Genomic DNA, 71,689 nt, shown 5'->3' on the forward strand with positions numbered 1-71,689 from the left:
CTGTTAAAATACCAGATGGTTAAGTGATCACTGGAGGGTGACAACTTGTGATTTTCCATGGGTGTGGGGTAAGGGTATAAGAGTTGGCTTCACCCACAGATGTGTGGGCTTGTTACTTTGACATTTCATGTGGGTAACATTCTCCCGGCGTCGTGAATAAAGCTGCAGTCTCACACCAGTTGTCTTGGATTAATTTTGACCACATACATTTCAAAATGTAAAAAGGAAAAAGGCCTATTCCATGTGGTTAGTTATACAAACTATACACTGAAAAAACAGATTCATTCTAATATGTATTGTTATGGGGATATGAAATGACCCTTCTATCGAGATATGAGAATTTGGTCATATTGCACAGCCTCAGCACCTCATGCTCACTCAGAGGCACATACACACACCCATTTAGAGACAGACATCAACAAACAAAAACCTGTTACTGTGACAGTGAGCATAAAACACTGATTCTGGATGTATAATCTGAATATAATCACAACACAATCTGAATATAATCACAACACAAGTACAGTTACAAATGCAAGAAAAGTAAAACAATGTTTGAGCAAGATTGAGTTTCTCAAGGCTAAGTTCTATCTGAGAGGCTAAGGCCATATTAACATATGCCTGAATAGACCAGGCTGTGTTCTATTCCAATAGCCGCATTCAGTGGCTGTGGAGAGCTCACCAACACAGGCCCCCATACATTCACACAGAGACTGCCCACTGTGGGATTCCAGTAGACAGGCCAAAAGGACCAGGGGGCTTGGCCTCGCCTGACCAATCACAGCGTGGACGTGGGCCAGAACAGTGTGCCGACACCAATCAGGGAGCCAAGATGTCATTTGTGTTTTTTAAGGAAACCAGCATTGCTAGACACAATACACGGAATGCGGCTATGATTAGCAAATTGTGTCAAAGCAATTTTTTTTAAAAATAATTTTGCCACGTTTTACAGGCTGACTCACAGCTGTGTTTTGATCAGATAAGCAGCTATGATCAGCATACTATCTCAAAGTAATTCAGATTATTGTTCTACCGACTGACTCAGAACCATGTGTTTGAGAAGAGAGATAACTGCTCTTGCCCTGCCCTGAGGAGCTGCCCTCACAGTCTGAAGACGAGACAGAAATACGAGATCTGTCCCAGCTCTCCCTTGACACCCCAAAGCCCAGACCAGCTCGAGTCAGTCACAGGCAGAGGAGCGGTGCGCCCCTCGACCCCCCGCATCTCTCCGGCAGACAGCTTGTCTCGTGGTAGCTGTCATATCTCCTCTGACCCCTGACCCCAGATGAGAACGCTCGGGAGACTCACCCACGACCCTGTCTCCTGTCCGCACACCCATCTTCCTCATGGCGGCGGCAAACAGCGCCACTTGGCGCCTCAGCTCGCCAAACGTCACCTTGGTGATGTCTTCGCTTGCCTCCGCTAAATAAAGAGGGAGAGAGAAAGAACTGTTCATGTGCACAATGGAAAACTACCCAACATTATTCAGTGGGATAAAACCAAATAAAGATGCTATTAATCAGCAAGTCTTAATTCATCTCCACAAGACAGAAGACAAAAAGGTACATCTACACAAACAGTATATATATATATAGCTGTGTGACCCCAACCCAACATATTCAACCTGGGACTTTTATTAGTCTTGATGTTTCTTTTTCTATTTTGTTTTTGCTCAATGTGCTAGCTTTGTTTACATGAGTGTCTGTATCTTTGCAGTCAAATTCTGTGTGCATGCCACTCCTGAGGTGTGACATACACTCAAACTCAGACTCGACCATCACTGCTGGAAAAAAGAAAAAATAGTATGAGAATCTATCCATTTCCATTTCCCCCATCGCCCTTCAGCCCATCTGAACCTGCGTGTGCGAGTCATTCTCCTCTCCGCACACAGTGCTCCCATCTCTCACATCCCTCCCTTCCTAACGGTGGGAGATAGAGAGAGAGAGAGAGAGAGAGATGGAGAGAGGGAGAGATGAAGAGAGAGAGGGCATCGGATCATCTCCGCCTGCCTTGGCTCCTGCACTGATGCCTTACAGCCTGCCTGATCAATGGCACTCTCGTAATTAAATGGGCCACGAGGAGCTCACTAACCGCATCAGCTGGACGGGGCAGCCCATCCATTAAGATATGAGAAATCACAGGAGGAACGTCATGGACTAAACACCGCGGCAACAAATCAAATTAAGGAGCCAGGGTATTGATTTAATTTAATGTCAGCCCAAACCGGACTGATTCTATCTTTGGGGGAGGAGACATACATGTAGCCTTGTGTTGCTATTTTTAAGAGCAGGACCTTGGCATGCTTAAGGTAAACAGAGGTATTATCCATACAGATAGCCACCTTAATGTCAGCCTACGGATACTTTCCAGAAGACAACGCAATCTAAGAGATAAGAATACAAACAGGTATGAGCCTACCAGCACGTATGAGCCCTGGACCTCAGCTGGAAATTATTCTCATCATAAAATGGTGAACCATCAAAACATGAGGGTGACTGGTTAGGGCACACTATCCACCCTGACAAGTGGCAACAGTAACACAAGCACTGACACAACATATTGATAATAGGCCTGAAGTTATGTCTCAGATATTATGCCACTTAATTTGTATATTGCTTCACCACACCCTATTAGGTCAAATATAAAGTAATCAGACCATAATAAGCAGTGGTTAAAGGACCAAAGGCAGCATTATCAAACTGACATGCTGATTAACCATGGGAGATGATGACCCTCAAGTGAGCTGCTTGATTTCTCTTCGGTAAGGCATTCCATTAGCACATCACATCATCGCAACTGAGATTAAAACTGAAATAAAAAAGCTGAACTCACTGGTAGCATATAGAGCTACTTTGTCCTGGTCCTTGTGTTTGAGGAGGTTTTCAGCGTAATTTAGTCGACTGCCTTTAAACCACTCAGGCACCTCTGATATCTTCTTTGACACATCGATGACCTGGGGGAAAACAGACACACAGGGGGTCAAATTACGAATGATCAGCATGTGATATGAAATGACCAAAATGCAGTCCTGTCTTTAGGGCAACTAAAGCCATCCTTACACCAGAAGACTTTGAAAAGATTTGGGAAAGATTCTTGAAAGATTGCAGTCTTTTGAGTAAAGCTTGAATGGGGGGCATTAGTTAAAAGACTCCAATTTTTCAAGAATCTTTCCCAAATCTTGCCAAAGTCTTCTGGTGTAAGGGTAGCAATAGTTGTTTACTCTGAGCAACAGGACTCTAGCTTTGGGTCAAATTGATGTAAAGAAAATGATGTAAGACTGCATCTGTGCCCGCCTGTATATTAATTAAACGGGAAATTCCTGTGCAGAGTCCATTTCTATACAACTTCCTTCTCAGCTCCTGTTCGTCCAAAGGTGTGGCAAGACAAATATTACATTGCACATGATGTGTGGGGGTAATGTAATCATGCGAGAGCTAAATAAACCTCCCATAAAGCAATCTTGTTTTCAGCCTCAGATTTTACTTCATGTTGCCATCACTGCCCAGAAAAATACTTAACTATTCACACAACCACTCCTTACAACATAAGACTTCAGCAGAGAATAATTGTTCAAGTCTAACATATTCTCTGGAATTCCTGACTATCAGTTCATACCACATAGAACATAGGTAAGGCTACAATGGCACTGCACTAAAATGCATATTCATCATACTAGTTCCCCTTGATTTACTTGTCCCGTCAACACCACACACAAGAGCAGTTTAGGAAGTCGTATAACAATGCCTCAGGTGTGAAGACACATATGTTGTCATCTGGCCACGTAGCAGTTGATCTTTTAGCCATGCAATTTCTAAGGGGAGGAGTAGGCCACATGTTGTGATAGCACTAGAATAACTCAGTTGGACCCCACTGCGGATGCATGCATGACTGAGGAAGGAACAATTCCCTTCTTTTCCCAGGGTTAGTGGAGGGGGGTGAGTGTGGCTATGCATTGTCCAGTCCCCCATAGCTGACTGTAGCCTATATAATGAGGACCCTCATTGTAGCATTGGGTACACAACGTATATGTAATGTAGCATTTCACTTCAGAAACTTAACGAGACTGTACCTCTTCATACTTCCTTGAGCTGACTACCCCACAAAACCTCCACACCTCTGCCCAGAACTCTTGGTAGTTCTGAATGGACCACTGGTAGAGGTCATCATAGTTGGCTGCAAATGAAACAGACATTACAACCATCACAGGAGAACTTTGTGTCGATAGCATTAATTAAATGAAAGGAATATTAACTCTACTTCAAATATAGGCTACTTGGTAATGCAAAGTAAAAAATATGATATTCAGCTAATGTTTTCTGAGTGAGGAAAGTTGAGGTTAGACATAACCCTAAATTTATGAAAGATGGCCATAGCCTTCAGGGCTGCAATCAAACGGTATATGTTAGCCTCCACAGTAGCCTATCAACGAACTCAAATGAAAAAGACAAACTGAATAGCTTTTTTTAAGTGCTTAACAAAAATGTACAACGCGTCTATGAGAGAATGAGCTCCTAAAGCTTCTTACTGCAACAATGCTGCTTGCGATTCACGTCTGCGGATTACATCATAAAAGAGAGACAGGAAAGTTTATGTGAGGATCCTACATAGCCTACACAGAGACTCACTAGTATACTAGACTAGACAAGTCATGTTTATGAATGACTGCTATCCAACACTTGTCAGTGGCACAGTGGTTAGCGGCAGGAGTAACATCAGCAGCTAACACACTTACCCAGATTAAGCCCGAAATCTCGATTCACCTGCGACCTGAACCGATCCATCTGTGTGTTCTTCTTGGAGTCTGGGTACCACATCGCCTTCGACTCCATGATTTCTATGCTCTTCCCGTCGATGTCTTTCGGCATTGCGGACACGTTCACACAAGACCACACCAGATGTCCTTTAAAACGTAAGGTTGTGAGGGGGACAACGCTAGAGCACACGGACGTATTCAACAGGACAGTAACCTAGAGACTCATGCACACTGTCATGTTCCACTTCCTTGCAGCCACGGAGGTAATCTAGACAGTCCCTTAGTCTCCGCCCCCAGGTGACACACGCGGCGTCAATACCCCTCCCTCACTGTGTTCTTTATAGATCAGTGCCCTCCCTCCTGTCCTCCGCTTAGTAAAATAGAACCTTTGAATTAATCATTTGTTTTTAAACTGTTCGTTGATAAATTATAAAATATAATGTTGACTGAATTGTTACATTTACTTTTGTTAGCATAATTGATTCCAATAATTTCTAACACTGTAGGCCTAATAGCTTATAGACTCGCCTATAATGCCTAGACTAGCCTACTGTATGTAACAGATTTGGAAATGGTGTTAGACATGAAAAAGGTATGTTCTGTTTGCAAAAAAGAATATTAGGCCATAATCAATACGTGTTGCTTTCATAATGACAACGCTACAGCACATAGGCCTAGCCTATGATAGGCTCGCATTTCATAGCCTATGCATGTATCTTAAGATGTGCAAATGCGTTCTAGATATTGTGTAGGTTATCACTGAAAGTATCTGAATCAAGTTCTTCAAGGTGACACAAGTTCAGTGTCCTATTTTGTCCTTTTGAATATTCTCCCTCCAGGACATGTCGCAATGATATGGCAACGGCGCACCATCGGTATTACTCTACTTGATTGGCTGCTTAGACTGGTCTCACATCAGCCGAGGAATGAGTCTTCTGACATGCAATACTGACAGACAACAAAATAATCCAATAGGGAAAGGCGCTATCGTTGAGACCGCCCTTTCAACACTACTGATGCGAGCTTTGGCCAATGACAATCGATCAATGAGAGTACGTTTTAGAGGTGTGCCCAATCAGACGGCTTATGTTTTAGCCCCTAGCCTACTAAGCTTTTGTGCACTCCTTTGTGCACTCTTAACAGCTTTAATAAGCCATATCTGATTGACCAACTGTGAGAAACACAGGCCTATGATTTTTCTGCAGTTATTTGGTTTGGAGCAGAATTCAGCTCTGCCCTCTCAACTCTCACCAAGCTGCAGGTCTATGACTGATTCATCGAAGGAAAGAATTAGCTAAATAGAAATAAAAATAAGAATACTTTTTTTTAATGCAACTGAATGTGGGATCTAATGGTTAAGACATCAGAGAAAATCTAAGCATTAGACATCATGTGCACTATTATTTCACATTGATCTGTTGGACCAAAAGCCTCCTCTCCTGATTGCTGAGACCTTGACCAGACAACGAAGAGATTGCCTCTGATGGCCTACACTTGCATCATAATCAGTGATGTTAACAATGTCATCATTTCAGTAGATACTGTACATTTTGTCCTTTTTTAATGCAGGGGAAAGGAGTGTTCTCTCTCTCTCTCTCTCTCTCTCTCTCTCTCTCTCTCTATAGGCCTACATAATTATTTGCTCAATCTTCTCCAATACAACATGGATGGTAGAATAATCTGCCATGAATTAATGCAACAAATCTGTCTTGCATTCATGCAACAAGGATTCAACATGGACAGACTTGATCACAAGGGCTTGTATCCAGGGATTAGAAACGACTCAAGAACGAAAACGGAAACCGGAAACTAACACAATTTTGGATGAACGTAACCGAAAACGGGAACAAAACCAAATGCACTTGTTTTGGAGTGAAAACACTATTTTCACATTTTTATTGGTATGTATTGTTCCAATTAACTTTCTTTGAATATTATTCAAAAGTCCATAGGCTTGGAAAGTCACGTGCCTACACAGTGTTCCCCAGACCCCTTATAGGATGAATTTAGTCAGATTGTATGAATCAGTGTCTCCCCTGTATAATAGGCTAAGCCTATGAGTTGATAAAAAGGATTTTCATATCCAACACTATCTAACGACCTTTTCCAAGTATAGCCTAAATTACTGTAACATTGTGTAAAATAGCAGGCTACCAGAGACACTAGGAAAATATCTAGGCCTAGTGACATGCAGTTGGTAGCACCACGCATAGGTTAGACTTCACAGGGCTTAAAGCAAGGACATTTTCTGTGCCTGAATTTTGAAGATCTAATATTATACAGTATAGGCCTACTTTCAAATCTCGTCCCATGCCTGAATTCAGGCGGTGTTTTTAACAGCCAGTGCTTTGATTTAAGTATCACTGTTGGGCAGAAAAAAACCTAGTATTATGCCACCGGCAATAAATCAATTTGTAAAGACAATGCCATTTGTTATTAACTGTTCTTCTATAACATTCTAATAGGTTACCATTTGGAGGAGTGGCCTTGAAACACTGGAACGGGAACGAAAAAATAAAGTTTTAGCTCAGAACAAACCAAAATGAACATTCTGTTTTCAGTCCCTGCTTGCATCACTGGTTTGGGGTCTGACAGTGAGCATCAGTAGCAGTGTTCATTAGGAAAGACTATGGGGTTGTGTCACCTGGCAAGAGGCCTGGTTATCTGCGGTGGTGGTGTAAGAGAGAGAGCCAGACCATCCGTTGAGCCAGACTCCATTCCAGTCCAGCCTACAAAGTAGAATCCGTGATCAAGAGCCATGATCAAGAGCCAACTCAAACACTGACCACCACAGGGTTATCACCCAAAGGAATCTGGTCAGGGACTTTACATAAAGATACTAGTCATCTGATTACCCCACTGGTTACATCACACAGGTGCTCTTACAGAAATCAGTTATTGCGATTGCCGAATTACACAAGACAATTTCTGTTCCATGTTTAAATAAGTGGAAGGGTGTGTCCGTGTAAATGACAAAACACAAAAATGTAGTGGTGGAAGCATGATGTGGAATGATCAAAGCTCTTCAACCAGAAAAAAACTAAATGAAGACAAAGAAAAGATTCAGTAACATGTTTATTTAATCAATTGTTGGACCTCTGATTTGGCTGCACATAAGCCTTCAACACAAAAGAAGAAAATAAAACACACAACTCACAAAACAAGAGTACAGCAGGCAGTAGTTACCCCCACCCCCCACCCTTAAAAAACAGACACACAAACTAAGAGAAAGACCCTTAAGTCAGCAATATAAATCACACATTATAACATGAACAGCTTTCCCCTAGCAGTACATTTAAAAGAAATACGTTCCCATGGATGAATGATCAGATTCTGAGACAAGCAGGATTTCATTGCCATAATCGGGACCAAAAAACTTAAAAGATGATTAGCCATTGGATGGAAATGTTCAGACTATAATATATTTTTTATATATAAATCTGTAAATATTCATTTGCTTCATTTATTTAAATGTATTTACAATCATAATTCAAAATGATACTACATGTTTTCAAAGTGGTAACATACTTCCTTAAACTCTTAAAAGATTACATTTTTACTGATCTACTAAACATGGGGAGACAATGAGTCAACAGCAAAAAAAAACAACATTCAAGTAGAAGCTAAAGAAAAATGGATATAACAATGTCATTCAACAAAGTAATTATTACAGTGATTTAACATCCCCAAACCAAAGTGAAAACACACATTAGAAACTCACTCAGTGTTTTATGCATGTTTGTAGCATGACAGGTTTGGCCTATAGGGTGAGAAATAACGTATGCATTACAGTACAATATACCTTCTATATAGTAGTCTGTGTGTATAAAACAACTAGTGTTTAAAAACCCTAGCTACATAACTAGTGTTTAGAAACCCTAGCATTCACTACTTAGTCCACTACTGTATATAGTGAATAATCACTATGTCGTGAATAAGTGGATGTTCCTAACGCAGCTCCAGTTGAAACGATATTGTTCAGATTGGACCACAGGTTTCTATACAGGTGCTCCTCAATCAGACAGAATGATTGACTAGGTCTATATACATCAGTGCAAAATTACTGAAACTTTTACTTGCAAAACTGCATACCTTCATTAGGATATGTTGAATACTTTATTTGAAGCCATCCCGTCAAAAATCACAATGTAAGCCATAGACTTTCAATATGAATAAATACCACGTGCGTATGTTGGTCTTCAAGAGGAATACTGGAATACCTGCATTGTACTTCTTGAGTCTGACTGATGGTCTACTCTCTGAAGCAATAGCAATATGTAATACAATCTGGTCAATGTTGTGAAGAAAGAATACGGCAGGTCAGCAACGCAAAACATAAGAGCAAGTTAGCATACAGCAGGAGTATGATAGGCATGGCGACGCAAACAACAAAACAAACGTAATATGCGGGTCTAGTGAAATCCCAGGGTTCGTGGTCTTGGCATTGAAATGGGATGCAGTGGCACTTTTGGGGTGAAATCCCCAATACTGGCAACGGCCATTCACATCTGAATCTCAGTTCCCAGGGAACCCTCCGCTGGGTTTTTGCAGAACTAACAAACCAATGGGGCGGAAAAAAAACAAAAACGGCAAAATTCTATGACAAAAAAAAAAACATTTCAAGTTTCACATTAAAAAGCACACCGGAAAACCAAGCTATTTAACATCACTAGGAGTGGACCAACAAATCATATGAATCAATGAAAACTCATCCATTCGGAATGTGACATTTACGATAGGCAAGCAAATACATAATTACTCAGTGCGTATCATTCATCAAAACAAGTCAAAAAGGTGTAAGTACATCCCAGTTACAGAAAACTTAGAAACATCAATGAATCCATTTTCAGTTTAAAAAATATGTTTCAAGGTTTACAATCACAGGGCAGGGAAAATATAAGGAATAAAGAGATTGGATTCCCTTCCACAATCAGTGGAACTTTCACAATGATTATACATGTTCCTTCTGATATCACATTATTACAAACATCCCTATCAGACAGTATTCCTCATTTATTGTAGATTTAAGAGGATAGTACTCTGTGTACTGCTGTGTTTGACTAAATTAAAAAAGTAAACTATGACCTCAGTCTCCAACCTCAAATTAAAAACACTACAATTCTGACCTACAAGATCCTACAACATGGAGTGATCTGGTTGCTTTACATAATTCAGTGGGACGGTTGTTTTTACATATTCTCTCCCTGAGAACACAATGCCTTTGCTGGACGTCCAGAGGGCAACTTCATTTTCTTATTCCCCATGTTTCTAACACACAACTACGCTAAGCAACACATCAATCTAAGTTTTCTGATACACTGTAATCAAGAAGTTGAACACATTTATCTTTTGGGAAAGCAGCCAAAACAAACAATAGCATTCAATCCCTTTGCTATCACACAAGCACAATCATTCCAAAGCATGTCTTGTGCTGCAAAACACATTCACACAGTATACAAAAAAAGGTCCAAATATATTCACTTAATCAATCCTATTGCTACTGTATAATGGAGATGGCTTCAAAAACACATTTAGTTCTACAACAGCCTACACATAACAAGGAACAGACTACATGTTTTCACTACTAAGCTTAATGGGGCTTAGTTTTGCTTCTATGGATAAGCCTTGATACAGTAAGTTAAACATCTGGAATCCAGTCTGGTTTTAAGAAGAATTCGAGCCAAGTGTGGTTTCACAACCATAATTGGACCATTAAAAAAACATGATTCTGTGAAAGTAAAACAAAAGTCATGAAACCTGGTTTTGAATTATACTAGTAGTTGCATTCTAGAATCCCAACGCCTACTTTCATCTAAATAGCCCCACTCCACCAACCCGGCCCCAACACTGACCCATGGGGCTTTACTGTTCACTGGACCTCTCGAGGTTGTCAATCACTCTGCTCAGGCGGATGTTTAGGAGACGAATTTGGGTGTCCAAGTGGTCAATCTTCTCTTCCAGGGTGCTGGGCCCGCCACCTCGGCGCCAGTAGGCCCCTACCGGCCCAGTCATGAAGTACACAGCCATCACGAAGCAGAGGGGCAGCACCGCACGCTCAGGATCCCCCTCGAACTTCTGCAGGATGTAAAGGCAAGAGAGTGCAAAGAGAGCCACGCGAGCCAGCCAGAAGAAGCGGCCAAAGATGGCGTGCAGCAGGTAAAAGAACCCCCCCAGGAACAAGGACAGGAACCAGTAGGCCAGTAGCACTGCAGCAACTAGGAGGAGAGCTCGAGCTGGAGAGTTGGACAGAGACGTGGGGCTGAAGTAATGGCTGAGGTTAGATGCTGAAACGAGGAAGGAGAGAGAGAGAGAGAATTATTTGAATATCATTAACCAGCAGTTAATCTTCACTGAATCCTGCCACTGTTGCAAAGGATGCAGCTGCATACTTTATTAAAACAAACCAAGAAGATGCAAGAATTGTCTAATTTCAAATAAAATTGCACTAAATCACAATGCAAAGCCAATACCATCAATTCCTATGACATCCAACAGATCCGTCCAAACTTTCCACAGTGTATCTAGGAAGGCATCCACTCCATGGACAAATCTCTCCGTGGTCTTGGAAAAAAACTAATGAAAAAAGATCAATTGTCAATAACTAGCCAAAAATGTGTGGCAGTATACAACTGTATTGTGTGACAGTATCAAACGCCCACAGAATCATGAGCAGGACATAACCATATGGACAGTATTTATACGAGTGACCCACGGCTATTGAACGTTTGTCACGGCTGTTGAAGCAGTCATTACATTTTAATGGCTACTTAATAAAGCCACTACAGCTCAATATCACTACAGCATGATAATAACACAACGATGAGATGAATTCCCATATCAATCACCGTTCGGTTAACGCTAAGCCCTATGATAGCAGCAGCAGGCATGCTAAAAACCCGACATCCCATATTTCACGTTGGCCTAAACCGAATAGGTAGTTATTAGGGAAATCCCATACTAACCTTGTACAAACCCCTGATATTCTCCTCTCCAAAAACGCTGCTCAAGGCTTGATAAAACCCATTGGCCGCCCTTCTAAAACTGTTCTGGTTACTAGAATCCTTCCTGCTCCTGGCTGATTCAGCGCAAAGAAGGGATGCAGAGAGCACCAACACAATCAGAAGTCGTTTGTCTCCCACCATCTTTGAATGCAGTGAATATTCGCAAACAAGATATATATTTATATGAACAGGTATAATTCAGGATTTTATATAATTTACTGTACGTTACAGAATCTCAAGTGCCCCCGGAAGAAGCCGTTTGAAATGGGAGGTGACCACATCGACTACCGCCTTACCGCGGAGCTGCCATCTAGCGGAAATAACTGGAATCCACTACCTCGAAATAACACAACTGGCACCAGACATCAAACAATGCTGTAGGCACAGATGTTTGCACATAATTAAGAGATTAAACCATGCGAAAACAGTACACGTCCTCAAACCAAATATGATGTCTACGGCGCTCTCGGACAGTGCATGTGACATTAACACTGTTTACACACTATTTACTACTGCATTTCTATCCCATTGGTAGGATTTGTTTGTGATGAATTAAATCAATGTATCGCTGACCTTTCTTACACACAACTTGCCAAAAGACAAAGAATGAAAACATATCTTGCTTACTTCAAGTTCTTGCAAGAACATATTTTACTGTCTATGTGTTCGGTGTTCGCCCATGCTTCCCACCGGACAGTCCCCTTAAACGTACCGTAGCTGTACTTGAAACAGGAAATACCCTAGGAAGTAGCAATCTGGTCAGTAATCAGACATTCTCTGGTGATATTTACGCAAGTAAATTGACAATTTTTCCCGTGTTAGTAGGTATACCACCTGTTAATCAAAATGGGGAAAAGGCAACATCAAAAAGATAAAATGTAAGTCTATTTAGCCTTTTTTCTTGGCCAACATGTCAAACATGTGCAAGCTAGTTAGATGGTTAGAGCTAACTGGTTAGCATTTTAAAATGTTGCTATGATTATGTTTAACCCACATAGTTTTTAGGTGTTAGATGTTTAACCTACAACTGTACATATTACCTATAACCTATAGTATGCATGTTTCCACGACTTCAAATTTAAAACGAATGTTTAAGGGTTAGCTTGTTAACTTTAGCAACCTAGCGATACGTTCACTTACGTTAGCTAGCTAACGTTAACTTAGCGTAAGGCTACGAAGAACGTGTAGGTGGATTGTAAGTAACGATAACTTAGTATTATGTCGCGAGAATAGTGGTTATGTTGTGTATGATATGCATTAAAGAGTTGTTTAACTGCTGGATATTTTGTCTGTAGGTATATTACCTGTTCGGAGTATACCCACTTCTATGGAGGGAAAAGAACAGGTAGGATAACGTTACCTACAAATTTGTACATTTGCATTACAGTTGTAGCCTTAATGACACATAAGTCATTTTGCCATAGTTAGGTAGGCTATACTACGGACTTCTCAGCAGCTGTAGATAAAAAGCGAGATAATCAAGGCAAATATAGTGATGTGGCATCTGACAATTAGATGACCTGGTAAACTGAAAGCACAAAACGTGCATTTTAAAAATGTATTGCTTTATTAGATAACCAAATATCCTGCAGTCCTTTCTCCACAGCAGTGATGTGTGATACAGCTGTTCTTTGGTTCATTAGCCTAGTTTGGGCTTTGATGGTTCTGTATTTTTCCCCCTGATGGTAAAGGCACAAACAGACTGAGGTTTGAATGGGTAGGGTTCTCTTAATGATGTTACAATGCCCACTTGAAAATTAACTTTTCTGAATTGCTTTTCCCAGTAATTCCACAGGCCAACTTCAAACGTCTTCCCTTTGACCACTGCAGGTTTGTGAATATATGATTTAAAATAATTTGAAAGTTGGAAAATCACATCAGAATCTTGTATGGCCTGAAATCACTACTTTCCCTTTTGCATTAGAATGACTGACATATAAAAACAGGAATTAAAGTTTTTTTTTTTTTTCTTTCCCTCAACAGTTTGTCTCTCCAGCCATTTGAATATCCCATGTGCACGAAAGAAGGCGTTGTTTTCGATCTAATGTAAGTAATTATGGACCCTACACCAAGGCTGGCATAAGAGTCTATCTTATTTTAAACATGCGACAGTTGCATAAGGCTTGACAACATACAGTCTAAGTCAATGATACTGATTTTAGTTCAGTATTAGTTTCCTATGTGAATGGGGGCTGGGGGATCTTTATCTGTATATTAAATTTTGTTTTACTCCCACAGTCTTCCTTACACTTACTATAATTGCATAAAGCAGCATAACCCAGGGAAGGGATCCAGTCCTACCCATGCTCTAGGACAGTGTTTCCCAACCTTTTCCCTCTTGCAGCACACTATTTACAATGAGAATCTCACCGCACACCCCACCTGCTCTATATTAAGCATGCAAAAGCCACAATGTAGTTTGCTGTTTATTGCTCCCCGCTGCCAAAAAAAATCCAGTATTTGTCCCATAATGTCAGAAAGACATATTCTAAGATTATGAGAGAAAAACGTTGGCCACAAACCAAGTGTCGGAAATGGCCTGGTCAGGCATCCGTTAAAGTATTTTTACAGGTTTTGTCAATGCCTTTTATCTACACAGTATGGCACTGAACACTTTTTGCTACTTCTGAATACAGCTTATGTTGTGCCAACCCCCCGCCCCCCTTCCCTGCAGCACATCTGCACAGTCCTCACAACACACCATTGTGCTACTGCACACAGTTTGAGAAACACTCTTTGTGCTCATTCAAACTTACTTAAGTTCACTTCCACTAACATGAGTGTCAGTTTTTATGCAGACAGGTCCAGTGTTTGGGCAGCCTGCATCACTATAATGTAAATCAGGTTTTTTAGGCCAAGTATACTTGCGTACATAAGGAAGTTGGTCTCTGCCTTTATCCCATCCGTGAATTTGTGAACGCACAGAACACACAGTGAACACACAGTGCGGTGATGCACACACTAACCCGGAGCAGTGAGCTGCCTTGTTACAGCGGCGCTCGGGGAGAAGCCCGAAGCCCTAACCAGTAGGCCACGACTGCCCTCTATAAGGAGATGTGCTGTATCCAAACGTCAGAATTCTTTTTTTTGTGTGTTTTTTTAGGAGCATAGTGCCGTGGTTAAAGAAGTATGGTACAAACCCTATCTCTGGAGAGGTAAGACTTTTAGATGAAGCATCTTTTGACTGTCACTTTGTCTGCAAGTTTATATTTTATAATTCTGCCAATACAAGTTCTAATTTCAAAGGAAACATGTTGAATATGGACGGATGTGACTGTTTATAGAGGGACATGACTGCCAAATCGTACATGAACTCCTTCTAAGTGGACTTTGGATGAAAAATATGTGGTGTACTCAAACACTCCAGACTCTGCCTGTGTGTTTAGTGCTTTGTAATCCATTGTCAATGCTAGAATGAATGGAATTATTGATGACTGCCACTCCAAATAAGAAGAACAATTGCAGAAGGCAGCATTGTACTTCAATAACAGAACTAATGTGTAATGCTCTTATGAGGGGCATTTAAGGAGACTGCCACTCCCTTTCACTGCTTCCCACTGCAGCAGGATTTTAGGACGTTTTCTTAGAGCAGGATATATTCCTTCCATTTTTTTTTTCTTCTTTCCTCGACAGATATTTAAAACTTTAGATCCTTTTGTTACTCCCATAGAGTAGCTGAACATTCTTGGTTTATCTGATCAAGAATGGTACATTTAAAATATGCAGGTGTCCCCACATTTGCAGATTGGAGAAAGCCATCTTTAAGTGTAGGAGTGTGCGAGACTAGATTAGTCATTTACATTTTTTTCATTTAGGTGACACTTTTATGCAAAACGACTTATTATGAGAATATGTAAGAATGACACTCAAGGTTCAGTGGAATACGAGATCTTGGTGTAATATTAAGCACAAAGCTTTTCATACATTCAAATCCAAGATAGCAGAGGATGGTGTACAGAAGTGTAAGAAACCGGGGAATAATGTAGTCATACATATCAAGTGGCATGCTCTTATACAGTTAATAACATCATCCTTCATACAAAGTTACATGTATAAGCACATTTACAGCACACAACACATCCTCAGTGGAAGATGGCATCCTTACAAAATACTGAGAATGCAGTTCATCTTCCCATCCACTAGAGGGGGTGATATACCATGGCAAAATCATTGTTTGGAAATTTGGAGAATAGAGCAGCATATTATATAACACTCCTGTTCCATTTAAGCATGTCTGTGTGATTTCTACAGTGCCAGTCTCTCAGATATGGGGATGAACCTTTTTAACAATCTCCAGATTCATACTGAGAAATGGGTCAGCCATAAATTTATGTGTTCTGATTGAAGCACAAAAGAAGTGGAACTAGACTGTATTTATTTATTTATTTATTTATTTATTTATTTATTTGGACAGTGACAGTAGGATATAGTTGCATCATACATTTCTTTATCCCCCTTAGCATAGGTCAGTATAGATTTGTCTAACATATTGCCCTAGTTCACTATATACTGGGCAAGCTTTTTTTTTTTTTAAATGTTTCATTTGGAATTGCACATCCACTCAAGTTGATCTGAATTTCAGGCACTACATCCCCTCAATGTTGGCTGCCTTAGCCGTTGCCTTAGCCAGTGTCTCCGCTTTTGTCCAGAGCCTGTGTGGTGTTTTGCCATTCAAGCGTGTCTCAGAAACACGATCGCCTGCAGAATAGGGAGCTCTGACTCAGTCACACTGGACACACTAGTGTCAGTTCAGACCAGGGAAGGACACCCCCCACTCTCTCCAAACAAAGAAACGTTCAAGTGGCTGCTGTTCAACCCGTAGTGGGAGTGTACGCTACATGAGGGTGCATTTGTGTGTGTGTGTGTGTGTGTGTGTGTGTGTGTGTGTGTGCACGTGTGTCATGTGTATGTCTCTGATTCTGTGTCATGTGCTCAGTGTTTGTGAGCCAGACATCTGTCTCATCTGACCGTCTCATGCCATCCTTTCAGTTCTGTTTGTTATTGCACGTATCTTTTCAAGGGGTATAAACAAGCAGTTCATATGTCCATACTCAGTGGAAGGATGGAGACCACTTATGCCTGTCTACTCAGCTGGGCCCTCTTGCTGAGAATAGTGAAAACACTAATGATTGTTTAAGAGATGGAGGGGATGTCTAGTCAGCAGTTGCATATTATGCACAAGTAAAGAGAGAAAGATATAGGAATCAGAATCATTTTATTTCCACACGAAAAAGAAAAGACAAGGAATTTGACTTGGTGAAATCGTGCAAGACACATAAGAAGTATTTAAATACAATATTATATATAATATAATATGATATAATATATTATGATATAATATACCGGTATGCCTATACATATACAAATATGACAAAGTGCAGATGCAGGGAAAAAAACACTATGCAGAAAGGGGGGCTATGTTTTGTTGAGGAGACCAATTGCAGAGGGAAATAAACTGTTTTTGTGACGTGAGGTCTTGGTCATGATTGACCGCAGCCTCCTGCCAGAGGGGAGTGTCTCGAAAAGACTGTGTCCAGGGTGGGAGGGGTCTGCAGCCATCTTTCCTGCCCGCCTCAGGGTCCTGGAGGTGTACAGACTTTGAGAAGGCAGGCTGCAGCCAATCACTCTCTCAGCAGAGCAAATGATATAAATAAATATAGATATGGATATAGATGGATTGATAGATGCATGCATGCCCAGCCACAACAGGTATGGGCATGGGCACAATAGGCATGTCTGGGCCTTTGTAGCATCTTGTGTGTTGGTTTTTGCTCCATTTTTTTGTAAGTGGAGCAAGAGGATTGTCACATAAGTCCTGCATTTTAACATACATAAACTGTTTGGTTTTTTTACGCTATGAGGGTTTAACACCAATTCAGAGGCTTAATGCAGCCTTTGTTGATCACATGTCTGGCCTCTCATTCATTTAACTCATTTGTGGGGCTAACTTATCAAGACCCCCTGCCCTCAAAAGCCTCTCAGTGGCCCAGTCAGTCCGCAGCACAGCAGACCCCCTGCATCCCAGACAACCCCCCCCCCCCCCCCCCCCCGAGCTCAGTCCACCCCCCTGTGGTGTGCGCTGGGCCGTGCCGTGCTGTGCTCTCCCACCATCCCGAGCTCCAGAGTGGTTTTTGGTGTGGGTCCAGTCTGTCTGGACCTGCGGGGCGTCTCTCGTGGGCCCCATTTCTAGCCCAATCAAACGTGTTCAATCAGCTGGCCCGGTCAGCCAGGCGGCCAGTCGCTCCGTCAGCTGGTGGAGTAGCTTGGGCGCCTGGGGGAAAAAAAGGGCCAGGCCACTGCCCCGGGGCACCTGGGTGGGGTAGGTCATGTCTTCATCTGTGTCCGTGGTCTGGTTGAACTGCACGGCTGTCTGGCTGTCATTGGTGGGTAGGGGTGCTCGTACAGCAGTCAGTGGCAGCTGGTGTGTCTGCTTTGTGTGTTGTTGGCGAGCTCCCTCTGTGATGCCTCATATTGTATAGTCACAGCCTCGTTATGAACGAGCAGGAGAGCTTTGCTGTAATCAAGTCACTTATATGGGTGACGTAAGATTTCTTCTTTAGGTAGTATAGTTTTAAGCCTAAGTGCTTTTGTTGAGGCTACAGGCTAAACTCTGCCAGGGTTTTAAACCCATCATAACAAACGTGTGCAGAATACAGGGAATTGTATCAAATCCAGCTAAGAAGGCTGGCTGAGGAGAAGCTGTTAGTGAGGGCACCCTGTGGCAGCTGGCATACTTTCCATGCTCCTCTGTACAGTAATTCAATAAGGGCTTGGCTGCAGAAGTTTAATCTGGGCCTAATCGGGTGGCTGTTGGTGTAGTCACTTTGAGGAAGGCCTCAGTGGGATTTGGGCTCCGTATGAATGGGCACTGTGTGCGCGCACTGCGACACCACTCCCTCGGGACTCCAGGGAGGCCAATGAAAAGCCTGCCGTCTGAGAAAACAATTAAGCTTCATTAAAACAGCCACCAACTGTCCCCCTTTTTTTTTTTTTTTTTTCTTTTTCAAATGTTATTGCTGATTTGTGGAGTTCCCACAGCTATCTTGATATGAGTGTGTGTGTTTCTCAACAGAAACTGGAGGCAAAGGACCTCGTGAAGCTGAACATTAGCAAGAACAGCGAAGGTACAAATGCTCATCAACATGACTGATTTCTACACTTTGCCTTCACTTTCTTCCTTATAGACTTTTCAGACTTCACAACACTTTGATAGATTAAGTGTGAATGCATTTCTTCACATTGCATTTCTTAGTTTAAGTGTTGTATTGTTTTGAGGTCTGGGATAATATGTAGTATTCAGTGGTCATCCCTGTCCACTCTCCAGGCAAATATCACTGCCCTGTCCTCTACTCCGTCTTCACCAACAACTCCCACATTGTTGCCAATAGGGTCACAGGCAATGTGTACTCTAATGAGGTAAACCATGTTTTGAAAATACTCATGAATACAGTATTGGGTGGATATACCATTTGAGGGACCTGTTAATATGAGCCATTAGTATGGTGTCTGGGTGTGGATAATGATTTATGTTGGCTCTTTGCAGGCTGTGGAGCAGCTCAACATCAAGACCAAATCCTTCAAAGATCTTCTTACTGATGAGCCATTTACACGCCAGGACCTTATCACCTTACAGGTGTGTGTATGTGTGTGTGAGGTGAGAGAGAGAGTGTGTTTGTATGTGTGAGAGAGAGAGAGAGAGAGAGAGAGAGAGAGGAGTGGACTTAAAAATATGTGCAGGTTTCTGCCACGTGTGCGCCGCATGGTTGAGTGCCTCAGTCGAGGTCTGCACTTGTAGTTATGCGCTGCAAAACCACTGCCAGCGGGAGAATGGCACCTGGTCACTGTCAACAGTTCATAGATCACAATAGCAGTTCAGGTCACCTGCTATATTTAGTGGATTTGAGGGCATATTGGGTGTCCGTGAGCCCCATCCACACAGTCTGCAATTCGCTTTAAACTGCTCTATTACGTAAACCTCGCTCTAGAGGGCTTCTAGCTCCCCACCCCTGCGCCTCTCTCTCTCTCTCTCACACTCACACTCACACTCACACTCACAGATAAGGCCAGTGGGGTCCGGGTGGAAAGGCTTGAGAGCTATGCGTCCGTCATGCCAGTGTGAGCATGTGTAGCCCAGTGCCCTGGATAACAGCGGGTTGTCATGCCATCGCGCAGGCCGGGCGGTCGTGAGCGCGCGGGGGTGGGGTAGAGGTCAGAGACTGAGGGCAGATAGCACTGTGATCTCATTACGAGGCCTGACCCATTTGGATCGGGTTCTGGCTCCGGGAGGTCATGGCCAGAGAAAAAGAAAGCGTGAGGAAAGGCTGAGTGACAGAGTGTGAGAGAGAAAGGGAGAGATGGACAAAGAGAGAGGGAGGGAGTTATTCAACTGATAAAGGGAGAGGGAGAGACAGGCATGAGATTTAGTAGGAGGAAGAGGGAGGGAGAATGAGAAAGAGGTGTGTGTGTGTGTGTGTGAGACATGAAAACATGACTGGGTGATTGAATACTTAGGAAGTAGAAAGTGTGTGTGTGAATGAATGGGTTTGTCATGTAGTGCCTATGTTCAGGCACAAGGAAAAAAGGACAAAGTGTGTGTGTGTGTGTGTGAGGTAAAAGAGCACATTTGCTCTCCCCCACACATCCTAGTTCAAATCTGTTGCAGCTTGGCCTTTTGCTACACTTCTTTCTTTTCTTCCTGTCTCCTCAGGACCCGACCAATCTGGATAAGTTCAACGTGTCCGACTTTTTCCACGTGAAAAACAATCTGAAAGTCCTTGATCCAGGTGTGTTCTGCTTCTCATTTCATATGTTAGCCAGATGTTTCAGCACTTTACGGGAGTAGCAAAGCGCCATGATTCAGCAATGAAGCCCCACGTGTGCGTTGGCCTCCACTAAACTCAGATCCGAGGTCCATTTGTCACAGCAGTCATCCACTTTGATACATTAATTACTGACCATTCACTGTTACATGGGGAGCGATATCATTTGAATATGTGTTGGAATAAAAGTTTTTTAGAAAGTGTGAGCTCTGCCATGTTTTGTCTTTCATGTGTGAGCTGAACCAGGTGCTGGTCATCATTCATTAGGTTCAGGGGCCATGTTTATTAGCAGGTTTGAAATATAGAGTGGGTAACACATCTGCATCTGGCAGAAGTGTAGTATACTCTGATTAGCAGAAATGTCTTTCAAGATCAATAAAGTGTGCGCGTGTGTATGTGTTTGCAGATGAGGAGAAGGCCAAGCTGGACCCGGCCTACCACCTGAAGACCACCAACCTGGAGACGCGTGAGACCCTGGCCGAGCTCTACAGGGACTACAAGGGGGACGAGCTGCTGGCCGCCTCCATGAAGGAGCCCGAGGCCAAGAAGACTGACAAGCTCAATGCCGTGAGTTGGAATCGATTCAAGCCCCCCCCCCCTCCTTTCCAGTCCTCTCTCTGCTCCAGCCTCCTTATTTATCTTACACTATGTCCTAACAGGATCTGAGCGAGCGACTGTCAATGTTCTCTGTCTACACTGAATCCGTTAAATATGCGCTTCTATTGCGTCATATTCCTCGTTCAAAACGCGAGCGACAGAAAGAAAATGGAAACCGGGCGTCCGGCAAAAGTTCTCATATCGTTGCGCTGCTCGCGCCGCTTGCAGTCAGGATACTCCAATTGAAAACAATGTAATTAAACAGATTTTATCACTAATGTTCCCTCGCATCGCGTCCTGTTAGGACTTGGTGTTAGACTGTGTCTCCTGTACCTCTCCTGCCTCTGCCTGGGTAGTAGACTTGCTCATCACCAGTAAAAGGAGGAGAGTGAGTAACAGATATGATGAGGGAGATCAGGAAGCCAGTGTCATGCTCTGACTCCCTTCTCTGCTTTCCATCTCTGTATCCCTCACTTCCTCTCCCTCCTTTTACTTTATATTCCTGTTCTCTCTCTCTCTCTCTCTCTCGCTCTCTCTCTCTCTCTCTCTCTCTCTCTCTCTCTCTCTCTCTCTCTCTCTCTCTCTCTCTCTCTCTCTCTCCCTACCTACCTACCTGTGTCTCATCCTCTGTCATCAACCCAACCCCCAATCTAATGTGTCCTCCTCTACTAGTGTGACTAAAATAGTGTGAGTAGTTGAGAATGACTCTAAGCGACTCAGAATAGATGCATTAAGGTCAGGTGCTATTGTAGTTGTGTGTGTGTGTGTGGGGGGGGGGGGGGGCAGTTAAGGAGTCTCCAAAATGTTGCTGTGTATCTGCGCTGTTCGGCCCCTGATTTAAATGACTGGCCAACTGTGTTGTACATGAGCTAAAGTTATCGTGTGGCAAGTGGGATCTAGCTCACTGTATTAGCCAATTGATATTGCCAAGTTTTTAAATTGGATTAGGTTAATTTTGCTCAACTTTACACATTGTCTGTCTTAAATTAGCACCCTACTATTTGACTGATCAGTGAAATCAGTCAGTGTCCCTGTGTCCCTGGACAGAGGGTTGAGTGAAGAGGTCCAGGTCAGCACAGAGAAGGCAAGGAGATGATTGGACCTCCACAGAGAGTCCACACAGGAATGTTTCCGAGGGGTCAGGGTGAGGCCTGGCCACAGAGCTAATCAAACATGTCAATTGCTCACTGTGATTGACTCCATTACAAAGACAAGAAATGAGATGGTCTGGTGTTCCATTTCTTCAAACGTTCCATGTTTTGGTCAGAATGCATTGAGTTTGTTGTGAGTCATATTTTCCACTGTCCTCGTGCATTTGGACTGCAGCATAACACCTAAAAAAAGAAGTTGAATGGAAGCCACAGAAATAATGTTGTGGAAACCTCTTCAATCGTGTGATATAATCTTTGGTACTGTAGATATACTTTCCTTTTAAGAAGAATAACTCTGAAGTACAGCAGCCACCCAGGCGCACGCACACACACACACACACACACACACACACACGCACACATACACACACATACACATACACGCACACACACGCACACACGCGCACACGCGCACACACACACGCACACACACAGACACACACACACACGCACACATACACACACACACACATACATACACACACACACACACGCACACATACACACACACACATACATACACACACACACACCAACCAACCACAGACACCCCAACACTTTTTCTTCCCTTCCTGCTCCGGATCTTACCTCATCCAAAAACAGCCATCAAACAATACCTCATGCCACGCCACTGATCACGCTTCCTGCTTCACCTCGGGGCCATTCACATGCCCATAATGGCTGTCCTCCCATGTCCCGACGGCCTGCGGTCAACCAGGCCGTACACACAATGGCCAATGGGGCCCCAGAGGAAAGAGGAGAGGTGGGATGGCACCGCCTGGCCTGTGGTAGCGATCGAGCTTGTCGGCCTGGCAGGCTAGAAACAGCCGTGTGTGTGTATGTCTCTGTGTGTGAGTGAGAGAGAGTGTGTGTGTGTGTGTGTGTGTGTGTATGGGTGATTTGTGAGTGAGCCACACTGCAGTCAGAGAAGCAGACCCACCGCCCCCACACTTGCCTCAGATGCAGTGTGTTTCTTGGCACAGACCAGCCTTGACTGAAAGAAATCTTGTGTGTGTGTGTGTGTGGGACGCCATGCTGAGCCTGACACGTCTCAGATAAAAAGGCACGAGGCTGGGAGGGGGGATGCTATGATGTCGAAAAACACTCGAGAAGCAGGAATCTCCCCTCCATGTTGATGCTATGAGCTTAGGCAATGATGACTGTAAAAAAGTGGCTGGTGACAAGTCAACAGTCAGAGGAAAAAATACCATGGATTTCAAATTATATTTCAAACTTGCCCTGCAACATTGCTCAAAAAGTTGCCCTGTGTATATCTGCCTTAGTATGGCCATTATTTTTGGCAGTTATTTGTGATGGTAAGGGTTATTGTAGTGTTCCATGTAAAAGAGGAGGCATATCCTACCCTTCCACTGCATGGCTCTCACACTTGGGCACCATTTCTTTTTTCCCACAGTTCTTCTTTTGGTGTGTGTGTTCACTGTACATGTGCTCTTCCTCTCCCTGTGGTTTCATCGTCTGTGCTGTTTACTTTGATTGGAAAACTAATTTGTGTCTGTCTCTGACTTCTTCGTTCTCAGTCCTACTCCTACGCTCACTCACTCTCTGACACTTCTTTTTTTTATTATTTGTTCTCCTTTCTCTGTCTCTCCTCCGTTCTGCAGGCCCACTACTCCACCGGTCGGGTGTCGGCCTCCTTCACCTCCACTGCCATGACTCCTGCCACGACCCATGTAGCAGGTACGTGGCAAACACTGCCCTCCGCACCAATGTGGGATAATTTTTTATTTTTCTCATTGAATGTTTAGTATACCTTTATATACATGTAGTGAAATATTATTGCCATCTCCTTACTCTGACCCTTGTGTTTTCTGAAACTCCTATGTGGGAATGTTTAGTTAAATTAACCCCTGTGTCACCGAACTAGGATGGGGGGGTTGTAAACATTTCACTGTGGGTAACCCTCAGGATGGGGGGTCGTAAACATGTCTTATCTGTTAAAATACCAGATGGTTAAGTGATTAATGGAGGGTGACAACTTGTGATTTTCCATGGGTGTGGGGGTAAGGTATAAGAGTTGGCTTCACCCACAGATGTGTGGGCTTGTTACTTTGACATTTCATGTGTGTAACATGCTCCCGGCGTCGTGAATAAAGCTGCAGTCTCACACCAGTTGTCTTGGGTTAATTTTGACCACACCAAAACATCTTAGGACCCAATCAGGTTTTGTAGATGAGGCTCCTTGTTTATTTTGGTCCTTCTGATCTCCACAACCTGTTGTAATTGTATTTTCTCAAATCTATTTTTGTAGTTACTAAATAAATAAGTACTTACTAGTATTATTTGTGGTGTTTGTTTGCTTTTTTGTCTGTTTTTGTTTTGTTTATTTTTACCTATGTAGCAGGTACGCTGCAAACACAGCCCTCTGCACAAGAACACTAAGGCTTAGCAGCCCTTTTGAGATTGTATCTTCTTAAATCTATTTTTTATGCACTTATTACAGGGAAGCTACACCAGGCACGTAACTGAAGCGTTCCGTTTATGACACGTAAAATCCAATTTTAGAAGAACAGCCTATTTTTTTCCGAACGATCTGGTGTAGCTACTGTAGTCAATCTGGTGTAGCTACTTCCATTGATTATAGTGGAAGCTAATTGTTGCACCAGACGCAACGCGTACGGAATGCTTCAGTTACATGCCTGGTGTAGCTTAGCCATTAGTCTTATTGGAGGTGCCTGTTTTTCTTTGTATTTGGTTGTTTTTTGTGTATACACACATGGTTGTGGTTTGGTTGCGGCACTAGTTGTGTTTTTTTTTTTTTTTGCAATAGCACCCCTCAGACTGTTACCGTGTGGGAAGTGCATGAACTGAATGTCTCCCCTCCTCACCCTTGCCCTCCTCAGATGCCATCGCTGATGATACGGTCCGCTTCCAGTACGTGAAGAAGAAGGGCTATGTGCGTCTGCACACCAACAAGGGCGATATCAACCTGGAGCTGCACTGCGATAAGGTACAGAACAGATGCCAAGCCTACTTTCTGACTCATAGTTGAACATGCACAGCAGCACAGAGCATTAAGTACTCATGCTTGTCCATAGTGCAAACAAGGCAGTGGTCTTACGGTTTTGTCCCCTGGTAACTTACGCTTGGACATTGGACTTATGGCCCAGTGGCCCCTTCATATTGCCGCAACAAATCATCTGTCAGCTGACGGATCATATTGCTGTTATTAACTTAACAGAAAGGAGTTTTACTTCCCAGTATTGCTATGCTATCCTTGAGGATTACTTTTATGAAGTACACAAACACACACAACAGTCATGCTGTTCAGAAGCCAATTACACAATTGGAAATCACAGGGATGGATATAACCAGTCGCATCTGTTAAGCTCTGTGACTCTTGCGTTCACGCCTGGAATCAGCTGTCAAGTAGTCTCGCATCCACCACAGATGGACATGTAAGCCATTACATACAGTCTGCTCACCCTCTCAATCTCACATTCCAGTACACAAAAATATCCACATCTCACAGGGCCTTTTAATGGCAGAAATTAATTTGGAACACACACACACACTGTGGATGCTACTGTGATTTAAAACTCTTTGGAGTGTTGCCCCCCCCCCCCCCCACCACACACACACGCCTCCTATGTGCATCTCGTCTCCTCTTTTCTCACTCATCTTGGTGGTTATTATCACCCCCCACCTCTCTCTCTCTCTCTCTCTCTCTCTCTCTCTCTCTCTCTCTCTCTCTCTCTCTCTCTCTCTCTCTCTCTCTCTCCCCTCTTTGTGGTCCTCCCACAGGGACCGCTCCTCTCTCACAGCCTCCGTCTCATTTACAGGCCCTCGCCGCCTCCGTCTCATTTACAGGCCCTCGCCGCCTCCGTCTCGCCGCGGCTGGAAATGAGAGCGAGCGATGCGCAGGTGTCACCCTGCGTCGCCTGCCTGTTGCCCCAGCTCGCTTTTCTTTTGAAAGGTTTATAGTCTGGAGACCCTCCTCATAAGATGAAGCGCGCGGCCAATCTGAAGGCGTTGGCATTGAAGTGCGGAGTTTGTTAGAAATGGAGCTGCAACAATAGAGGCAGTGCTAGAGCGAGACAAAACAATAGAAACAGTCGTAGCAATGCTAGCCAGTATGGAAGAGTTGAAGCTGGTGCAAGACGAACATGTAGATTTCTTCAAGGGAGAAGACACTGTTTACGTACGGCCAACTGCCCCAATGCGTGGCCAGGCATCATACAGCATTACACTTCTGTAATAACCAGCTGTGATGTCCAGATGCTTCAAACCACTGCATTTCATTTCAGTTTTTAGTTTTTCTTTTACTGTCAGTTAGATTCATGAATTGTTAATTGAGCCATGCAGTGTTTAAAGATGTGAAAGTAACACCTTCCTTCAGGGTTTGTAGACCTCTGTGTGCTATAATTGGCTCATGAACATGCACTTCCTCATGAACTGGATCTATCTGATTGATATGAGTATTCATGATGGTGTCTTGGAAAATGACATCTAACTAGAGTGTATGTATGTGGTGAACGTTGTAGAGGTGTACTGTTTTGGTTTTGTCACCGCAAGTACAGTGGAACTAAATGCCTGCAGGTAGGAGCCATCCAATCACAAAAATATATAGCAAAGGGTAACAGAATGGAACAGCAAATGGTTTACAAACAGGGAAGTCAGATTTTGGCACAGACTTTAGCCATAAAACCGATTTTGGCACAGACTTTAGCCATAAAAAATCCTGCGCAGGAGGGATCTGTCACTGTTTTTAATGAATTTTAAGTGACATTTAATCAAGTTGAACGTGCCTCACAGGTAGGACATGTCATTAGGCTCGTGCTCTTGCTCTCCCCACCCTTGTCTTTCTGCTGACGCACCACTTCTCCACATTAAATACAGACCTGGGGGAGGTGTGGGCCAGAGGGGTGTCTGGGGTGGGGTGGGGGTGAACATTTTCATTTCCACTTCCCTCGTCGCTTTAATAAACACGCTGGGCTCTCTGCGGCCATGCAGCTGATGCCAGCCGTGATTTAAACACCTCCTGCCGACACGATGCGCTCTGCGCGCACCACCCTCCCCTGCTACGGAGATAGGAGACGGCCCGGGGCCTGTAAAAGTCACGAGTTTAATAGCGGATCCGCTCCGCTCCAGTCCAGCCCGCCACTGTTGGTCGCTGATATACGATGCCCTTTTGTCACGGGAGCCCAGCGTTTATCACCTCAACTCGCAGTGGTTCACATTTGCCCAGCCTTCTGACCAAGGCCAGAGCTAAACCGTGAAGGAGAGGCGGATTCAGATAAGTTACCTAATCAAAGTAACGTCATGCGGGCACACAAGTTTCCTCTGGGGAGGGGTTTCCCACCTTTTAAGACTACGCTTGAGTCAGTGGCTATGTTTATGTGTGGCAAACTTAATTTGTGTGTCTGTCTGTCTGTCTCTCTATACAGTAGGACCCAATTCCCAGTAAGACTCTAGAGTAGGATGAGCTAACTCGTCCTGAACAGCCACGTCCACCATCCTTGAACATGCCGCTGTTCCCTTGCTAAGCAGGATTAGCGCTGCAACAACTCCCCATGCTTTTAAAAGTCAAGTCACATTCTCAGTTGGAACTGCAGAACAGCAGAAAGTAACTACTCCTCAGTACCTCAGTTCTATTTTATAGAAGCACACGCATGCATGAAGATAGTTTAATCCATAAGTAAACATGTTTATTTGATGTAGAAACGTAATATCAAAAAACGATATCAATGTAATGCATAACAGTGGCAATGATAATAATGTAATAATGTAATATGTAGGTCAGCTGAAGGGCATCAGAGCAGTTGAAGGGCCGTAGATGTTGATTGACAGCAGATGTTTCTTGGCTGTTCACAATAATATAAGGCCTGTGCTGCCCCCCATGCTCTACCAGCCTGTCCACACTCACAAAGCCCAGCCACCCTGGCGCATTAACAAGATATTGATTAAAAATTAGAGGTGAACCCATGATCATTTGCTAACAATCCGGTGTTCAAGGCCCCACTCAGCTGGGAAATGGTAACTGGAGCCAGAGTACATGGATTGAGCCTAGTCCTACACTACAAGACAACTTCAATGAAGATTTCCATTGAAAATGTAACTAGTAACGGAATAACTTAAAACATTTACTTACAGTAAATGATAAGCATGTTGCTGCAAAGCACAGGACCATCTTGGTCCGTTATTTCTCGCCACATCTGGCCATAGGCCACAACCCAGCCTGTTAGAAAAGGTTTGAAAAAGTTTAACTGTTGCCATAAATAAGCAGTTTATGGCCAATGCTATGCCTATAAAAGATCAACTTTGGCCATAAATTAGTAGTTTAAGGGGCTATGCTATTTGCATTTTTACTTGCTGGTTCAGTAGGCCGAAAATCCTCTCTGGCCTGAGTGTCCTCCATGTTTAGGTCATCCATGGTGTTTTGTCCCCATCCTCTCTGGAGCACCCAGTGTGGCTTAGGCCTCTCTTGAAAAGCCTGTAGAGAATACTTCAGCCTTTCATTGAGTTCTCCAGGGGCTCCATCTTCCTGCACCCTTCTCTCAGAGTCAGCAGTGTCCACGTTAGCAGTTTTAGCGTTAGCTGAGTTGTTTTTCTTGGTCATTTTGGTGTTCAGCCCAGATGTCAGTTGCTTCTTCAGGTTTTTCTCTTTACTTGGCTTGATCTTGGCCATGGCAGAGTTGCGACAGATACTGTAATTCTTGGTCCTCTGTCGTGTTCTACTTGGTCTGAGCCGGTCTCTGATGGTGTTGAAGATGGCTCTCATGGCTTTCATGAAGCAGCTGCCTTCTCTCAACTCTCCACTCACCTCCATATGTAGCTAGTGAAATAGGCTTGAATTTGGTCTAAAGATGCTTAAACTAGACTCCCCCTTTGTCCTTTTGTAGTAATAGATGAGTAAACACAGGATTAGCAATATTAAACAATTACTAAAACAGATGATTGATGAATAAGTGCAGAATTGCCAGCAGAAAGCTCTCTCAATGTTATCTCTGGTGCAGCCAGGTCAAACTGATACAGTGTTCTACCTCAGTGTTCTACTTTGCGCTACTTGTTCAGAAGATTCCAAATGGTAATGTTGGCAGAGTTCTAGAACCTTCAGTCAAGTCATTTCTTTCAGTCAAGTCATTTTATTTTTTATAGCACATTAAATTCAATGCAGTTCAATTCAATTAAATTCAAATGTATTTGGGTAACACTTTATTTTAATGTGTCGCTGTTACAGTGTACTTACCTAATTAGGTACAGTGGTACAACCTGTGTAACAACATGTACTATCAGGTACTATCATTGTACCTACATATAGTTGTTACATTGTAATACTGAATGCTTTTACAAAACTTTGCCTCTGATGAAAATTTAGGCAAATTGGCAAAGAGCTGACCTTAGACCTGCTGGATGGGGTAAATCGGGTCATGATAGATTTGATATACAAAGCATGCTTAGCTCCAGTCAAGGCCTCATTGTCTTCAGTGTACATGTACAGTGGAATAAACTGGAACAGGTCTACTAATTCACATGTACTGTGTGGTGTAACAGCAGACACGTTTTAACACATCAATTACAGGATGTATATATGTAGATGTAAGTACTTAACTGGTACACTTTATTTTAATGGGTTTATTCCACTGTATCAAAAGAGTAATAAATGTGTACCAACACAGTTGATACATGTACTACAGTATGTAGGGTAATGGCAGACATGTTCCAAGACACCAATGACACAACATACATGTAATATGTAATTGTAAGTACTTAACTGGTACACTTCATTTTAATGGGTTTATGCCACTGTATCAAAGAGCAATAAGTGTGTACCAACACAGTTAATATATGTACTATGTAGTGAATTAGTAGACCTGTTCCAAGACATCGAAGACATAACATACATGTCATATGTACATGTAAGTAATTAACTGGTACACTGTATCAATCACATGTAAGTAATTAACTGGTTTATTCCACTGTATCAAAGAGTAACAAGGTTGTAGCAGCACAGCTGTTACATGTACTGAAGACAATGAGACCTTGACTGGAGCTAAGAATGCTTTGTATATCAAATCTATCATGACCAGATTTACCCCATCCAGCAGGTCTCAGGTCAGCTCTTTGCCTCTGATGAAAATGTAGGCAAATTGGCAAAGTTTTGTAAAAGCACTCAGTATTACAGTGTAACAACTATATGTAGGTACCCACAAATACATAATGCAAGTACAATGATAGTACCTGATAGTACATGTTGTTACACAGGTTGTACCACTGTACCTAATTAGGTAGGTACACTGTAACAGCGACACATTAAAATGAAGTGTTAGTACTACACAAAATGCCTACATATGAAGAGATAAAACAATAATAATCATAATCTACTACTACTACTGGTGTAGTCTTACCAACTTTTTAATTGTTTACTGTTAAATCTAACTATTGTATTGTTGTTATTTGTATGTCACTTTGGACAAAAAGGTCTGCTAAATACCATAACCATACTAGTAATAATAATACAAATAGTAAAGAAATAATAATACAAGAACTTAAGCTAAAGAAAATAGAACAGTCAAAGTAACTTAAAAAAAAAAAAAATAATAATAATAAAAACAAGGTGAAATTCATAGAAGTAGTCTTATTATAGTAAGCCCCATGAGGCCGTAGGTTCAGCTGATTTCAGAACAGCTAAGGGGCGTTGATGGGCATGACGCACAGCGTCTTGACAAGAGTGGGGAATAGAAAGGAGTTCTAGGAAAAGGCAAAGGAAATGCGGACCTCACCCCCAGATATTGCCCACTGAGTTTTTCCACAACAAACTAAGTTGTGTTTTCTTTTTAATGGTGGATGTGGCTGGTCAGGTATCACTTTATTATTGCAAAAGCTTGTTATCAATGTTGTGGTGATGCACAGCAACCTGCCTTCATTAGCAGTCTGTCTCAGCTGTGGTATTGTGAGAGAGGGCTAGTTTTTCAGTTTGTTTCAGTTTTGGTCATAGCTGTCATATGATGGTATTTTGTGTCATGGGGAAGGCAAGACACATCACATGAAATGTTCTCTCTTGCGCGGCTTTGCAGTCTGAATTGCTTCCCTGGACATCTCTTGCTCTTCTCGCGCAATGTATAATTTATGGGATAGCAGAAGTGACCTATATAGATGAACTTCTCTCTGTCTTTCTTTCTCTTTCTCTCTCTCTCGTTCACCCCCCCCCCATCACCGATTCCTCTCACATACACACTGGATCCCTGTTTGTGGTAATGCACGTCCCCATGAGGCCTCTGGCTTCCGAGAACCCTCCTCTCCTAAAGCCCTCCTGGCCTGAAGTGCACTGTGTCCACGATGGTTGTGTGCGCTGCAGATAGACGGAGAACTTGCAGAAGTTATATTTAGTGCCAGCTCAACAACAACAACAACAAGGCCAAAGTATCTGTGCTGGGGGTTGGGTGGGGGGGGGGGGGGGGGGGAGGTTCTGGTTCTTTGGTTCTCTTTGGACGGAAAGCTGCTGTTCTATCTGCAGTCATGCTCACCCTAACCTATCACTCCCTCCACTCCCATCCACCCTTGGGACACCCTTGTCCTCAGACTCCTCCCCACTTATCTGCAATGAGTAAGTCACTTGTTTTGGGTTTGTTTTGCTCTCTCGCTCTCTCAAGGACAATACTTACAAATTCCTCCATTTCCTGCCTAAATGAATCTGTAAATGGCATGACGTGAAGTATTGTTGGAAGTTTATGTTTTGTTTCGTTATTTGATAGTCTGGAGCTGTCTGGAAAGCAATCCTTTCAGGGCTGAGAGAGAGAGAGAGGGAGAGAGAGAAACTCAGAGACGAGGGCCCCCAAAACTCTTTAGTGAGTGCACTCACACAAAGTCCTGGCCCCCACGGGCCCCGGGGCTACTCATAAAGTTTCCCTTTCCTCACCCCTTGTCAAAACAGGCCCATTATAGCTCTATTTTTTTTTTTATTTATTTTTTTTTATTTCTTTCTTTCGTCTCCCCTCAGCAAGTTACTTCTGGCCTGTGATTATAAAAACAAACAAAAACCCCTGGATGCATCGACTGTGCTGGATGTGTTTGGACAAGAGAGTGGAGGTTCGGCTGGCTGGCTGGGGGGGGGGGGGGGGGGGGTGGTGATAGTAGGAGAGCTGAAAGAAAGCCTGCCTCTCAGGCATGGAGACAGCCTTCTCAATGCCTGGCCTTGGTTACTAGGTGGTTATTTTGGCTGCGTTTCATTGGCTGCAGCCTTGTCAAATCAGGATAAAGAGAAGTCGTCGCAGTGATAAGAAAATTGCCCACTCTCTCTCTCCCCCCCCTCCCGCACAGAAAGCCATGCTTCTATTCATGGCCCACTGTTTACAAATTAATGATTGTGATTTCACTGTCACACACACTCTCAGTCATAAGGCAACTCTTCAGAGAAGAAGCCCTGCATTGGAGGAAGAAAAATAAACACTTTCAGGTTCTTGGCGATTTGTCTGTAATAGAATTTTCTTTGCCGAGGGTTTTGTCTTTTCTAGCAAGGCCTTGTCGGTATGATGTACTCAAACAAACAGAGCGATCTGTGATTTTGCTTTTTCTTCTCTTATCTGCCAGTGTTGACTGTTTGACTTTAATCAGTGACCAGAGACTGAGCATGTTTGGTTAGTTAAAGGGCGATATTAGGGGCTTTCAGGTGTTCTGCTTCCGGTCTGCCTCTGCTTGTCTCTCTCTCACTCTCATCTCTGATGAACTCCTCTAAATTAATGGGTTTTCTAATTCTGAAGATTATGGAACATATGATTAAAAAAAAAAGGTGTTACCAAATCTAACCAGTTCCTCTTTTTTTCTCTTTCTCATTCTTAATCTCTCTATCCCTTTACCTCTATCCCTGTACTTGCGCACAGTCATGCAGAAGCGAGTGTTATTGTGCACGCCAGTTTTAGAAGCTCGCCGGTGGTTCAGCAGGGGAGCCCTACGAGAGATGGAAGTTGTTTTGGAAAAACGGTGCCGTGGCGCGGCGCGGCACGTCACCAGCCCTGTCTGTTTGCGCCTCTCCGCAGCCGCTCAGCCCAGAGCCAGCGAGGAGCCGACAAACTCATCAGCTGGTTTGGACCAGATGGCTGGTGGTGTAGACGGCGACCTCTTGTGCAAAACACAAACATGTCCTATTGATCCAGTTGAGCGGGAGGAATAGAGGGTGGCTTGTGGAGGCATTACAGCCTAAAGGTGCATTGGTTTGGGAGTGGTGGAATGAGTTCATGGATTATTGATGTCCAGAGGTTTCTGTGATTAGGAACATGAATGTTCATACATGGAGTTCGGCCATCTCCGTGTGAGCCGACCAGGTCGTTGAGAAGCAGTGTCAACAGAGCTCATGGTTTAGGCAGACATACGGTCATGCCCTTTAACCTCTGGAGGCATTTATCTACAGAGGGAGGACAACTGTCTCTCTCTCTCACTCACTCATACAACCCCCCGCATCTTGTTTTTGGCTTCTCCTGTGTCAGACGGACACTCATCCCACCCAAACAAACAAACCGATCGGCTGTTGGTGTCAATCAATTGGTGGCATAGTGTTCATCTGCAGCTAGCCACAGAGTTCATCATCGTCCCCCCCCCCCCCCCCACTGACGCATGCAACATTCTCACTCATGGCTAGGCAGAGCAGACCTCAACCAGGCAGTTGTCAGTGTTTCAAAGTAACCACTAACTTAAAAAACAACCTGAGTTTCAAGCCCTCAAGTGTGCAGTGGTGGTTACGTTTGACATGCTAAAATAAACAACAACAACAAGCAGCTGCCATACATGAATCAGAGGTTACTTTGATGGTTTAAATGCAAAAGTAATTTGAGAGTACAGAAATGCATAGTATAGTATGTACTCTTTTGATTCCGTGAGGGAAATTTGGTTAATATTGCAATCATGCCATATCAGTGTAAAATGTAGCTCAAATGAAATAATACTAATAAAAAAATAGCATTTAAAAAAAAAAAAGTATTAGCAGGGAGTCCCAAAAGTGTATTTTATTCAAAATGTGTGAACTCTGAACTCTGTGTCTTTGCATACACAGCTCAAGTTGTGAACAAGCAATATCCTACAAATAATTAGTAGGATAGTTCATAGTTCTCAAACTATAAAAGTTTTATGAAGTGCTGGCAAAAAAATCTGAAATGACCACTTTCACTCACCTGATGAGAACTTTGTGAATTTGTATGAACATTTGAACAAGTGAATAAAAAATAGAAATAATTATCCCAGAAAGTCCCAGAAATATGACTTGAATAGAAGTTAGTTAGTTATTAACAATTAATTGATACACTTTTAGAATACTTGATTTAGAGCACTGATGCAGTCAGCATAGGCCTCTTACATTGTTTGCAGGTAGGCCTACATTTCATTCCGTTTTCGATGGCAAACGCGAAACAGTGCCAAAACAACCAATAGTGGACAAAAAGAGTATTACATGTGTACTGTAAGACTCGCCATAGAGAATGAATGGGGGAAATTACGGAGGTTTGACTATCGTACTCCCATGCGGGCCAGATGCTATATACCACGGACATGTTTTGGGGGGGCCACCCAAAATGAGGTGGCGGGCCGTAGTTTGGGGACCACTGATTTAGATCCTTTAGATTAGAATGTCTATAAATCTCAATGATGTAAAGTCCATAGAGAGTACAAGTTTAATTTGTTTGCTTCCGTCATGCTTAGGTACCCAAAGCAGGCGAGAACTTCATCAAGCTGTGCAAGAAGGGCTATTACAACGACACGATCTTCCACCGCTCCATCCGTAACTTCATGGTAAGCCACACCAAAGACTGACGGTGTGCCTCCCTCATCCTCAGGGCAGGGCGGGACCTTTTACCCAAAAGGCATTTCAAAGCTGATCACTTCCGTCATTGTCAGTAAGACACACCGATTGCACATACTTTTCCAATCAGTATTTCCATTGCACTTTAAAAACATTTTGGAGGTTGGAGAATGTCAACAACTAACAACTAGACATTTTGTCTGCGCACATGATGTGAAATTTATGACTGAACATTTGATGCAATCAAAGGAACCACTGATGCCAGACAATTCATATTCACATAGTTCTTTAGCCTCAATGTTTCTTTTGTTGCCATTCTCAAAATTAAATTGTGGAAAAGGGAAATTGAATGTTGGCCACAGAAGCTCTGAAGTTTATCCAGATGATCCAACTGAAATAAACCAAGTAGTGCTCCACCATTCTCTTGAGGTGTATGGATTCACATAAATAACCTTAACTTGTTGATGCCATGTTGCCCTGCTTTCGGTCGGTTGTGTTTCTCTCTTTTTTCACCACACATGTGTTTGCGTCCCTGAACAATAATACACAGTAGCCAGCTGCATTTTTTGTAACCTATACATATGAGACCATTTGCACATGCAAGTAGTAAGATGTAGCCTGGGTGTTCCCATGCTGCCTTGCGCGCGATTTGATTCACGCTGCTAAGGCAGCCTGGAGACCATGGAGCAAATTTTCGCCTGAGATAGGGAACCAATCACAGAACAGGTGGGAAAGCAAGACGATGATGAGCTATGCACAGACGCATTTGATAGACATCCGTGGCACCCAATAAACAGATCTGGGCATTTTTTTTCAAATACGAGAAAATTAATGTTTGGTTCTCAGACCACGTCTCATTGAGAAGTGGTGGCGCTAGCCAGGCTAAGTAAGATGCATTATTAATTGGTCTGATGTTAGAGTGTTTAAAGGTGCTCTAAGCGATGCCACGCATTTTTAAGGCTTCAACATTTTATGTCACTTACTGCAAACCTCACCTAACCAACCGCTAACTGTCTGTGTCCTGAATACACTGTAAAAATAAATGTGATCTCTGGACAGCCTAGCCTTCAAAAACGGCAACAAAAACAACCTGGGCAAACCTAGCCCATAAAAACATAAACTGTTCCAGCAAATCACAGAAGAGATGCCCGTTTAGGAGAGTTTCAATTGCACGGGAGCAGCACGGGAGGGAGGGGGAGGAAGTAGCGAGCTAGCTCTGTTTTGTTTGAAAGTCAACAGAAGTGACGTTACCCAGTATTGCTTAGAGCACATTTAACACTTTAAAAGGGTTGGGATTTTTTTTTTGTGTGTGTTAGTGTGCATGAGAGGTGTTATGTATGTGTTCTCAGTTGAGTCACACTGACTGACTGCAAGCACGAGGTTGTCCTCACAGGAAGTTAATCTTGCTGATTGCAGACAGCTTGCATTATTCACCAGTGTCTGCAGCTTGGATGTTACTGTCCATATGATCGCAGACCGCAACCATATGACAGCAGCTGGGCCAGCTCCACATAGTTGATTTAAAAGACGTGCCGAGAGAGACACACATAGGCAGCCATCACACTGTCATACCATACTTAGTAGCACAGCCATCTTGTATTTCTCCTAATGACATACGGTATGATTCATGATTATAGCACATATTTTATTCAAGATGGATGCACACATGTGATTCATGTTGGTAGAGGGAGGCCAGTAATCTTATATCTGCCATTTCTAGTTCGACTCCATTGTGAGGCCTGATTAGATCTCTAGTTTTAGCCCCAGTTTCAGGTGTCTGAAGTTGGACTTGAGCTGAAACTCTAATTCTTCTTCTTATTGTTTTTATTTCCCAGATCCAAGGGGGGGACCCCACTGGCACTGGTACAGGTAAGAACACACACACACACACACACACAGAGAGAGCGAGAGTTTTCGATCCCCTTTCCTGGTGGCTAAAACCAGCTAGCTCAGACTAGCTCCTGATAGTGGCAAGTGAAAGCATTAGCACTGCCTGCAGGATTGTTTACATCGTCAACCACCTGAGGTCAAGTCAGTACAGTGCAATCTGGCTCGACTCCGTAGATAAACCCTGAAATGCTATTGCATTACATTATAATCCTCTAGAAAGAGATTCTTTAGCTGTCTACACAAAATCAATTTTGACTGGGGCAGAGCCCTTCAATGGCCTTTTGTCAGCAAAAGGTTCCCCTTGTATGGACTGGAAACCTGAGCTTTGAAAAAAGCCCTTTGAGAACTTTTTTTTGAAAGAACTACAGGAATGTATAGTGTGTTCCAAGAAGACTCATCAGGTTCGATTCCCACCAAGCCTGAGCTTGATTAGAGTCGGCGTATGACTCCACTGAAGTAAATGCTGATGGCCATCCAGAAAGACTGGCCTGATATCGGACGCATCACGTCTAATCCACCGTCTGTTTTGTTGTTCCCAGTAGAAGAAAGTTTCTGTCTTTGACATGGCCTTGAGCCTGACGTGGTGCTTTATTTATTTATTTATTTATTTATTTATTTATTTATTTATTTATTTATTTATTAAAATGTAAATGTGCCAGAATTAGCCAAAATGGTTATTTTGCATCTGTTGTCCATGTCATTCACCCTTTAGAGATTGAAAACACAGTGACTAAATCAATATTATGAGGAGAGGAGGTTAGGAAAAGCATTTAGCAACAAAATGTACGCATTAAAAAGGTAGAACATTTTGTCTGAGCATATGATGTGAAGTTTGTATTGACTGAATATCTGATGTATTCAAAGGAACCACTGATGCCAGACAATTAATGTTGACACAGTTGTTGTTTAACCATTATGCTGCTAGTCAGCTCGATCTTAGGTTCATGAGTGTCATTGTGGACTCTCTTCCTTTGTGAAGCGCAAATAGATGCCTAGATCAGCACCAGCACCACCCTTAGAGTAGACTCTGCACCAGCACTACCCTTATACCCTGGGATGGGATGTAGAGAGTACTCAGACATGTCTGTAAGTGTACTAGGAAAGGGGTTCTGGTCTGTCTATCCCTCTCTATTGCTCTCTCTCTCTCTCTCTCTCTCTCTCTCTCTCTCTCTCTCTCTCTCTCTCTCTCTCTCTCTCTCTCTCTCTCTCTCTTTCTGGGAGGGAGCAGTAGACTGTGTCCGGGGCTTAAAATAGTGGCAGATCCATTAAAAATGCACCAGCACTGGAAGCCCCTACGAGGAAGCGACCGTTGAGCGTGAGCCAGCGGAGGTGTGGGAGCAGCAGGCAGGCTGCCTGGACACTCACTGATGGGTGACATATTTATAACGCCCCCCCCCCCCCCCCCTCCTCTATCCTCTCTGTCATTATTAACATGCACGTCACACACGGAACACACGAACCCCCACACATGCGCACACTCATTCACATACACACACACTGCAGTGGATGTGCTCACATCAGCAGTATGGATTTTGCAGTCCACTTAATCACATGTGCATCACTGCAGCAGATTCTCGCAATGTTGTCTTATACGTGGGCAATGCATGCTTGCTGTGTGTGTGTGTGAGTGAGAGAGAGAGAGATTGTGAGTTTGTGATTGTATGTTCATTTTTGACAGATTCTTTTTTCTGTGCATCATCTTCTCGTACTCTGAGGAATCATGTGATTTCTCACTACTCACGCACACCTTCCAGATCGCACGTACCCACCAGGTAGTCACACTTCACACATGCACTCCACACTGCAACACACTGACATCATTCTGGACACCAAACGACTGTTGGAGTCAGCACCTTCCCCGTAAAAACCTGGTGAGCGTGAATCTTGCAGGCGTAAGACCGTTAGGCTCTGTGTGTGTGTATGAATGCACGCGTGTATGAGAGTACGGGAGTGTATGTACAATTCAACCGGACAGTTTTCAGACCCTTTCAAGTTTTCCACATTTTGTTATGTTTCAGACTCATCTTAAAATGGATTCAATTAATTTATTTTCTCATCAATCTACACACAATGTTCCAATACTCCACAAAAAAAACAGGTGTTTGGAGTGGTGCTTCACTTTCAATTAGGGATGTAACGGTATGAAAATTTAACCTCACGGTTATAGTGCCCAAAGTAATCACGGTTTTCGGTATTATTTTTTTATTTTTAAAAGTGTGTTCAATATGTTCAGAATGCACTGATAGGCCTACACAAGCTGAAATAGTTTCAAAAAGTGTGACAGTGTTTACTAAATTACAAAAATATAGACAAAATCAACATGCAACTTTTAACCAGGGACGCTGGAGCTCATGTTCTCCTGGTGGTGCTCATAGAGGGGGTGCTGAGGGAGAGTAACAAAGCTGAGTTAGATGTGATTCCTTTATTCTGGAAGCTGGGAAGGATTAAACACGCGGTTTCCACACTGTGGTAATCAACCGTGATCATTATGATATTTGAAATGAAAACGGTAATTGTTATCGTCAACATTTTTATCGCGGTTTACCATTATATCGGTACTCGTATATCCCTACTTACAATACTACAGAAATGTTCTTGTATCCTTCCACAGATGTACGTCTTGACACAATCCTATCTCGCAGGACTATCTCTACCTCGTGGCTTGTTTTTTTTTTTTTACTCTGACATCAACTGTGAGATTTTATATAGACAGATGTCTATATAAATTTGCAAAACACCTGCTTTTGTGTGGAGTATTGGAGTATTGGTACCCTGGAAATCCAGAGTTCTCACGAGAGCACAATTTGAGTTGTGTCTGCAAGAGACTCTGGCAATGAGTAAAGATGCACGTTAGTTTTGCCCCTTGCATCGCGGGGAACCAATCACATTGGTGTATCTGATATAGGCGGGCCAGAAGCGAGCTAAACAGATGACTACAGCGCTGCAACGTTGGAGGTCAGTAAACATTGGTTGTAGTGTTATCCAATTGCGTCGAAGTCCGGAATCATTCAGAGTAAACATTGGTCTAGTGTTATCCAATTGCGTGCAGTGAGATTTTCAAATGCATGCTTGGTGACACCCCTCGAGTTGGGCCATTACATTGTTTGTGGCCAGAGCCTTAATCTTTTTAGATTACCAGGGTGTGGATTTTCTAGGCTAGAGTATAGGAGTATTGTGTCTAGATTGATGAGAAAAAAATGAATTAAACCCATTTTAAGATGAGTCTGAAACAACAAAATGTGGAACATTTTTCCGGTTGCACTGTATGTGTGTGTATATGTGTATGCACGCATGTGTGAGGGTACAAAAGTGTATGTGTTGCAGGTGAAAGACCAGCTGGCTGTGTGTGTGTGTATGCACGTATGTGTGAGGGTACGAAAGTGTGTGTGTGTATGTGTGTGTGTTGCAGGTGATGGACCAGCTGGCTGTGTGTGTGCTGTTGGGGATTAGTGTGCATGAAGGGGGGAAGGGAGGAAGTGGGGTTGTGAGTGTGTGCGTGCGCATGTATGTGTACGTGCATACCTTGCATGTGTGTGAGAGAACCTGGTGAAAGGTCACCTTGTGGCTGCATCTGCCTGCCCAGTTAATGGTCTGCGCTCCCCTCCTGCCCAGCCCAGCCCGCTCTTGCCCACGACACCACCAGACGCTCCCTGCCCATCTGCTCCCAAACTGCTGCTGGCTCAGGTTGCCACTAGTCAACAACTAGCCCACGCTCCATCATTGGAGTGTGGATGATGCTTTAAACCCTCGCCCGCAATGATGGAGGTGCCTTCAGGCCTTGTAGAGGATCAATCTTGGCATTGCAGCTGATGAGAGCATGGTTCTACAATCATATATTATTTTCAATTTTTTTCTTAAATCACTTTGATGATGGGGTGATTTGACTTCCTGAATGGTAAAGACAAAACACAGTGGTTGCATGTTGCAACACTTACCATTTTGCAGTTTGCGTAATCAAAGCATCACTGAGTTCATGCAACGCTTAACCGGTACATCAGAAATCCTACATCTCAGTGGTTCATCAGAAATCCTACATTTCAGTGGGTCATCAGAAATCCTACATGGCCACCATGCTGCTTTCTGGCTCTTGCCACATCAAAGCGACACAAAAGAGGTGGTCAGGTTTGACTCATCCTGCCCCGGTGTAGTAGCTTTGTCATTGGGACTAAAAAAAGAGGACTGGAGCCTTCTGGCGCACACCAGGTTATCATTCACCTCGCTGAGCTCCGAGCCCCGAGTGGCTGCTTTAAGGAACCAAAGTGCACTGTAATTAAGCTCCATTGGTCTGACATTGGAGTTAGAGATTGTCCCCTCAGCTTGGCCAATCCACGCTCGCCATACGTAACAATTACAGAGCGCCTCCTGACTGTTACCCAACACGCCACTTGCTTCAGCTGATAAATCAATGTGGTCTGGGGTCTTGACCAGCTCATTACAGTAGAAACGCACACATATGCTGTGTGTGTGTGTGTGTGACGGGAGTGTCCTCGAGGTGGGGGTCCAAATGTCCTCGAGGTGGGGGTGCTGGTCTTATTCTGGCTAAGTCAAGTGCTGAGTTCCAGGGTATTTAATGTTCATACATGTGTTTTTATTTGAACTTGGCATGATGTTTTGATTTCGTTCCGCTGTAGAACTGTTCCCAGTTGTTTATTTGCATCTTGGCAAACTTTGCATCACAAAAAGCCTCCCTTTTATTTTCCTAATGAAGACGAGTCAGCCAGACAAAATGCCACGCAGGTCATAAATCATGCACAAATGTCACCTGGGGAGGGTTTTTATGGCGCTGTTTAAAAAGGGGCCTTGGATCGGGGTGAGCCGGAGAGAGGCACAGTGTGGCACAGGGGCATCTGTCAAACCAGACGGTGCCAGGCTCACCCGGACGTCACCCATCCGCCTGCCTGCCCGCTCACTTCTCTGAGGATTAGGCCCCCGCGTCGATCCACCGCCCGACGAGCTGGGGATGGAGTTTTGATTAAGTGTTAATTAGTGGGGCTTTTTACTGAATTTGGAAGTGGGGCTAGGTGTTATCTGCATCCTGTGCATTCTAATAAGGTCTAACGAGACGGTCAATCCCAGAAGCTGATTGACTGATTGATTTTTTATTTTCTTTTCTTTTTTTTTTGTCTGTGTTTGTGTCTCAAATTTTAGGTTGCTTGCAAATGTATTTCGCTACCCTTGATTGCTTGATTTTGGCCTCCTACCTGGGAGCATTCTTATTCAACGCACTCCAATGTGATGAAATCTTTTTCATCTTGTGATGGATTCCTCCCCTCAGACATGCACTTGAGTATTCAACCCTGCACACATCTCTCTCACTCTCACACTCCTCTCTCTCTCTCTCTCCCCCCATCCAGGAGGTGAATCGGCTTGGGGGAAGCCATTCAAGGATGAGTTCCGACCCAACCTCTCCCACACTGGCCGTGGCATCCTCAGTATGGCCAACTCGGGGCCCAACACCAACAAGTCCCAGTTGTGAGTTGTATTACTCACTCTCAGCCAGCAATGCCAGATCTCTCTCCAAACACACAAGCATATACTACTATTATTATTATTATTAATCATAAGAAACATTATTTGTACAGAGCCTTTTCAAAACAAGATTTACAAAGTGCGTAACAAAGCATTTGACTTCACCAAAGTAAAGGCTGAAGCAGGGCCTCCTGACTGTTTTCCCAGTTGAAGACTATTTTTCCATTTTTTTAGATTCCATTATTTAGCCGAACATGAGACGTCAATTACCCTGATAAATTTCATAAATACAAGAGCTCTATATGGATGTTATGATTGAGAAGATCAACTAGCACCAAAAAGTTTGTCTGTGCATATGATGTGAATTTTATATTGACTGAATATCTGATGTATTCAAAGGAACCACTGATGCCAGAATATTCATATTTCATACAGATGTTCTCTCTCTCTCTCTCTCTCTCTCCCCGACTGGCTGTTTCCCTCAAACTGGCACCAGTCAGATCTCTCTCTGAGCACACACACAAGGTTTAGGATCCCTCAGAACATAGACAAGAGGTTTAGAAATCATATCTGTGAAGAAGTTTGGAACAGATGTGTGTGTGTATGGCAGACCTTTGCATGCTGGCCTCTGTTAAAGCTCACTGCCTCAGTCTCAACACAAGAGAGAAAGAGAAAGGGAGAGAGAAGGAAGGAGAGCGAGAGAGAGAGAGTGGGAGCGAGAGAGAAAGAGATGGAGGCAGCCAAGAAGGTGGTGGTGGTGGTGGTGGAGAGAGAGCCAGGGTCAGGTTTTAGGCCTCTGGCTGGCCTGCCCCTGCTGGTCCCTGTGCTGGGGCTCCGGGTCCACAAGCTCTGCCCTGCCGAGCGCTGGAGGTGTCAGAAAGTGGAGCGCTCTGGTTAGAGAGCGCTGTAATTACTACGCTGTATTTAATGCCATTTCTCAGCACAGACAAATCTTCCATTTGTGCCAGAGTTACGATGATGGCAGAGAATGAGACAACAAGCTGGCAGTATTTACTGTAGATCATCATGACTGTCAACATATCAGGAGAATTTAAACATATCAGGAAATTTAAAATTATACTATTTTGCTAGATTATATTGATGATTTCAAAATGATAATGATCTTGTCTTGCCTTGACCAGCTTCATCACGTTCCGTTCCTGCACCTACCTGGACAGAAAGCACAGTGTGTTCGGCAGGTAAGACCTTCCTCCATTTTCGCAAGTGACCATTCGTTTTTCAGTCCCCATAGCAAATGTACACTTACACTAATGGGGTCTAAGATATGGGCACAATACAGGATATTGTATATGGAAACGGTGTTATTGACATGTCATGTGGTTATTTTAAGAGATTGAGATGTCCATGTTCTGCTGTCACAGTTAAAACTATGTTGGTTATTGTGTGAGGGGGGGTAAGATCTGAGACTTTAAGTGTCGAGGACATGACTCCTCTAGGGAGAGGGGGGGGGGGGGGGGGGGGGGAAGCTACAGGCTGGAGTAATCCTTTCACCACTCCGGTCTTGTCGATAAGTGTTCTTAAGGATTTATCCAAGGCTGTGACGGGGCTAGGCTGCCACATGGCCCAGTTCAGTTAAGGGGTTAGCCTGTACAGAGGGCCCTCCACAACCTCTTGCTGCTTTAGCATGACTGTTCCAGATGGATGGTGTGTGTGTGTGTGTGTGTGTGGGGGGGCTTGAAAATCAGCACGGTTCCAGGGAGATGGGAAAGTGACTGACCGCTGTTTGCTCGGTCCTTGTTGAATAAAACTGGTCTGACAGAAGCAACACTCGCCTGCTAGTTGGTGCCAGCATTCCTGGGCCACACATATGCATGCACAGACTATCACACTCTCACACACATAGTCTGAGAAAGTGCTTCGTACACTCACACATGCATACGGCCAGACAGACTACACACTGACACGCTACACACACACTGACGCACGCAGACAGACCGACACAGATTTGTGTTCCCAGACACGAACACATGGAGACAGGTTGTTGTGGTCACCGTGCCCGGAGCTGACAGTGAATTGTAATTCTTAGGGTCTGCCTGTGGAATTCGGCGAGGCTTGTTGGAGTAAAAGCCTAAACTAACAGCTCCTGTTTAAACAGCCCCCCCTCCCTCCCTCCTGCACTCCTCCTCCTCCTCCCCTCACCCTGGCTCTAATGGCCAGCATTGCCCCCTGTCCTACCTCTTCTGCCTCCCAGACCCCCCCACACCCACACACACACACACACACACACACACACACACACACACACAGACCCTACACCCACCAGCCCCCAGGACTGTGCAGAGACAGTGCTGCTCACACACATTTGGGGAGAGGTCACGTGCAGTTATTTTTATATATATATATTATATATATATATATATATATATATATATATATATATATATATATATATATATATACACATACACACACACACACATATATACACACACACACACACAGAAAGCCTCAGCCTATGGGCTTATAGTGGCTGAGGCTCCCCCCACTCCACTCCCTGAGCTCATCCCCCATGGCAACCAGAGGCCCCAAAGAAACAGCTGGAGCATGGGGCACTGGCTGTACTGTAGTGATATACGCTCTGCTGCTGCTCCCCTGTCCACGCACAGGCACAGGGAAGATGAGCCGCACTGCCGTGCTATTGTGGCTTGAAGAGCTACAATGTTGCACGTACCATAAAAGGATATGACTGCGAAATTCCGAAGGTACAAGCATTGTTTGTGTGCTCGGAATGGCGGAATCTAAAGTTTCCCGCACCTCTCTCCCATGGGATTCCTCCTGCATGGCAACAAACCATCTCACCCCCTTCCTCCTCCTCCTCCTCCTCCTCCTCCTCCAAGTGGCAGCTTGTGTCATTCCTCTAACTATTTAGTGAAAACCAGGTGTGCTGGGTTATTGCTTATTGTGAAGCACAATAGCATATCCCATCTTATTTACTTTATGATTATGTGGCATACATTGAATCCCAAATCACTGTCGGGCTGTAATTGGTCTCAGGGGCCTGTCGGCGTGCCTGATCTGGCCAGTTGTGTCTCTTTCCCTGAAAGCAGGATGTTTTGCCTTATTGCATAAGATGATGTTGAAAGTGGGAGGCATGCAGGCCTACAGCTTAGGGACTAAGGTGCACCCTCCCCCACCCCAACACACACACACACACACACACACACACACACACACGAGATGTCCTCCATGTGGTCCGTGCCTTTGTCTGTTCCTCTTTTTAATGTTTTCTTTTGTTTTCTTCCTCTTTCGGCAACTGTTTTCACTGGAGCCTATTTTTCCTTCATCACTGCTACTAGACATCAACAACTTTTGTTATTGTAGCTCATTCCCATAAATCTGCCGTGGCGTCTGTGTTATTGGTGTTAGTCATAGAACAAATTGTTTACAGCGAGAGGAAAACATCTGACAATGTCTTTTTCTACTACTTCCTTTCTCTGCGTACCTCAAGTTGATTGGAGGATGGTATGACAAGCAACTACCTAATAAAATATTTGGTCTGTGCATATGATGTGAATTTTATATTGGCTGAATATCTATGATGCATTCAAAGGAACCACTGATGCCAGACGATTTCTATTCACATAGTTGTTTGCAGTAATCAATCAGATTTATGAGTCAATGTGGACTTTTCCTTTGTTAAGTTCAGAGTTGAAGACCTCTGGATTGTTCAAGTACCAGTGTGCAACTCCCTCACTGTCTGTCTTTCACTCTCTTTCTCTTCCTCCCTCACTGTCTCTCTGTGTTCTGTCTCTCTCTCGCTGTTCTGTCTCTCTCTCAGAGTGGTGGGGGGGTTTGAGACTCTCACTGCCATGGAGAATGTGGAGAGTGATCCCAAGACAGACCTGCCCAAGGTACTCAAGCAGCACTGTTCAACTCAACACTCAATGTAACAAAATAGCTGAGAGCTAGTGCTTACACAGGCCTGGAAAGTCTGAAAAAGTTCAGAATTATTGGTTTCCAGACCTGGAAAAGTCTGGGAATTGGGAGGGGGGGGGGTGGTGCAAGGGGTCACAATCCCAACATAAATACACACTTTCAAAACAACAAAAGGTAGAGCTCTTCAAATTTTAGAAGAAGTTGAATAGTTGAAAAGTTGAAAGTGGAATTTGGGAAAGGGGCAAGTACTCCACTGCTGTGTTTGAGAGCAAAGGCCGCCATAATCCTGCCTGAGTTTGACATGGGCTTGGGGGAATGGGATGGTGCCTGGAAAAGATCACCTCCTAATCGTTTATAGTGGGAATGACAGACTATGGAAAGCTGTCCGTGAAGCAGCCTGCAGATCACACGAGAGGTGTCTCATATTGTCCCTCACAATCTTATTGGGGAACCGTGGGTCTAGTAGTGTGGGGTGTTCTTGTGAGTTTAATGAGTTTTTCTCCGTTCACAGAGTGAAATTAAGTTGCTGACCGCGACTGTGTTTGTGGACCCATACGAGGAAGCAGATGCACAGGTCAGTGTATGTGTGTCTGTCTGAGCTTTTTTTAAAGGTGCTCTAAGCGATGTAATGCAATTTCTAAGCTAAAACATTTTTTGTCACATAACAGCAAACGTCTAACAATCTGCTAGCTGCCCGTCACCTGAATACACTGTAAAAAAACGCTGGTCTTTGTAGGCAGCCAAGGCTCCAAAAATGGCAACAACAACAGCCTGGTGCAGCTTGGACCAGCCTGTTTTTATGCCGTTTTTGGAGCCTGGCGGCCTACAGAGACTGCGTTTTAGAAACTGCATAACATGGCTGTGTGTGTGCGTGAGTGAGAGTGTGAGCACACACAGGTATGCAGTGTGTTTTATTCACTGAAAGACTCAAGAACTTTTTTTCCTACCTTTTCCTGCAGCTATTTACACATTAGTGTGTTCTGATGTTTTTACATATCCTGTGTGTGTGAGCATGCTTGTGTCCATGTTTACACATGTAGCGTGTGTGAGAGAGAGAGTGTGTGTGTGTATGTGTGTGAGAGAGAGGGGGACTGTGTCCAGGCATGCCTCTGCACCGCTGTGTGTATCTCAGTGTGTTTGTGTATATGCAGTGTCTTTTGAAGAGTGCTCAGGGAGCAGGAAACGGCGGCCCCAACTAAAAGCACACAGTGTGTTCTTGCCCCTGACTCCTTCGCAGCACACTCACACTCACACTCACACACTCTCACACACACACACACACACACACTCGCACACACACACATGCACACCAACACACTCACACACCTATATATACACTCACACAAAGGCCCCAACTAAAAGCACACAGTGTGTTCTTGCCCCTGACTCCTTTGCAGCACACTCACACTCACACACTCTCTCACACACACACACTCACACACACTCACACACACTCACACACACGCACACACATGCACACACATGCACACCAACACACTCACACACCTATATATACACTCACACAAAGGCCCTACTCTCTCTCTCTGCTTCAGTCCAGATGAGGAGGCCAGAGAGTGCTGAGGGGCCTCCACCCTGGCCATAAGCATATTCTGGTGTGTGTGTGTGTGTGTGTGCTCAAGTCTCCCAGACAATGCGGCCGCAGCACAGCACAGCACAGCACAGCAGAGCACGTTCCCGTCCTCCTGGCACTCTACTGTGTTTTGATAAGGCGGTTGAGATCGCGCGTCGATAAGAGCTCCGATTATTTGTCTTGGAGGAGTGTGTGTAATTTTACTGTTTCCTGGTGCGGTGTAAGCGGGCATGAATTTCTGTGTGTGTGTGTGTGTGTGATCAAGGGCTTTCTTCATGCTGCTCTGTTGAATATCTGCTGAGTGTTGTCACAGGTGCATAATTTCCCCCTCATAATAACTCCTATAATATTCTGTGGTGTGTGTGTGTGTGTGTGACTGACTGTACTCTGTGTGGTGTTGGAATCTGCGGAATGCCCTGTGACCCAGTTCCTGCATATGCAAGCACCAGGGCCAGTAGAGACTGTAAACAGGTCCTCTGTATAAGACAAATCAGATGATGAGAATAATGTTTCACGCTAAGCTTTTTAAATTCCCACCCCAGGAGCCAAAACAGTGTAGTAGTCGGTCAGTGCCCAGAGATGCTGGCACTGTCCCCAAGGAGTGTAAAAAAGAACAATCTTTCCCCTGGACAGGAGGAACTAGAGTACTTTCATTGGTGTGGTATTTATCACACCAACCAAACCAGAGCAAGGGCCCTTATGTCAAACCATTATTACGCTCTGTGTGTGTGTGTGTGTGTGTGTGTGTGTGTGTGTGTGTGTGTGTGTGTGTGTGTGCGTACAATGGTTTCCAAAAGTATTGAATCCAAATTGAAATTCTGTGTTTTAATGACCTCAGATGTTTTAATTTAATTTGTTTTTTTTTTATGCACTGAAATTGCTATACAACAATCAATATTTAGTATTAAGTCCTTTATTCTTCACAAACTGCTGGCAGAGTCAGAAAGACATCTGCAGAACACAAGGGGAGCTTTTCCTTTCGTGTATTTAATTGCTTTGTAGAATTTACAGTTTGTACACAGGGAGAGCTAATGCTTGGCATATGTTGCCTTAATACCTTGGCCCACCACAGTATGTTTATGGGTATATACAGTATTTAGTTTGGAGCAGCAGTGTAGTCATGTAATGTTTTTCTATGTGTGTGTGTCTGTCTATATGCATATATGGATATATATTTATAGGAGCACTGCAGTAATCTAAGTGTATTTTTGTCTGTGTGTGTGTGTGTCTCTGCGTGTGTGTGTGTTCAGATTGCGGCGGAGCGGGAGAAGGAGGTGCAGCAGCAGCAGCAGGAGCAAGCGGACGCTGCCGCCGCCCAGAGCCGAGCCAAGGAGGAGAAGCAGCCCAAGACATTCAGGCCCGGCGTGGGCAAGTACATCAACATGGCTGCCAAGTAAGTCTCTCTCAAGCACACACACACACACACACACACACACACACACACACACACACACACACACACACACACACACACACACACACACAAGACCGATCCAGTCGCAGGGTAGGGCACTGCATCCATGTCCATCCTAATAACAGGTTCTCACTACAGGTTCATGGAGTCTAAGGAAGTCTGAAAGGGTTCTGGGTGGGTTTAGTGGCAAACCTGAGCATGTTGGCTCATAGGAAGCTGTACAACTCCTGAAAGCTGGTGAATGAAGCCATGGGGCTCTCCTGTGAGGAGGAGTACCACTCCCACTGGCTTAAAGGAAAATTCTGGTATTTAGCACTTTCAGTCCCTTTTCTGGTTTGTTTTGGATGAACTAGAGTGGTGGACACCGACATTTTGACGATTGGTCCTGTCTCGACTTTTCTGACTCGTTTTGAATCGCCTTTGACTACTCAGAGTGGCTGCCAACAGGCATTCTCAAACATGTCCTAAAACAACCCTTAACACGTTCGTTTTCAAAACTGTGCAACTCGCCGAGTGGTTAGTGGTGTTCGTTGATGTTCCAAAACAAGTAGCGTAGCCAAATACAGTTTCTGTCGTGTTTTATTTGGCATTTTGTAAAATCCCATTGATTTCTGTTGGAAGAATCATTGCACAGGTTCAGGTTCATTGCTTCAGGTTCAAATATTGAGCGGAAGTTTATACGCGGTTGTGAGGTGTCTGAAAAAATAGTTCCACAATAGCAAATAAGACGGCTGGAAATCATACATTGCGCCGATATATTTGATTTTAATAATCAACGAACACCACTAACCACTCGGTGAGTTACACAGTTTTGAAAACGAACATTAAGGGTTGTTTTAGGACATGTTTGAGTATGCCTGTTGGCAGCCACTCTGAGTAGTCAAAGGCGATTCAAAACGAGTCAGAAAAGTCGAGACTGGACCAATCGTCAAAATTTCGGTGTCAACCACTCTAGTTCATCCAAAACAAACCAGAAAAGGGACTCAAAGTGCTAAATACTGGAATTTTCCTTTAACTCACCCAGGCTTTTCCACAGGAGTGGCTGACTGTACTCAGCAAGTCCACAGTTGCAAGTGTGGAGTTTTCTCCGCAGACTGTGAAAATGACAGCCTGTCATAAGCATAGGTTGTATATTTAACACAGCCTGACATAAGCATAGGCTGTATATTTAACACACTTTGTGTGCTTGCTTTTGTCTCCTTGTACTGTATATGCATTCTTATTGTTTTCTAACTTTAGCATTTAAATTGGCCTTCATTGGCTAATTTACTGTCTAGTGAGGTTTGCAGCTGAAATTGATTGGGTAAGGATGGGTAAGCTTATGTGTGTTTGTGGTGAGACGATGTCAAAGAGTAAGGAGTTGTTTCTATTTGTAAAGCAATATTCTCATTGCCACATAAGTCAGTAGAATGTTTTGATCAATATCACAGTAATTACAGGCTGGAGGACTGAAGACTTCTTTCAAATCCATGTGACTAGGGTTGACAGTTGTGAAAACAATTATTGGTATGGAGGTGTTTGTGTGTGAGAAGACAGATGTGTCACATAGCTCATGGGGTGTGGGGTTGAAGCAGCAGCTTCCCGGGGTCTCGGCAGGAGCCATCTTAATTAAGCATAAACCCCCACCGAGACCTGCCCATTAAGGGGTCACGACAGCTGGGACTGGCCTCCCCCTACCTGCTGCCTCACAGCTTGTGTGTGAGCTTTTTAAGGCATCCGACGCAGTGATGAATATCTTTCTGCATTCAGAAACCTTTTGTGCTATGAATTTAGTTCACTTGCTAGTATCACTTGCTAGAGATGGCAGTCCGTGGGCGGTTGTGCAAACAGTTGTTTTGTGGTGTTCTTTGGAAGGCACATGCCGACACAAGGATGTGAAGGCCGCACTGGGTGTGAGGTGTGAGATGGTGTCACTAACTCTCCAGCCTTATCCTTTCTCTACAGGAAGCGCCCCGGGGACAACCAGAAGCCCTCCACCAGTGAGGCGGCGTCAGCGTCGGCGGCCAAGAAGCCCAAAGGCAGGACCGGGTTCGGGGACTTCAGCTCCTGGTGACGAGGCTCTCCACGCTGGTCAGAACCCCCCCACCCATGGCCATGTTCTCATGTTCCCATGGCTTCAGGACACTCGAGAACCTCTAAGGACACTTTATCTCGTCACAACCCCAGGCACTAGTCATCACAGCGTCCACTACTTGGGTCTTCTCACTGACTCCACTCTGATTCTGGCAAGCACGGGAGCCAAGGCAGTGGCACTGACAGAATGTTTGTTTAGCTTGTAGCCAATCAGTCATTTGTTCCTTCATCCCTTTCTCTCTCCCTCCCTCCGTCTCTCCTTTCATTCGCACAAGCGTAGAGGGCAAGCACTCATTTTCGCATCGATCCGCGTTCCATCGGAGCGGAATATCTGTTGTCGCTGGCTTCGGAGCCCGTTATTGATCCGCTGCAGAGCGGGCGCGAGGGGCCATACAGCTGAGCTCGGCACGCACCCAGCGCCGTTAGTTTCTCTTCTGTCCCGAATCCACCTGGCCGGCCTCCAGGCCTCTACAGGGTCACTTTAAACCCCGAGTCTCGACGACGCTCCACTTCCAAGGACCGCTATCTCTGTGTCAACTCTGCAAGACATAAAGAGGAATCTCATTTTATTTTGTACAGAGTCAATAATGTGTTTGTTTTCATAGTAATACAAGTATGTTTTTAAAGCAGGTCTACACGTCCTTCTTGTATTAGATTCATGTCTTCTCTTCCCTCCTGTTCTTAGTTTTGTACATACGGTAGGAGGTAGTGGGGGGCACATTTGTAAATAGCAAATAAAATTCTCCTCCAAATAATCCAAACTTTCCAAATAAACTTGACTTTATTTGCACCACTTTGTGTATAGCCTGTTGACAATTCTATTGGCATTTTTCCACTCCATATTTTTCTTTCTTTTTTCCCCCCCCCCATTTAAGGCACAGGGCCTCTGGAAGGCTAAATATAACTGATGCTCCACTCAAGACATGCTATCAGCCAGATCACACTTCTAAGATTGCTCTCAGACCCACAGGCTCTGCTCTGCTCTGCTCAGGCCGAGAGAGCAAGTACAGACTGCAGCACAGCACAGGGGCATACACAGCCTTCAGGAGCGCGGTTAGCGCACTGGATTTAGCTCTAGAGTGGTGGCGTCAGTGTCGGCGGCGGTGTTCTTTTCTTTCGGTTCGTTCTTTTGTTTTCTGTGCGGCTGCTTTGTCGCTCGCCCTGTCCTTGACTTTTGTTTAACTGCTGAGGAAGGAGATTGTTTTTACCCCTCTCTTCAGCCTCCCTTTCTTTTCTCTGTGATTTAACGGGATCTGGTGTGTGAGAAAGAGAGAGAGACACATTCATACACAAACACACACACTCAGACACATTTCTCGGCTCCAGCGGGGCCTTTTAAAACAAAGTAACACTTCCTAGACAGACAAGTGAGAAAAACACACACACTCGCTATACATAAAAAAAAAAGCAAAACAGACCCTCTGTCTGTGGCATTGAGCCGGGTAGCTGTAAATCTGGGTGTGCAGGGGAGGAGAATGCTGCTCTGGGCCTGGGGGAGGAGGAGGAGGAGGTGGTGGTGCTGGTGCTTCTAGTAACAGTGATGGTGGTGTTGGTGGTAGCAGCAGCAGTGGTAGCATGGCGCAGAGCTTGTTTCCATGCCAACTTCCTCCCGCAGCTCTTCTGTCAGTCGCTCGTGCTGTCGGTGTGGCGCCGCCGCTGCCATGCAGCTGCCTCCGGTCTCATCTCGTCTCTCGCTGGCAGCCGGGGCCCAGCCGCCAGACGTATACTAACATCACGTCACGCCGCCTCGCCCGCATGCCCTGCCAGCGGCACCACACTGCCATCCCATGATCCCCTCACCATGGAGATGAGCCATAAACATGGTTATAAACCATGGTTTAGATTTACATGTGTATACACTAGGCATGGGTGTTCAAAGCCATTTGCGTTTACAGTACAATAAATGTGTATACTGTCTTTCTGTAGTGGTCTTTTATGTCCTGGGCAGGAAGGCCATGTGCACTGCATGGCCTGCACGTGAGTCTACGCCTTTACAGGCCACTGGCTTACAGTAACGCCTGATAAATGATTGTTCCATTAGACTAGTACAGCAGGCAGGCCTGCAATTTCATCAGCGCGGCGTCTCTAATCCTGTCACTCTGATCAGATTCATCACGTTAATACCAGCACAGGCACACATTGGTCAGGCTCGTCCACTTGATCATAGTCATATCAATGCTTTACAATGACCAGACATGCATTTGTCAATGCATATTGAGGCAATGCGGCAGCGAAACATTTTACTAACTACTTTTCACTAACTGCTACCTGCAAGCATTTCACTATCTTTCTCTAAATATCTTCCCTAATTACTTTCAAGCATTTCATAGCTTCTCCACAGGTCAGTTACGTTGTTTTGCATTAAGCATTGATGGTCATAGAGCACCAGATGGCCTTAGGCCAGTTTGAAGCCCAGGAGTCCCTTTAAACCTGCTCATTATAGAATTTCGACAAGCTGGATGGAACTATGTTACCCGTTTGCTGGCCAGTCTTCAAACCCTCCTGTGTTACCCGTTTGCTGGCCAGTCTTCAAACCCATTGGCCCTCCTGCCTGCCCTTGTGTCTGCCCCTTACGTCAGTAGCTGGTAGGTAGAACAATGACTAAAATGGTGTTTGACTTCCTGTTTACCTGCCATGGTGACGGACGGCTAAACGCAAACACTTACTGACAGCCCTCAGTCTAGATGGAGTGCGTGTTGTTGATCCCACTAGGCTAGCTGGGTGTGTGTGTGTGTCCGAAGGTGAGGGCTAGGAGGAAATGAGCTTGCAGCATGTGTGCAGGACAGACTGCACAGTAGAAGGGGATGAAGGTGTGTGTGTGTGTGTGTGTGTCATCTGTTATGTAACGATCCTTGAACCTGCTATCCTGTTTCCCGAGAGCGGTGATGGCTGAAAGACAAACATGATCATCCCTCTGTTCTCTCTGTTGTGCTCGTGCCTTAGTGTCTGGGTCTCAATGACTCTGGCACATGTTGCACATGGATCAGGAACACGAGTCCAGCAGCCCTCTGCTGCTTTCAGGTGCGTTTGAAAGCATCAGGTGTCTGAAGTGCTTCTCGTGGCCTTCCATATGTTGTCTGGAGTTCTTCTGCAGCCTTGGCACATTTTATTATCCTGCTGTTATTGTTTTAGGAATAGATCAAGTCTAATGGCTTATTTTCAGTCATGCCATACTCTCTGTTCTGTCTGTCTGTATCTGTCTGTCTGTCTCTCCTCTCTTCTCTCTCTATCCCTCCTCTCTGTCTGTCTGTCTCTCTTCTCTCTCTGTCCCTCCTCTCTGTCTGTCTATCTCTCCTCTCCTCTCTGTCTGTCCCTCCTCTCTGTCTGTCTTTCTCTCCTCTCCTCTGTCTGTTTCTCTCTCTTCTCTGTCTGTCTCTCTTTCCTCTCTTGTCTCTGTCTGTCTCTCTTCTCTCCTCTATTCTCTCCTCCTCTTTCTGTCTCTCTCTCTCTCTCTCCTCTGTCTCTCTTCTCTCTCTCTGCTCTCTCTCTCCCTCCCTCCCTCCCCTGTACTCAGTGCACCCACTCATCTGACAGGTCTGTTTGCGTGGTGCTGAATGGTCCAGTCTCATTTGAGCATCTCTGCGCAAGCGAGCCTGATGGGCTATTTCTGCTCATTTTGTTTTCTTGACTAATGGTCTGTGTCAGCGCCTGGGAAATGGCCCCATCACAGAGAGATAGATAGAGAGAGTGAGAGAGATCTCCTTATCAATGTGGCTGATGAGTAGTTTAGTTCCAAAAATGAAAGAAGTGAATGGACATCATGTAAAGCTTTCAAAAGAGGGAGCGTGTGAGAGAGGAAGATCAAACAAGAATCTCCTGGGAAACCAGATGTGTGGTAGAAACAAGCAAATGGACATGAACAGGCATAAAAAAAGGAAGGAGAGAGTAAATGCTGCTGCTGCAAGTTTATGGACTTCACTCAAGCCCTGTAATCCTAATGGAGACTAGTGAGAGACCAGTAGATAGGCAGACCAAACACAGACTGCACCTGTGGCTGCAGTGTCCGTGCTTGTTCCTGTGCCCATGGCTGTGCCTCAGTGGTGCCCAGCTGTGCTGTGCGATTGTCAGCTGATTCAGGGTTCGCACAGGCCCGCGCGCCCCTGGGACACTTTTATGGGTTTTGCTGACAGCTCAGGTAACAACGGGAGCGAGAAGTTGCTGACACAGAGAGAATGTTCCGGGGTGTGTGTGTGTGTGTGGAGGGGGGGGGGGGGGGGGGGGGCAGTGTGTGGACCTCTCCCCTGCCCCTGATCACTCACTCGCTCGCTGTCCATACACTCCTCACGTTCTGCACATCCATTGTCTGTCTGTGTGTGTGTGTGTGTGTGACAGTGACATGGTTTCCTTTTTTTTTGGCAGCTGTCAGTGCACCTGCTGAGGGCTTGTCTTAGCCATCATGCAGCATCAGTGGCGCCACGTCACACATCCTGTCCACTTCCAGTCCAGACTTCTGTCTTTTTTTATATCCTCTTTTAGGGGTTTCTCTTCTCATCCTCTCCCTATCTCTCTTTCTCGCTCTGTTTCTTGCTGAGACAAAAACAGACTCCCAGAATCCTTAATGAAGGCAAGGCAAGGCAGATTTATTTATATAGCGCATTTCATACAATAAGAGCATTTCAGTGTGCTTTTACAGATGCTAAGGAACAGTTTATCAGAAAGACAAGATAAAAAGTTAAAGCAAGATGAAGAATAAAATATAAATAGAAGATCAAATGCTGGGTAGAAAACAAGGGTAAAAGAGTCAAGTAAAGGATAAAAAAGATAAGAAATAGTCAAATTCAAGATAAAACAAACAATAAAAATAAATAAATAAATAAATAAATGAAGGCAGCCTTTTTTAGAGTACCAGCTGAGATATGGTCCCAGGCAAGGCCTGCAGTGTGAATGGAATAGAAAGTCTGCTTGCTTGATCTCTGTGTGTGTGTGTGTGTGTGAGAGAGAGAGAGAGAAAGAAGGCAGGGGGGGAATTCAGCTGTCTCGCTCCTAGTGTGATGTGCATTTTGTATATCTTGCTTCTCGAAACTCACACCCAGACTAGAGATCTCGCAGTTGGAGTGATGGAGCCCCTTATCTTCCCTCTGCTGTGCCACGGGAGATGAGTCTCCTCGTCTGGGACTTGCGTACAGCCCGATAAGGTCTGGGGAACACGAGGACTCAACCCCCCCCCCATCCGGACCATCGCTCCGTTGAGCCTCGCTGATACAATGAGATCCGAGGAGCTGAAACTGCAGGGCGCACAACACACCCTCCTTTCCCATAATGCATCTTGGCAGAAGGGGATGATCGTGGTTCCCCGTCAGGTCATGGTGGCGCCTGTGTCCTCTGTCTCTCCTGTTTCCCCTTAATCCTTTTTGCGTTTTGGTTTTGTTTGTCCAGTTGATTGGCTATTAAAACATCATCTTGTATCGACATGGATGGCCCATTTGAAACTGATTACTTTTAATTTGTTTATCCCTGTAATTCCTAGGGTCAGAGAATACATGACCACTTCAATCACAAATTCTACAACATAGTGGTGGTCAGTACTAAACGTGATTTTCCCCGATCCATATCCCCAACCTAAAGAAAATAAGCATGAACATATGTTGGGCTTGTGGTGGTGACTATTGTACAATAAGTACAGAGCCACAGTCTTTGTGGCTGCAAAGGGAAGCCAGCCCTGATGTTACCAGAAATGCTCTGTTCCTGTTTGGTCTATCTGGTCAATATCTGTTGTTACTCTAATCAGCCTGTTTTTGGGATGTCTGCAGCTTGTTTTGTTTGCCTTGTAGAGCTCCACCATACCAAGGAAAGCATTGTCAAAATGGGAGAGATGTCTTTTGCAGCTGTATTTCTCTAAAAAAAGAAGTGTTATCTTCCACCTTAGGAACAAAGTTCCAAATAAGGACTATGAGCATGAGGACCTAGACACAAACACATTACAAACAAATAAAGGCAGTAGGATAACAGGCTGGTTCTATTCCTATCAACCCTGCTGAGAAGTCCTGGTCTAGCACCAAATAAGATTGAGACTGTCCCAAAGGTTTAAGAAAATCTTGTTGTCTAACCAGGCAGATTGAGGAAAGCTTGTTGTTCTGTTGACCAGCCAGATTGACACTGTCGCAAAGGTCTAAGGAAAGCTAGTCATGTTGTTATTGTGGGAGGCATCGTCATTTCCTTCCCTTACTTTCTTCACATGACTCCTCCTCTCTCTCTCTCTCTCTCTCTCTCTCTTGTCCTCCCTCTCTTCACATGACTCCTCCCTCTCTCTCTTGTCCTCCCTCTCTTCTCTCTTCCCTTCCTATCCGTTGGCAGTCTTGTCGGCCATGGCTTCCCTCTCTTACCTGCCAACCTGCTCTGTTCTCTCTCTTTTAGCTCTTAGTCAGGCCACTAGTGTCAGTGGTAAGTCCATTTGGTTTGCCAGCTCCCTAATCCCTTTAAACAATCTCCTGGTGGACTTCTGTTGTTGCTACTTCACTTCACCTCTCGGTGACCCTGTTTTCGCACGTTCTTTGTATTCCCCAGGAGGATGTTGTAAGAAGAGAAATGTGCGTTTGTAAATAAATCATCGTCGAGTGATCTTACGCAGCCGAGAGGGATTAGTCAGGTGGGGGAGACGTGTGCAGTGTTTCCTAAAGCAATACAGTCTGTCAGAGTTGGACAGATAAGTGTGCTGACTCAATGCAGAGTCCAACATCTAGGATCTGGATTTGACTGGGAAGTGCCATTTTGGATCGTGCTCAGCAAAGTTACAAGAATAATCTGAAGGATTTGTTGACAAACTCTGAAAATATATATATATATATCAATCAACACATCCCAAAACAAGGTATTGTACTTCTGCATACTCAGGGCCAGATCAGCTGCAGTGGGCTTACGGTGTATGTGTGTGTGTGTGTGTGTGTGTGTGTGAGATCTGTAAGAGAAGCACAAAAGCAGACACCACCAGGAGGAGGATTAACCCTCCCTTATCTGCAGTACATGTTTCAATCCCCTGGTCCGCTGCAACTGCAACGTTGAAATCCTTTTATCTCAGGGCTGCGTTCTCCCACAGCCTCCTACTCCTCCGGCCGCACCACTGCGCTCAGCCCCGGCCGCTGTGCTAATGTGGGGAGCAGGCGTCTGGTTCTCATGACTGCCTGTCTCCGTGCGTGTGTGTAAGAGACAACGCACCAAGGACAGCGCGGGGTCTGGAGGGGTTGTGGACCTAGTCACCTCAGTGCTTTCTAGCCGTCTGTCATTGTCCAGGCCAGACAAGACGGCCAGTGAGTCATCCTCTAAGAGTGGCTCTGTCTGCTCCATCAACCTCCTCCCTCCAATGTTTGTGTGTGTGTGTGTTTGTGTTTGTGAGTGTGTTTGTGGTTTGTGTTTGTGTTTGTGTTTGTGTGTGTGTGTGTGTGTTCATGCATGCTCTTCCCAATCTCACCACAGTTGAAAGGTTTGAAATTAGTTTGCCTCATGCCTTACAATTACCGTCTGCTTAAATGAGATGGGATCTTTATCCCGAGTGACTTATGAATCATGTTGTACACAAATACAAACAAAAGGCAACAGAGACTCAAAAAAAGAGTGTCGGTGTACGAAAGAGCCTGCAGCTTCAGACGGTAAGGGTCACAGAGTTCTTCCAGAAGCTACCGGAATCTGAATCTGAGGCAGGAGATTTGAGTTCTACTTTGCAATGTCAGTTCAGTTGAGTTGCATACTTCTGTGAGACCTAAGTATGGCCTCAGGCCCGGCCGTCCACATCCTCATTCTTTCCGTACATATTTCTAGCCCACAGCTGACACAATATTGTTTCACTGGCGTAATTGCCCTGAAGTTGCATCAGAATGTTGAGACGCCACGACCGATCAGGCACAGGCCCGATCTAGTCTACAGAACCAGCGGCTTGATCCCAGGATTCTTGCTGTCAGTTCGTGGCCTGAGGTCTGTGCGACTCGTTTAAAACGCCAACACAGTGATCCCAGAGACGCACTGTGTAAACCAGTAACAGGGTTCCCATGGCCATGGAAATCCTAGAAACATTTTCTAAAAACACATTTTCCAGGCCTTCAGTGATGATGACCGCATTATGAATGTTGCAAGATATGGTGAATGGTGATTTACCAGTAATAATGAACTGTTAAGTCATTGACGGTTTTCTATCTATCTATTAAAAAATTCTTGAAATGTTACTTCTAATAGAGCTGTTATTGTGCCACTCGACATGTGATGGCCGAATTAGCCTTCTGAAAGTAATGAAAAAGGTTGTTCAATTTTAATTCAGTAAGTAGGCCCCAACCTGTACAGTGAAGTATGCAATTTAATGTACTTAAGGGTTGTGAAAGGTCTGGGAAATTTTATAAAGGGTCCTTGAGGAGTCATGGAAAAGTTTTGAAATGCTGTCAGTGAAAATGGTTGGCAATCCTGTAGCAATCCGTAGGTGCACAGGAGATACATTTTACAGCCAACTCCTTAATTAAGACAAGCTGCAGCCTGTGAATTTGGTCTGATGCTGTTTGGTACCTCAGAGTCCCAGAATGGCAAGAAACCGCCAAAGCATGGAGCAGGGATATAGTCCGAGTCTACAGAGAGAGAGGGAGAGAGATAGTAACAATGGTTTCGAGATAGTAACGATAGTTTATACTATAGGCTGCCTATATGAATGTCTCTTTAGGCACATATTTTATTTTTACATTCTGATTACTTGTCTATTGGTATGTCACATGTACCTGTATGTTCAATGTATGTAATAACTGCTTTGGCAATACAAATGTCTAACTATTTGTCATGCCAATAAAGCACTTTTGAATTAAATTGAATTGACAGAGAGAGAGAGAGAGAGAGAGAGAGAGAGATGAAAAAGGAAGGAACTGGAATGGACAAGAGAAACTAGATTGGAGAGCAAACAAAAGCAAGCAGCAAAAAAGGTGGGCCGTTTATATGATGAGAATGGTAAATATTTAACTGTCTCAGGAGAAGGACAAGTGGACAGAGGAGGAACTGAGTGGGAGAAAGTGAATGGAGAGAGATGAGGGGAGGGCAAGGGAAGAGAGAGAGAAACAGACAGAACTGGACGATAGAGAGATGGAGAGATGGAGATTGAAGGAGTGTTAAGTCCAAGGAGGCAGATAAGTGAAGGATGACAGCAATGACTCCGAGCAACAGGAGAGCAGATCAGGGCACAGCTGAGAGAAATGGGGAGAGAGAGAGAGAGAGAGAGAGAAAAGGGGAGGGTGAGGAGCGAACAAGAGAGGAGACTGTACATGCACGCAACACGAGGGAGGGAGAGAGAGCGGAAAAGGGTGAACTAACAGCCAATATATATATAAATGGGCTGTAAGAATTCCCAACACCCACTTCCAGACTGAGAAGAGAGGAGAAAAAAAAATTAGAACTGGGGCCAGGGATAACAGAGACTCTTTGTGTAATTCCAGGAGGGTGTGTGTGTGTTGGGCGGGGGGTGCAATGGCACACATACTGTTACAGAAATAAACACTGTGGTTAAATTTAGCATGAATAGTGACCTTTGAGGTGAGCAGCATTTAATGGATCGCTAATACACAAACCACATTTGCCTTCCTGCTTTATGGAGTGTTTGTGCATCACATTATGTCCGATGGACCATGAATGTTTGTGTGGGGTGGGGTGGGATCCGGAAAGGACCACGGGGCGGGAATCGAACCCGGGTCGCCGGCGTACGGTGCAGGTGCCCCAGCCAGTTGCACCACAGCTGTGGCCTGGTGAGTTCTTTTTGACTGCTGCTATATAGTCTCTGTATGGGCTGAATGCTCTCTCACACATTCACACACTCTCTCTCATTTTCAGTCCCACAGACACGCCACTTCACCATCTCTGGTTCTCCGCTGCAGCTGGAGTCAAGGTGGTTTGTGCAGTTGGCTGCCGTCTCTATGGCTGGGCTCCAGGCTTGGGCTTGTGTTGATTGTCCGATTGCAAAATGCAGAGCCGGGGTGGAGAATGCCTGGCAGAGTGATTTACTGTTCTGTTTGCTTACCGAGACCGGGCAGGCGAGGCAGTGCACGAGGGAACGGCTGGGGCGGACAGAGAAAGCAAAGAGCTTTGAGCCAAACGAGGGGTGGCACGGGGATTATGAGGAAAGAAATTAATTAACCGCCCCAGGGCCTTCCTGAGATACAGGAAGCACAGTGTACCACAAACGGATGCACTGAGGTACGGTTCAGCTTTAGAGACAGAGTTGTGATTGAACTGAGAGAGAGAGAGAGAGAGAGAGAGAGAGAGAAGGTGGCATGTGGGAGGAAAGAACAATCCTAAGTAAGTGGGTGATAGGTACCAGAGGGCAGCGAGGTAACCAGTGGGGTGGACAGAATGAGGAGTGAGATGAGTCCAAGGGCGAAGCCTTGGAGAGGTGGACACAGAGCAATGAGTGTGGAGGAGGCAAATGAGATCTGGTCTGGCCAGGCCAGGCCGCTGCCACCTTCCAGATGCACGGGGGCGCACATACAAAAGGCTCACGAGGTGAGCGGCAGCCGTCAACGAGGGCAAACGTCTGTGAGAGCAGACATGACGTACAACTAGTAGGGACTCACAGCCACACACACACACACACACACAAACGCGCAGATGCAGGCGCAAAAAGGCAGACAAGTGGAAGTAAAGCGCTATGAGTACACATGGTGATGAGAACAGACAGCTTCAAAGGACACAGCTATTGGGGGGGCTTATGCCTTATGAGGACATGGCTGAAGTGGACGAGTGGAGGCCCAGGAGGACAGAGCCAGCTCTGGAGATGGATGCCCATAAGGAGCCACATGCTGCTATTGACCGTTTCAAGAGAGTTCCATTATCAGCATCATAGTTGTTCCCACAAGGCTTCCGTTTTAACATTCCGTATGTTATCTTAATGAAGCGGAATTAGATTGGGAACAAAATAGAACGTTCAAGCATTGTTTTTGTTTTTCTTGTTGAAAGGATAGTGAAACACAGCTCTGCTGATATGAGGACATACTGTATAATAGTTCCATGGTAAGGCTAGACACCGGGTTCTCCGTCCCACCCATTTAGGAGGAAAATGAATAAACCTATTTATCCAAACCACATCGACATGGCGGGAAGACAGAACTATATTGTGCTGCAAGTCATAACAAGATGTTTTTGTGTGCTTAAATCATTTAAAAAAAAAAATCCTCTCCTGTGAAATAAGTGTCTGTAGTTTGAATGTACTAAACTATAGTAATAGCATTAAATATTAGCATACTTTAGAAAGGAGGGAAGGGATTATGTCATGTGCCATGTGTAACTGAAAATGACTGCTCCATCCACCTTTGTCCTCTCTCTCTCTCTCTCCCCCTCCCCTTTCAGGTCCTGCTTGTTTTTATCTTTCGCATGAGCTCACCGATGCTGTCACAGGCTCCCGTCCTGATTGGGCAGTTGTAGCTGCCAGTCTCCGGGGCTCTTGTTGTTCAACGGCTCTCGGTGGGTGCGCACGTCAGAGCCGTCGCCATGACGACGGCCGATGCCCGAGCTAAGGGCTCTCGTCGTGGCAGGGTGCTGCGTGGGATGCTCATCAGTGGCGGTGACGCCATCGCTGGAGAGAGTGCCGCCGTGAGCCCATGCATGTCCGCCTGCCCCTAACCTTTCTAGCTGCCCGGCCGTATGACACACAGCAGTCCGCCTCTCCAGAGGCACACAAAAGCCCAGACGCAGAAGAGATTTCATAACACCTGCTTTTACTTTAAAACACACACTGGCTTTCCTGGCAGATTGTAGCCGATATGATTTTTTTTTACTACCCCAGACACTGGAAAAAACAGATTGTGATACTAACTTTAATACTTTCCTTGGTCACAGATGCAGTGCAGTCATGGGGGCAAAAAAGTGAAAATATTTCATCTTAGAAAATAAGTGTTTAACCTGGATTGACCCTGTATTCCAGAGTCAATCCATCATAGAATGTAATCTTTTTTTTGTGTTCATTCATAGAGCCTACAGTTTCCCAGAGATGCGTTAGTATCACACAAAGTGTATGCATTAACTCAGCATGTAACTTTGGGTAAAAGAATGTGCTTAAACAAATACATGTTAATGTCATGTAAAAAAGCACTTCAGTTCTGAGAAGACAGACTCCGTTTCATCCCATGCAATTGGAGCACACTGGAAGCACAGCCAAGTTTGTCAGATTCAACTTTCTATTACATCTGATCACAGTTGCACTTTCCCCAGTGTTTTCACTTTCTCTGGGCTTTTGTGTGTGTGTGTGTGTGTTGGTGTGTGTTTTTTGTTCTAAAGAGGTTAAATGGAGACTGTAAGACAGGTGTCAATTGCGCTCAAGCCTTATCGGTGCTCACAGTCCAGGACTAAAGAGTCATAAAAACTGGCTGGTCCACTTCAGAGAGACCACACCCAGGGATGACCAGAGCACTCAGAGAACTTTTAAACTTTTTTTATTCAGGTGCAGAAACGACTGACGTTTGCCAGCCAGTTTTTCAGGTTAAATGGAGACGTTAAGTAGCATGCTGGTCTGATTGCCCTGGTTGCTCTCGCTGTTTGGCCCAACACAATCTCTCTTTCTCTCTCTCTTTCTCTCTCTCTCACTCTTCCTCTCTCTCTCTCTCTCTCTCTCGCTCTCTCTGCAGCTGTGAGTCACTGCTCTGGGGAAACAAACTGACCAACCGACGAAACCAACGGGCGGATGGACGTATGGCAGGGCCTCCCTCTGATGTCACTAGAGGCCCAAAATAGCAGTGGCAGAGTGAGGGCTAATGGGAGCCTGCTGTGGAGAGGCAGACAGCTGGACCCAACACCCCCACTAGGCTCGCGAACAAAGAGAGCAAAGAGAGAGTGAGGGAGAGAGCGAGAGGGAGAGAGAGAGAGAGAGGGAGAGAGGGAGAGAGAGAGAGAGAGAGAGGGAAGGAAGGAGGTGAACGAGAGAGACAACAAAGAACCGGACGTAGACGTGTGGCTTGACGCATGAACATTGTGTGTGTGTGTGTGTGTGTGGGAGAAAAAGAGAGAAGCGTTGGATAGGAAAGTAGTCTGAGTAAGGGTTTGTTTGGTCCAAATGTAAGATGTAGTACAACTTCGAGTTGTTCTCAGTGACTGACTCACTGTAGCATGTAATCTTTATTAGCAGCGGAGTGGACATGACGGGAATTGTTCTCCTACAGGGGATAAGGAAGGAGGAGGAATGTGTTTAATGGCTCATCGGCCACATCTAACACACATGCACTACTCAGGCCAACCTTCCCGCCTCCCTTCCACTTCCAGTTTGGCCCTTACTTGACCAGATCTGTCTTAGTAGTACAAACACAAGCACACCACCTCAGACCTTGTGCATGCGTGCGTGTGTGTTGGCATGTGTATGTTTTGGGGTTATACAGCCGGCATTGATTTCCAAATCTGAAACTAGAGCTAAGGCGTTTATTTTTAGAGGTACAGTATTTCACTTTGATGCATGACAGCACTCGAAGAATCCATTCCTGACCTTCCAAAACGCTTAGGTGTGTTTGTGTGAGAGAGAGAGCGAGAGAGTGTGTGTGTGTGTGTGTGTGTGAGAGAGAGAGAGAGAGAGAGAGAGAGAGAGTGTGTGTACCCATGTGAGGACTAGGCACAAGCCTGATCAAAGGGCCCTGAAAAAAAAAAAATCTGATGAGGCAGCAGAGTCCCCCAGATATTCTGTGGCTGGAGGTTTGAGATGCTGAAATATCGCCACCATAGAGGTCAACCGATACCAGTGGCCATCTGTTTTTCCATGTGCTGCCTCTTTGTCATTTCCCCACATGTCTGCAGGGGAAGGAGACAGACCGTGTAGACATGGCTCTGACCCGCTTAGGACAAGAGGAGCGGACATTGAGCATTTCCGTTCTGCGTGTGTGAGAGCCCGTGTGTGTATGAGTCTCTCTGTGAGTATTGGTGTATGAATCTCTGTGTGTGTAAGTGTGTAAATGTGTGTGTGTGTGTGCGTAAGTGTGTATGTGTGTGTGTGTGTGTGTGGTGGGCCGCTACATGTCGCGTCTCCTTCTCTGCTGTTTTTTCCTGTCGGGTCGCGGCAGCTCTAGGGAGCAGAAGTAGGTCAGGGAGAGCACCGCGATACGCCTCCGTCTACGAACTCATCCAGCAGGCAATCCTCTCTCAGCCTCCCCCAACCCCTGCTCCGTGTGTGTGTGTGTGTGTGTGTGTGTGTGTGTGTGTGTGTGTGTGTGTGTGTGTGTGTGTGTGTGTGTGTGTGTGTCCGTGTGTCCGCGCGCCTTCATGAGATACATGGAGCAGGTTTGACCAGTCCTGCGCTCCTGGGGTTTATTTATAGAATCTGCAGCAGGGCCACTCACGTTTCTGGGCATGAAGGTCAGCGCCTGAGAGAGAGAGATGGAGGCCTATATGGAAAAACAGATGGAGAGAGAGAGAGAGAGAGAGAGAATGGAGCCAGGCTCGCCATGTCAGGGGTGGTAAGGCCCACAGTGCCACTCACCACGGTCCTCATCAGTTGGCTAGAGAGAGAGAGAGAGTGTGTGTGTGTGTGTGTGAGAGAGAGAGAGAGAGAAAGAAAGAGAGAGAGAGAGTGAGAGAAAGAGTGAATGAAAGGAAGGTTTATAAAATTGAGGGAGCTCCTGTCAGTTTGGCTTGAGATTCTTTACACACACACACACACACACACACACACACACACACTCCATACTCACACTTTCATACACACACTTTCTAGGAACAGTAACGCAGTACTGAGAGAACTGCACAAGATTTGTCAAGACAACAGCTCACTGTGTGCCAGGGAGACTGACTGTGAGGCCTCGTTTAAACACATATACTCTCTCACACACACACACACACACAGACCATCAGAGCAGTGAAGCTATATTATACTCTCACTGTAGCATGTAATCTTTATTAGCAAGCGGAGTGGACATGACGGGAATTGTTCTCCTACAGGGGATAAGGAAGGAGGAGGAATGTGTTTACTGGCTCATCGGCCACATCTAACACACATGCACTACTCAGGCCAACCTTCCCGCCTCACTTCCACTTCCAGTTTGGCCCTTACTTGACCAGATCTGTCTTAGTAGTACAAACACAAGCACACCACCTCAGACCTTGTGCGTGCATGCGTGTGTGCATGCGTGCGTGCGTGTGTGTTGGCATGTGTATGTTTGCCGGCATTGATTTCCAAGTCCGAAACTAGAGCTAAGGCGTTTATTTTTAGAGGTACAGTATTTCACTTTGACGCATGACAGCACTCAAAGAATCCATTCCTGACCTTCCAAAACGCATATATCGGTGCGCTTGGGTGTCTGTGTTTGTGTGAGAGAGAGAGAGAGTGTGTGTGTGTGTGTGTGTGTGTGTGTGTGAGAGAGAGAGAGAGGGTGTGTACCCATGTGAGGACTAGGCACAAGCCACACACACACACACACACACAGACCATCAGAGCAGTGAAGCTATATTATACTCTCATGATGACAGTTGCATTCAATAATTGCTCAGGTGGAACTCTACTTGTCTCATCTAGTTTCAGACTCATAAAGCGAGCCCCTAACCCTCCATTAGCCACAATTAAGAGAAATTGCTTTTGTGTGTCAGAGCTCCATTCCTCTGTTGTGGGGAAAATCAAATCCCCAATAAAGAAAACTGACACAGAACCTTGTGCTTGTCTGTGGCAAGAAGATTGGCCACCGTTTTTTTTTTTTGGTTGTATTTCAACACAGCCATTACCGCCCTGCATCTGAGGCCTTCTACTCAATTAAAGGCTCTCGTCGCACTGAATAAACAAGGTATTAATTACGCCCTTAATCTCTGAATCCAAGTAGGGAGTCTCTGTGTGTACCAAGTGGTGTTGAGCACATAAATGGCACATATGCTATGAGTGAAGAGATAGGAGGGGAAAGGGAGAGATTGCAGTATCATTTAAAGGCCTTTTTGCTTTTTGGGAAAGATAAATATAACTATATATGGATGAATTTCACTGACCTACAGTAAATAAAGAAATAGTATAGAAATAGTAATATAATTGGTTATTCTATTTATTATGACCGCTGCGCAGCGAAGCGGCGGTCATATAGGTTTAGTCAGATTTTTTTTTTCGCATGGTCAAATTTCCGTCAAGAATTCCCGGGACACTGAAAGACTGGGGTACACGAAACTTGGTGGGCATGTAACCCCACATGGATAGCATGGAACCGTCGTTTTTCGTTTTGATCTGTAGCCCCCCCGCTGGACTGGACCCCCCGAAAGGAGGGTAGGGCCGACACTGTTTTCTGTGAATATCTTGAGAACCGTAGGGCCTAGGATGACCAATTTTTTCCGTATGTTTGCCTCCAGGGGTCATGTTAACCCATTCCATGTGCACACATGTGCATAAACAGATACACACGCACACACATACATTCACAGTAATCATACGTATGACACATACTCACACAGTAGACATATGTACGCATGCATGCATATGCACAAACACACATACGCAGACAAACACACAAGCACGCACACACACAGACACACACACACACACACCCACACACATAAACATAAACGTGTGCACGCACACATGCACACAATTCAAGAATTTCTCAGAATTATGAACAGGCAAGATGGGGCTGGGGTTGTATAAAATGAATTTTACATGTGAAATCTATGAACTAATCATGTTTTGGTACTTGTTGTCTAGCAGATACCAGTGAGAATTGAGTGTGGATAATGCAATTTAGTTAGACAGTTAGAATCATATAGGCCTTTCAGCATGATTTATTTTTGTGGAAAAAATGTGCTGGACTGGGCGGCGGTCATATTTTGTACCGCTCTGCGGTACATCTAGTTGTTATTATATTAATTTTCATGAGTAAGGATGTTTTGTCATTTTGATTAAAAAAAACTGTCCACCCCAGGATTTACCCCTCTTCAGTGGTACTCAGTCTCTGATGTGAATAGAAGTGATGAAATTAGTCATCGCCTTGATTTGTCTTGTACACAATTCCTCATTTATCTCCACCGGCTGTTTAGATGATATTAGATCCTATTGCTGCTGTGCTCACTTTACCTTGCTCTTGACAAATCGCATAGCGTCGCTGTCTCTGTCATTATGATGGATGGGCATTACCACGCCTTCATAAGCACAAACGTGCAGTTAAGGACACAATATTAGGCATAATGCTAATGTGTCGGTGTCCCTTGGAACCAGGGGAATGCAGCATCACCTCTGAACACTTTGTCACACACACAAACACACACACACCTTTGTGTCCCTCAGCACCACACTTCTCCGGTCTAAATGTTGAGGTTTGCATGAATGATAGCAATGCCTTTCATGTTGAGAATGTGAGACCCAAACATGGGAAGTTAACCTTCTACTGATGCCTTGATCTCAGGCCAAAGGCTAATTAAGTTGTTGGAATTTGATGTTTGTGCGAAAGACGCATCAAGTGAAGGCAAATTAAGAATGCAAACACAAAGATGGAGGAGAGAGAGTGGCCAAAAAAGGAACAACAAAGCTAATCATGTGTGAATGAGGACAGAGGGGACTAGAGGGAAATGAAGACATCTGTTGCAGGAAGAATACAACTTGTCACTAGTCATGCCATGATTAATGATAGTAAGGAATCACCCTCCTACAGATCTTCCAAACTCTTTTTAAAGTTTGTCAGCTGCAGAGTTTGTCTCTTCCCTGGTCCTCATGAAGGCACATGCCAGATTGCTGAGGCCTCATGTTCGGTGTGAGCTGTACAAGGATCTTGTTTGTAGGCCTCATCCCAATCAGTAGTGATTACCTTCTCACCGTGAAAAGTTGAGTCAGCTAATCAAATGACACCCCTCACTTCTGTGCTCCTGATTGGCTGTTACTGTTTATGGCTCGATGTGAGACATTTTGTTTGTTTCCCATTTAAGCCACTTATACATTGTTGCATACTTGTGACAAATTTAATCTGACAGAGCAGAATGGTTTGTTTTCATGCTTGCAATGGTAACTTATCCTTCTACTAAACTTCTATTTACAAGCATAAGCAGTGAACCTTTGTTAGCACTTAATCTACTGGTGGCAATAATGATCTAAAGCAGCAACCTTCTACCATATATTAATACCTCCCAGTAGGCCTAGATTAGAAAGAGCAGCACCAGTGAGTTCGGGGGAAAACTACCGCTTAAAATGCAGTGTGTTGCCAGTATCAATTGATTTTAGTCTTTTTTACCTCTGCCTAAAAATAAAGTTGTCTGAGACACAGGGTGTCTGGCATGAAATTGGGCATTTTGGTTTCCATGGAAACATAACCACACAGCACTGCACAACAAACCTGGAGAAAAAACAGCAATAAGCCTTTGTAGTTTAGCAGCCAATAAGTCAAGACCGATCATATCATAACTGAATTCACATTCACAAAAGTGTTTTTACTAATGGTAAACATAATAATTCTGAGATAATTCTGGTTTCCTTCCCAAGGCGGTTGAGGGTTAGCCTATGTCTCCCAGGCAAGCTTCTAATGATAAACCTCTACGCCTGGGAACTGTGGAGACAAGGAGCCTGTGTCATGCAGAAAATACACAGACATGTATTTCAGACCAGCCTTTGCACAAACATTCTCACCAAGCATGTTAACAAGGAGGGGTTTCCCCTTAAACAGAAGCACATTAAAGATACACACACACACACACAGAGAGGGAGAGCGAGAGAGACAAACACATTCGCAGAGAGAGAACTTTGGCTGCATTTGTCCAACATGCCAGGCTCTCAAATAGTAATCATGCCTGTCATCTTTGAAGAGGTGGGACAGTTGTTTCATGCACACACAAACACATGCCTAACATAACATTTATGTGTACACAGTAACAGAGCTACTGTCGCTAGGAAACCGCATTATATTCTTAGAACTGAGAACAACAGAGAAAGGTTGAGTGAACATGACTAAAAGGGAAAAAAAGACAAATTCACATCTTATCTCAGATGTCCAGATGTGTTATCCAGGAACACCATCGCCAGTCTTTGTTATGAAATTGGAGCCGATACAAAAATGCAGACTTGTATGGTAAAGCGAGGCATAGGCCTACCCCAGGACCCAGAGACAAAGAAAGGCTGGCTCGTCTCGAGGGCCATGGGGTGGGAACTTATACTGTACTGAACTGGGATGTCTCCAAACGTATTGTGCCATTGTATTAGTCATAATGGACCAGCAGCAGCACTCTCCCATTCAAATGTGTGTGAATGTTCAAGAGTGGACGCAGAAGTGAAGTGCTAGGGGTCGAGGCCACAGTGCACAAGCTTAAAGACTAAAGTCTACAGACTACAGATATGTACAAAAAATACATCTGAACGCAGTCGTAGTCTTCGAATTTGTTTTGGAGAGTTCCGCCTTTTTTTTTTAGTATGACAAATCCTGTAGTGTAGTTTTAAATCACGTCCTCATGCCCACGGGCCCTCCTCTGAGAATTTGAGTTATCGTTGAATGATTCTTTTCAAAAGAGAGAGTGCATTCACCTACCCTTGCAAGGAAATGGGGAAGAAGGAGTGACAGGCTCCCAGAGGACTTAGCCGAGGAGAATGTAGTGAACGCTGATGGAGCGCTAGCTAAATGTGCACTTTGTGTCTCTTTTCTTTAACTGCTGCTAAGGCCTGACTTTCAGAAGCTAAATGAATGCAGCTGTACTTGCATCTACAAAAACAGGGCTCATTTTGTTCCCTGTTCAAGAGAGAGAGAGAGAGAGAGAGAGAGAGGGGAGAGAGAGAAAGAAGGAGAGAGAGACGTGGGTGGGGGGTTGAAAAGAGAAAATGGTTGGTCCTACGCTGAGCCTTGAACACTTGTGAAGTGACACATGTGTTAATCAATGTGACAATATTTGGTTATAATTGCACCTCAAATTGTTGATTCATTGTAGCCCTTTAGATTGCCTGGCTGGGTCTCGGTAAGTGGAAGGTAGGCTCACAGGCCTGTTTGCCTGTAGCATTTCTGGACATTTCAAGAGATCCAACAGCCTTGGCCCTGCTGTGATAGAGAACAGAGCCATACTTCCAGCTGGACTTCAAACATGGATCACAGCACTGGTAGAGTTAAATTCAACTGCTTCCGGTCTTTGATGTATGGGCACAGTCTAGTCATTATAAACCTCCCCTTTGAGCAGGATAAACCGTTATCCAGCAGACATTGCAAATGCAGACACTGATGCATTGGCAACCCTTTGTGCAATGCAATGGTTGGCATGCTAAACTGACTATAACAAAGTCTAACAGGGACAGCAGTCTGTTCTTCACATCATCACAGAATATTTAAAGTATAGAATGTTATCTCTTAGTTATTTTAAATTACACCTACTGCAAAATTTCACACAGAAGTCCACAAATCCCCAAATGAATCCATATGAAAATGGTCAGTTCACACA

General features: G+C 44.5%; 3 protein-coding genes and 3 non-coding genes across 6 annotated transcripts in view; 4 read left to right on the forward strand and 2 right to left on the reverse strand.

Moving 5' to 3' along the window:
- The window catches only part of aacs (acetoacetyl-CoA synthetase), a 37,475-nt gene extending 32,431 nt beyond the window's left edge, over window positions 1–5,044 (reverse strand). Inside the window, exons 1-4 of the mRNA XM_042101584.1 lie at window positions 4,733–5,044; window positions 4,070–4,173; window positions 2,833–2,953; window positions 1,309–1,422 (exon numbers count right to left, since the gene is read on the reverse strand). Of these exons, the coding sequence (XP_041957518.1) occupies window positions 1,309–1,422; window positions 2,833–2,953; window positions 4,070–4,173; window positions 4,733–4,865 (472 nt within the window). The 5' untranslated portion in view covers window positions 4,866–5,044. The remainder of the gene's footprint in view (window positions 1–1,308; window positions 1,423–2,832; window positions 2,954–4,069; window positions 4,174–4,732) is intronic.
- A 2,771-nt stretch (window positions 5,045–7,815) lies between these two features.
- On the reverse strand, window positions 7,816–12,046 carry LOC121715866 (bri3 binding protein). Its single transcript, XM_042101884.1, has 3 exons — window positions 11,716–12,046; window positions 11,224–11,326; window positions 7,816–11,037 (listed from the first exon to the last, which is right to left on the reverse strand). The coding sequence occupies exons 1-3, from the start codon at window positions 11,893–11,895 to the stop codon at window positions 10,616–10,618; spliced, it is 705 nt and encodes a 234-aa protein (XP_041957818.1). The 5' UTR covers window positions 11,896–12,046; the 3' UTR covers window positions 7,816–10,615.
- Window positions 12,047–12,462: 416 nt separating this feature from the next.
- Window positions 12,463–52,193, forward strand: ppil2 (peptidylprolyl isomerase (cyclophilin)-like 2). Its single transcript, XM_042099885.1, has 20 exons — window positions 12,463–12,632; window positions 13,050–13,099; window positions 13,539–13,584; window positions 13,738–13,800; window positions 14,858–14,909; window positions 18,827–18,878; window positions 19,079–19,170; window positions 19,298–19,387; window positions 20,462–20,537; window positions 20,980–21,140; window positions 23,944–24,019; window positions 25,183–25,289; window positions 34,967–35,056; window positions 36,902–36,935; window positions 42,311–42,428; window positions 43,568–43,624; window positions 46,225–46,297; window positions 46,834–46,896; window positions 49,164–49,306; window positions 51,272–52,193. Exons 1-20 carry the CDS (start codon window positions 12,601–12,603, stop codon window positions 51,378–51,380), a joined length of 1,584 nt encoding a protein of 527 aa, XP_041955819.1. The 5' UTR covers window positions 12,463–12,600; the 3' UTR covers window positions 51,381–52,193.
- LOC121716197 lies at window positions 37,771–37,835 on the forward strand. The gene has a single exon (XR_006033790.1). It is a non-coding gene; the product is annotated as a small nucleolar RNA SNORD42 (small nucleolar RNA).
- Window positions 42,775–42,839, forward strand: LOC121716196. The gene has a single exon (XR_006033789.1). It is a non-coding gene; the product is annotated as a small nucleolar RNA SNORD42 (small nucleolar RNA).
- On the forward strand, window positions 45,945–46,011 carry LOC121716198. Its single transcript, XR_006033791.1, has one exon. It is a non-coding gene; the product is annotated as a small nucleolar RNA SNORD42 (small nucleolar RNA).
- Window positions 52,194–71,689: the final 19,496 nt, after the last annotated feature.

The sequence above is a fragment of the Alosa sapidissima genome, chromosome 8 (genome assembly GCF_018492685.1).
Source record: "Alosa sapidissima isolate fAloSap1 chromosome 8, fAloSap1.pri, whole genome shotgun sequence".
Lineage (NCBI taxonomy): Eukaryota > Metazoa > Chordata > Actinopteri > Clupeiformes > Clupeidae > Alosa > Alosa sapidissima.

What these genes read in the sequence shown, in the direction of transcription:
- LOC121715866 (XM_042101884.1), bottom strand. Translation starts at nt 11,895, where the DNA reads ATGGTGGGAGACAAACGACTTCTGATTGTGTTGGTGCTCTCTGCATCC. An exon ending in ATATCAGGGGTTTGTACAAG is followed by an intron (nt 11,327 to 11,715) that starts GTTAGTATGGGA and finishes TTTTTTCATTAG; the next exon opens with TTTTTTTCCAAGACCACGGA. An exon ending in GGATGTCATAGGAATTGATG is followed by an intron (nt 11,038 to 11,223) that starts GTATTGGCTTTG and finishes TCCTCGTTTCAG; the next exon opens with CATCTAACCTCAGCCATTAC.
- ppil2 (XM_042099885.1), top strand. Translation starts at nt 12,601, where the DNA reads ATGGGGAAAAGGCAACATCAAAAAGATAAAAT. An exon ending in CTTCCCTTTGACCACTGCAG is followed by an intron (nt 13,585 to 13,737) that starts GTTTGTGAATAT and finishes TTCCCTCAACAG; the next exon opens with TTTGTCTCTCCAGCCATTTG. An exon ending in ACGAGGAAGCAGATGCACAG is followed by an intron (nt 46,897 to 49,163) that starts GTCAGTGTATGT and finishes GTGTGTGTTCAG; the next exon opens with ATTGCGGCGGAGCGGGAGAA.